Source organism: Elephas maximus, chromosome 19, assembly GCF_024166365.1.
Source record: "Elephas maximus indicus isolate mEleMax1 chromosome 19, mEleMax1 primary haplotype, whole genome shotgun sequence".
Classification (NCBI taxonomy): domain Eukaryota; kingdom Metazoa; phylum Chordata; class Mammalia; order Proboscidea; family Elephantidae; genus Elephas; species Elephas maximus.
In genome coordinates this window covers 64,787,021-64,843,128 of record NC_064837.1, presented here as the reverse complement: position 1 = coordinate 64,843,128, position 56,108 = coordinate 64,787,021, and the positions used below count along the sequence as shown (strand labels likewise).

Genomic DNA, 56,108 nt, shown 5'->3' with positions numbered 1-56,108 from the left:
CCAGAGTAAGTGTCTATCCCAGGATTATGGATTGAATTGTGTCCCCCCAAAATGTATGTCATCTTGGCTAGGTCATTATTCCAAGTATTGTGTGATTGTCCACCATCTTGTGATCTGATGTGATTTTCCTACATGTTGTAAATCCTACCTCACTGATATTAATGGGACAGGATTAAAGGCAGTTACGTTAATGAGGCAGGACTCAGTCTACAAGATTAAGTTGTATCTTGAGATGATTTTTTTGGGGATACAAAAGAAAGAAGCAAGCAGAGGGACAAGGGAACTTCCTACCACCAAGAAAGCAGAGCTGGGAGCATAGTGTATCCTTTGTACCTGGGGTCCTTGCCCTGAGATGTTCCTAGACCAGGGGTAGATTGTTGACAAGGACCTTTCACTAGAGGTGACAGAGACAGAAAGCCTTCTCCTGGAGCTGGCACCTTGAATTCAGACTTCTAGCCTCCTGGACTGAGAGAGAATAAATTTCTCTTTGTTGAACACATCCACTTGTGGTACTTCTGTTATAGCAGCACTAGTTAACTAAGACACCCAGTGAGAACAAGATGCTGCCCTTTCCATGATGGAAGTGGTCTGATGTAATCAACCCGCCACCAGGTTGCTGGCTGATCACTCCTAGGTGTGGTGCCATATCGGCGATTCAGTGTTGGTCTCTGCTGCTGGCAGATTGGGCACTGAACAGTGGCTGTAGACAAGTCAGCTTTGGTAAGTGGAAGTCTGTGTTGCTGAGCCCAAGCATAAACCTCCATCACTGCAACCATGGGCACTTTGTTCATGAGCCCATTGGGCAATGACAGGAGTGGCTAGAGAAAAAGGCTGACTGGTATCCAGAGAACGTGTCATCCTATTCACTTGATTGTTAAAACTCTTCTCTGTCTAGGTCATCCTTTGGTGAACATTCACATGAGAAATGAATATCTTCACTTCTTTGGCCCAGTTAGATTTTTTTTTTATCCACATACCTCTTCCTCATACCTCCTTGTCACCAGTTTTCCAATCATTTTCCTTATAAGTCCCTGACCAACCAGCTAAACCATGGGCCACAGGCCATGAATCAGTATACAATTGGATCTGGCCATTTGTCCTTCCAAGAAAAGTAAGAAACCAGGTGCAGTGCTAGAAGTTTTGCCCATTGGGAGGATTTCCCTCCACCACTGTCCTTCAGGGAGGTCCCAGAAAGGGGTGCCTACATATTGCGCAGAACCATCTGTAAACCAGGCACAAATTTTTGCTTCTTCAGTCAACTGATCATAAGAAACTTCTCATGAAGCTGTAAGTCGTAAGTGCAGACTGGGAGAGGGCAGGCAACGTGACAGGAGTGGACATCTTGGGCATTTGGGCCACTTCATCATGTGATTTACTTGTGCCTTCAGGTCCTGCTTGAGCTAGATCTCATATATACGATTCCATTTAATGATGGAGTGCTGCTGTGCATATGTAACTTTGTGACTCTGTGGGTCAGACAACACCTAGTTCATGATGGACAGCTCAGGCTGCATGGTGACTTTGTGGCCCATGGTTAAGCATTCAGTCTCTACTAAGGCCCAGCAATGAGCCAAAAGCTGTTTCTCAAAAGGAGAGTATTTATCTGCTGAGTATGGCAGGGCTTCACTCCAAAATCCTAAGGGTCTGCACTATGATTCACCAATAGGGGCCTGCCAAAGACTCCAAACTGCATCACTATCTGACATTGACGTTTCAAGCACCATTGAATCAGCCAGATCATATCGCCCAAGTGGGAGAGAGGTTTGCACAGCAGCCTGAACCTGTTGCAGGGCATGGTCTTGTTCTGGGCCCCACTCAAAACTAGCAACTTTTTGAATCTCTTGATAAGTAGGCTGGAGTCACACACCCAAATAAGGAAAATGTTGCCTCTGAAATCCAAAGAGGCACACTAGGTGTTGTACCTCCTTTTTAGCTGTGGGAGGATCCAGATGCAATAACTTATCCTTCACTTTAGAAGGAATATCTTGGCATGTCTCACATCACTGGACCCCCAGAAATTTCACAGAGGTGGAAGGCACATGAATTTTGGTGGTGGGGGGGGGTTAATTTCTGACTCTCAAGCATACAGATATCTTACCAATAAGTCTGAAGTTATTGATACTTCTTCCTTACTAAGCCCAATCAGCATAATGCCATCAACGTAATGGACCAGTGTGATGTCTTGTGAAAGGAAAAGGTGATCAAGGTCTCTGAGGGCTACATTATCACATAGGGCTGGAGAGTTGATATACCTCTGAGGTATGACACCGAAGGTGCATTGCTGGTCTTGCCAGCTGAAGGCAAACTTCTTTGATCCTTCAAAACAGGTATGGAAAAAAAGGCATTAGTCAGATCAATAACCACACACCAGATACCAGGAGATGTATTAATTTGCTCAAGCAATGAAACCACATCTGGAACAGCAGCTGCAATTGGTGTCACCACCTGGTTAAGTTTGCATAATCCACTGTCATTCACCATCTGTTTTCTACACAGGCCAAATAGGCAAGTTGAAAGGATGTGGTTAGAATCACCACCCTGCATCCTTCAAGTCCTTGATGGTGACAGTAATCTCTGCAGTCCCGCCAAGAATGCTTTTGGTTTACTATTTTCCTAGGTAAGGCAATTCTAATGGCTTCCAGTTAGCCTTTCCTACTATAATAGCCCTTACCACAAATGTCAGAAATCCAACGTGTGGGCTCTGCCAGTTGCTGAGTCCATCTATTCCATTTATGCATTATGGAACAGGGGAAATAACACAGGATGGGTTCAGGGACCCACTGGACCCACTTGGAGATGGGCATGAGCTAACACTCTGTTAATAACCTGACCTCCTTACATCCCCACTTTGACTGGTGGGTCACAGTGATGTTTTTCTTCTCTTGGAATTAGTGTCAAATCAGAGCCAGTGTTCAATGGTCCCTGAAAAGTCTTATTATTTTCTTTTCCCCAAAGAATAGTCACTTTCATAAAAGGCCTCAGATCCCTTAGGGGAAGGCTTGGAGAAAGATTAACAGTGTAAATTTTTAGCAGTGTAGTGGCATCCTTCCTCAAGGGTATCTAGCCTCCCCTTCAATCAAGTGGTTGTGGGTCTGTAAACTCGTTCAAGTCTGGGAATTAACTGAGGGCCTGTGACTCTCTATTCTGGTGATTCAAGTTAGACTATCGTTCTCTTGAACTAGAATTCTTCTGCTTGTAAAAATCAAGTGAATATTTAGAAGATTTCCCATCTGTTTCACTCCCAGGGACACTATAATTAAGGAACCAACACCGTAAGTCCATATGAGTCAGACTACCCTGATTACTGCTTTGACTCTACTGTCCATTACAGAAACCATGTCTGCCTGGTCTTTATCAGGGAAGTGCCACCACTTGCCCCTGCCACCGTGGGATCCAATCAGCCCCATACTAGTTAGACATCTTAATCAGTTAGGGCAGTTCTCCCTGTCAAATCTGACTTATATAAAATAGCAATCACAGCAGTCTTCAAGGATGTTGGGGCTCCCTTCACAAATTTGTTCCTCCTTGTTTTGGTAAAAGGTGTGTACACTGGGCATTTCATGGGTGGGCCTGTGGGTCTAACCTGATAAATTCAATCTAACATGCCTATTTCCCAAAGCCTTTTGATTCCTTCTTCTGCAATAGACCAAGTCAGGTGTCTTATTTCATCTTCACTTAGTGTTGGCCACCATGCAATCCATGTTTCAGTGAACCAATGAAATAAACTATTAGATCCTTTTCTGACCTCTCAAGCTGAAACATTAAATGAAGAATCTGTGCTTAGTGGACCTATATCAATAAACTCAGACTGATCCAACTTTATATTCCTTGCACCATTACCCCACACCCGTAATAGCCATTCCTACACATATTCCACACGTTTCCATTTATACATATTAGAAAAATCACGCTGTTCTTTTGAAGTGTAGCGTACCTCCTCATGGGTCACACTTTGTACTTCATCTCTTGGAGTTCTCTGGGACTTAATTCTATAGATCTAGAAGCAAAAATTGGTGGTAGGGGTGGGTCCTGGGGACATTCAGCAATGTCCTGGAAGGCATCTGCCTCAGGCGATACCCCAGGTAACATCCCCAGGTGATATCTCAGACAAAGGCTCTTCAGGCACAGCTGGGTTAATCTCATCATACAGGAGTGGAAGGGATAAGGGCTTTACTGAGGAGGGTGGCTTAGCAGACGAAGATGGAGTAATCTCTTCAGATGGGACTAAGAGGGCTGGTTCTGTTGGCAGGAGTGATCCAACAAAATTTGGTGGCACAATATCCCCAGCTTCCTGATTATCTGCCCATATGTCACCATCTCAAGTTTCAGGATCCCATTTCTTCCTAATCAATGTCTTCAGTTTAACTTCAGACACCATTCCAGGTTGGGAATTCAATTGGCATTATAATTCAGACACTCTTACGGTAAGACTTAGTTTGGTTTTCAACAATATCAGTTTTCTTACTACAAGAAATAAGGCTTTTTCAAGACACAAGTGGCAACTTTCAGGTCTTTTATGCAGCACTTCAGCTGTGGCTCTGAAGCCCTGAGCTCAGCTCTTTCTTTTACCACTTTGTCTAGCAACTAACCAGCTTCCTTATTCTTCTCATTCTGACAAAATTGTAGAGAAGTATCAAATATGCAATCACCCAGAGCCTTGTCTCACAAATATTTGATCCATTGGTGGTCGTGTTTTGCATATTTCTATTGTCATCTCACACCATGGATTAACAGTGCTCTCTTTATTACTAGAGGTAGAGTCATCAGTACCTTTAAGACTAGCCAGATTTGAGAACCAATTCAGAAAACGCATTCTTATGATTTTGTTCCTCTAGAACTACTCTCAGTACCAAATGTCTTAGGCTGGGTTCTCTAGATGACCAAAACCACTGAAGCGTATATATACATATACTCTCCGTTGGCTCTAGGGGAAGACTCTTCCTTGCCTCTTTTAGCTTCATGGTAGCCCTGGGCATTTCTTGGTGTTCCTTGGCTTGTAGATGAATCCTCTCATAATGCTTCCTCCTGCATATGTTACTCTTTCCATGTCTGTCTTTCTCTTTTATAAAGTGTCACTCAGAAGGGATTAGGATTAGAACCCACCCTGCTCTGGTATGACCCCATTAACTTAACTGATAACATCTGCAAAGGAAAATTCTATTTCCACAAAAGGTCACATTCACCAGTGAGGGGTTAGAACTTCAACATATCTCATCGGGGGACATAATTCAATCCATAACAAAGGCCCAGAAACAATGACCTACCAGGTAGCAATAAGCATCTCGAGAGTACAGACTGTAGTCTTGAAATACCATTTCCACATAAAAATGCAGGGCTTCTTGCAGAAACGGTGACATTAGGTGTGGGACAGGAAATGTACAAGATGAGACCAGAGCATCCTTTCACGCCAGATAGCAAGAAAGGGATCAAAGACTACTGGGGTGGTGTCAAAAGGACCCAGGAGCCAACCTCAAGAGTCTTCGATGGGACAAAGATGAGACAATTTGAACTTCAGTAAGGAGAATGACTGCAAAGGATCTAAGTGCACCAAATTCAATTAAATCCATGAGCTCCTAATGATGCCAAAAATTAAAACTTCTTGATCATCCTTGGAGAGTGCTAGAGCACCGCATCTTTCTTATGGAAACCGATAAGTAAAGAAAAAGAATCAACATTTATCCTGCCTCTCATTACAAACTTCACTGCTGGATAAAAAAAAAAAAAAAAAAACCAAGTAGTAATTGAGAGACTGTTTATATCTTTGTAGATGCATCTCAATAAGTAGATGAAGAAGGAATGGCAGAATTCTGCCATTTTACAACCCCTAATGGAAAAAAAAAAAAAAATTTTTTTTTTAATGGATCAAGGAGGGCGCAGTGGTGGTTCAGTGGTAGAATTCTGCCCTTCCATGTGGGAGACCAGGGTTGGATTCCCAGCCAATGCACCTCACACGCAGCCACCACCTGTCTCTCAGCGGAAGCTTGTATGTTGGTATGATGTCGAACAGGTTTCAGCTGAACTCCCAGGCTAAGATGGACTAGGAAGAAATGTCTGGCGCTCTACTCCCGAAAATCAGCCACTGAAAACCCTATAGATCACAATGATTCATTCCCACTGTGCATGGGGTCATCGTGAGTCAGGGCTGACTCAGACTGCGGCTAACAAAGATCCAGGCAATGTGTATCAGTGGTTGCTAACATCACAAAAAGAGGCAACAGACAGCGTATGCCTCTTGAGGACATATTCTTGCAAAACATAACAGAACAAAATCAACTTGGATCTGGTTAAGTCTCTAAATTCAAGTTCAAATGTATAAAAATACAGAACACAGAAAAATGCTGAAGTATACCACGGAAAAGCAAGCAGCAAGATTCAAACTGAGGAAAACCATAAGACAATGTCTGGATTTTTTGACAAATAAATTACAAAGGAAATAAAAAGAGATGGTGGAGATCTTATGATTAAAAGAGACTTAAAAGATTTTTAAAGACAGGCGAAACTAAACCGTAGTGTTTGGTAATACACACTAGGGCGATGAAGCTAGAAAGAAAAATAAGAAAGTGATCACTATAAAAACGAGGACAGGGATTACTTTTGGCCTGCGTAGGAGGAGATGGTTTGTGTTTGGAAGGGGCATGTGCCGGGTGTCTGGACTGGCTGACAAAGCTCTCTCTTCTGCCATGGTCACAAGGCTGTTTGTCACAGAAAAACAATTCATTAAGCTGTATTTCTTTCACGTGATTTTCTGTACTTGTGTTATATTTAACGATAAAAAGTATTGAAAAGGAAGGAAAGGAGAGAGGGAGGGAGAGTTTTAGCTGTTGAGTTATAAATCAGAATTCTAATTAAATGGTGCCAGGTGAAGTTTAGAATTCATCTTATTACTAGTGAGGAAACCCAGCCTACCTGCCCTGGGCTTATTTTGTATGTGAGTGAATCTCTTTTTAATACACTGTTTTTCAGAGCAGTATTAGGTTCACAGAAAAATTGCACATAAAGTAGAGGAAATGCCCATATATCCCCTTTCTGCCTGGACAAGGTTTCCCTATTATTAACATCTTGCATTTTTTTTTTCTTGCATTAGTGTGGTACATTTGTTCTGACTGATGAGCCAATCCATTATTATTATCTAAAGTTTATAGTTTACGTTAGAGTCCAGTTTTGTGTTGTACAGTCCTGTGGGATTTGACAAATGCGTGAGGCCATGTATCCACCATTACAGCATCCCGCAGCATAGTTTTACTGTCCTTAAAAATGTTCTGGGCTGATTTTATCCTACTCTTTCTCCAGTAGCTGAGGTTTTCCCTCGGTACTAATAATAACGTCTAATGTACTGAGTGCTAACTCCATCCTGGGATTCTGTCCTCGGAGCTTCACATACATTTTCTCTTTTAATTCTCACAACAACTGTTGTGAGCCCAATTTACAGATAAAAGAAAACTGAGGCTCAGAGAGGTTAAGTAACTTGTGCATGACTGCACAGCTTGTAAGTGGTACTTGTGGGGTTAGAGCCCAGGTCTGTCTGACTCCACAGTCCGCACTTTTAGGCTATAACACCTGAACAGAGGCATCTCCAGGTATGCTGAGCATGGCCCACCTGACTCCTCTGCATGGGGGTTCCCTGCTGCTGGGCCCCATTGCTGCAGTGTAGAACCATTTCAGGAGTTGGTGCCCAGGCTGATGTATCTCTTGTGCTCAAGATCCCATAGCCCAGAGGCCCGTTCTACAGACCCATGTCTCCCCGCTCCTCTTTACCCTGCCCAGCCCTCTTGCTTCCTTTACCCTATCTAGTGAAGCCTATCAAGCCCTGTGACTCAGCCCAGCCAAGGCATGACACCAATTTGCTAAATAACTAAAAGCAGGAAATATTTGTGCTATAAAAGGAAGTGAATGAGTACAAAACACAAAGGCGGTCTGGGCACTCAGAAGGTGCAAGCCTCTGGGCCCAGGCAAGAGCTTTGAGGGTCCAGAGGGATCCGGGTTTGTGCCGACTGTAGACAGAGGGGCAGGAGCTGGGGAGGCTAGACCATGTGGCTGCCCCCAGCTCTGTTCCTTCTCAGCCTCCCAGGTGAGTGGGACTGGGGCCTCGGGAGCTCAGCACTTTAGGGGCAAGAAAGGACCTGCCCTGGGCTTGAGGGGAGGTGTCCCATCCAGGCAAATGAAAAGGAGCCTTTATTAATTTATTTATTAATTCATTCAGCCAAATGCACTTGGCTCCTACTGCCAGGCATTGCACCAGGGTCTAAGGCAATGCAGAGAATTGGAATTAGATCCACAGTCACAGGGGTTAGGATTCCAACACATATTTGGGGGAAACACAATTCAATCCCTAACAGATTGAGATTGCGAAAAAAAACCTTGAATGGGAAACAAAAGGATTTTAACTCATTCTGAGGCAGCAGGGTGGAAAGTGGCTGCAGGAGGCGCACTGAAAGATTTTCTTTTTTCTTTCTTTCTTTTTTTTTTAGTTGTGTTTTAGGGGGAAGTTCACAATCCTTGTTAGTTTCTCATACAAAAATTTATACACACATTCTTATGTGACCCTAGTTGCTCTCCCTATAATGTGATAGCACATTCCCCCTTTCCATCCCAGATTTCCCGTGTCCATTCAACCAACTCCTATCCCTTTCTGCCTTCTCATCTCACCTCTGGACAGGAGCTGCCCACTTAGTCTCAGGTATCTACTTGACCTAAGAAGCACACTCTTCATGAGTATCATTTTATGTCTTATAGTCCAGTCTATTCTTTGTCTGAAGAGTTGGCTTCAGGAATGGTTTTAGTTCTGGGTTAACAGAGAGCCCGGGAGCCATGTCTTCTGGGATTCCTCCAGGCCATTTAGTCTGATCTTTTTACTAGGAATTGAGTTCTGCGCCCCACTTTTCTCCTGCTCCAGCAGGGACTTTCTGTTCTGTTCCCTGTCAGGGTGCTCATTGGTGATAGCCAGGCACCATCTAGCTCTTTTGGTCTCAGGCTGATGGAGTCTCTGGTTTATGTGGCCCTTTTGTCTCTTGGGCTAATATTTTCCTTCTATCTTTGGTGTCCTTCATCCTCCTTTGCTCCAGGTAGGTTGGGACCAATTGATGCACCTTAGATGGCTGCTCCCAAGCTTTTAAGACCCCAGATGCCACTCACCAAAGTGGGATGCAGAAGGTTTTCTTAATAAACTTTTATGCCAATTGACCTAGATGTCCCCTGAAACCATAGTCCTCAGACCCCAGCCTCTGCTACACTGTCCCTTGAAGTGTTTGGTTGTATTCAGGAAATTTCTTAGCTTTGGGTTTAGTCCAGTAGTACTGACTTCCCATGTATTGTGTGTTGTCCTTCCCTTCACCTAAGATAATTCTTGTCTACTATCTAGTTAGTGAATTCCCCTCTCCCTCCCTCTCTCTCCACCCTTGTAACCATCAAAGAATGTTTTCTCCTGTGTTTAAACCTTTTCTGGATTTCTTATAATAGTGGTCTCATACAATGTTTATCCTTTTGCAACTGACTGATTTCACTCAGCATAAAGCCTTCCAGATTTATCCATGTTATGAGATGCTTTACAAATTCATTGTTGTTCTATATCGTTGCATAGTATTCCGTTGTGTGAATATACCACAATTTGTTTATCCATTCATCCGTTAATGGGCACCTAGGTTGTTTCCATCTTTTTGCTATTGTGAACAGTGCTACAATGAACATGGGTGTGCATGCATTTATTTGTGTGACAGCTCTTGTTCCCCTAGGATACATACCTCCATCTCATTAAAGAATGTCGTTGGGATTTGGATCGGAATTGCATTAAATGTATAGATCACTTTTGGTAGAATAGACATTTTTATAATGTTAAGTCTTCCTATCTATGAGCAAGGTTCGTTTTTCCACTTACGTAAGTCTCTTTTGGATTCTTGCAGAATTGTACTGTAGTTTTCTTTGTATAAGTCTTTTACATGTCTGCTTAGATTCATTCCTAAGTATATTATCTCCTTGGGGGATATTGTAAATGATATTGATTTGGTGATTTCCTCTTCGAAGTTCCCTTTGTTGGTGTAGAGGAGTCCAACTGATTTATGTATGTGTATCTTGTAGCCTCATACTCTGCTGAACTCTTCTATTAGTTCCAGCACTTTTCTTGTGGGTTCTTTGGGGGTTTCTGTGTATAAGATCATGTCATCTGTGAATAGAGATACTTTTACTTCTTCTTTACCAATTTGGATGCCCTTTATTTCCTCTAGCCTAATTACTCTGGCTATGACCTCCAGCACAATGTTGAATAAGAGTGGTGATAAAGGGCATCCTTGCCTGGTTACCATTTTCCAGGGGAAGGCTTTCAGACTCTCTCCTTTTAGGATGATGTTGGCTGTTGGCTTTGTATAAATGGCCGTTATTATGTTGAGGAATTTCCCTTCTATTCCTATTTTGCTGAGAGTTTTTATCATGAATGGGTGTTGGACTTTGTCAAATGCGTTTTCTGCGTCAGTTGATAAGATCATGTGATTCTTGTCTTTTGTTTTATTTACGTGATGGATTGCACTGATTGTTTTTCTAATGTTGAAACCATCCCTGCATACCTGGTATGAATCCCACTTGGTCATGGTGAATTATTTTTTGATATGTTGTTGAATTCTATTGGCTAGAATGTTGTTGAGGATTTTTGCATCTAAGTTCATGAAGTTCATGAAGGATATAGGTCTGTAATTCTCTTTTTTTGTGGTGTCTTTACCTTTTTTTTCTTTACCTGGTTTTGATATCAGGGTTATGCTGGCTTCATAGAATGAGTTTAGGAGTAATCCATCTTTTTCTATGCTCTGAAACACCTTTAGTAGTAGTGGTGTTAACTCTTCTCTGGAAGTGTGTTTGAATTCTCCAGTGAAGCCATCAGGACCAAAGCTTTGTTGTTGTTGTTGGGAGTTTCTTGATTACATTTTCAACCTCTTCTTTTGTTATAGGTTCTTTTAGTTGTTCTACCTCTGTTTGTGTTAGTTTAGGTAGGTTGTATGGTTCTAGAAATTTGTCCATTTCTTGTAGGTTTTCAAATTTGTTGGAGTACAAGTTTTCATAGTATTCTGTTACAATTCTTTTAATTTCAGTTGGGTCTGTTGTGATATCACCCATCTCATTTTTCATTTCTGTTATTTGCTTTCTCTCGAGTTTTTCTTTTGTCAGTTTGGCCAAAGGTTTATCAATTTTGTTGATCTTTTCAAAGGACCACCTTTTGATCTTGTTAACTCTTTCAATTGTTTTTCTATTTCCTATTTCATTTAATTCTGCTCTAATTTTTGTTATTTCCTTTCTTCTGATGTCCAAGGGCTTCTTTTGCTACTCTCTTTCTACTTGTTCAAGTTGTAGGGTTAATGTTTTGATTTTGGCCCTTTCTTCTTTTTGGATGTATGCATACATTGCTATAAATTGACCTCTGAGCACTGCTTTTGCAGTATTCCAAAGGTTCTGGTAAGATGTGTTTTCATTCTCATTTGATTCTGTAAAGTTCTTTTTTCCATTCCTAATTTCTTCTATAAGCCAGTAGTTTTTGAGCCAGGTGTTGTTCAGTTTCCATGTATGTGATTTTTTTTTTTTTCCTTGCTTTTTCTGTTATTGATATCTGCTTTTCTGGCTTTATGGTCAGAAAAGATGCTTTGTAATATTTTGGTGTTTTGGATTCTGTTAAGGCTTGCTTTTTGGCCTAATATATGGTCTTTTCTGGAGAATGTTCCATGTGTATTGGAAAAGAAAGTATACTTGGCTGCTGTTGGGTGAAGTGTTCTATATATGTCTATGAGACCAAGTTGGTTAATTGTGGCATTTAGATCTTCTGTGTCTTTATTGAGCTTCTTTCTGGATGTTCTGTCCTTCACTGAAAGTGGCGTGTTGACGTCTCCTACTATTATTGTGGAGCTGTTTATCTCTTTTCAATGCTGTAAGAGTTTGTTTCATGTATTTCGGAGCCCCGCGGTTGGGTGTGTAAATATTTATTATGGTTATGTTCTCCTGGTGTAAAAAAATTACATAGTGTCCTTCCTTATCCTTTGTGGTGGATTTTGCTTTAAAGTCTATTTTGTCAGAGATTAATATTGCCACTCCTGCTCTTTTTTGATTGTTGTTTACTTGATATGTATATATTTTTTCCCCTTCTTGGAGTTTTAGTTTGTTTGTGTCTTTAAGTCTAAGGTGTGTTTCTTATAGACAGCATATAGATGGATTGTGTTTTGTTTTGTTTTGTTTTATCCTTTCTGCCACTCTATCTCTTTATTGGTGCATTTAGTCCATTTACATTCAGCGTAATTATTGATAGGTATGAGTTTAGTGCTGACATTTTGATGTCTTTTTTTTGTGTTGTTGACAGTTTCTTTGTTCCATTTAATTTTGTGTACTGAGTCATTTTTCTTTATGTATTTTCTTTTCATGCTTTTCATTGTTTTCAGTTTTGTAGTTGCTAAGTCTTTATGTTTTTCTTGTATTTTATTTTGATGTGTAGGATTGTTAATTTCCTTTGTGGTTCCCTTAATATTTTTAAGGTAAAATATTTCTCCTATTTTCCTAGGCTTAATCCAATGTTTTATTTCTTTATATAGCCTCAACTTCCTCTCTATATGAAAGATCTATGACTGTGTTTTTTAGTTCCTCTTTTTTGTTTTAATGTCGTCATCTTTTACTTATTGACATATCTGTTTCCCTATTTTCAGTGTTTTAGCTTTGGTTTATTTATGTGACTTCCCTATCTGAGTTGATGTCTGGTTGCTCTGTCCTGTGTTCTAGCCTTGGGTTATTATCTGATGTTATTGATCTTCTAAATGGAGGACTTTCTTTAGTATTTCTTGAGGTTTAGTTTTTATAGATTTTACCAATTCCCTAAACTTCTGTTTATCTAGAAATGCCCTAAATTCACCATCATATTTGAGAGACAGTTTTGCTGGGTATATAATTCTTGGCTGGCAATTTTTTTCCTTCAAGGTTTACGTATGTCATCCCATTGCCTTCTTGCCTGCGTGGTTTCTGCTGAGTCAGAGTTTATTCTTATTGACTCTCCTTTGCAGGTGACTTTTCGTTTATCCCTAGCCACTCTTAAAATTCTCTCTTGTTTGGAACACTTCTACACTGCTGGGGGGAATGTAAAATGGTACAACCACTTTGGAAATTGATTTGGGGCTTCCTTAAAAAGCTGGAAATAAAACTACCATATGATCCAGCAATCCCACTCCTTGGAATATATCCTAGAGAAATAAGAGCCTTTACACAAACAGATATATGCATGCCCATGTTTATTGCAGCACTGTTTACAATAGCAAAAAGATGGAAGCAACCAAGGTGTCCATCAATGGATGAACGGATAAATAAATTATGGTATATTCACACAATGGAATACTACACATCGATAAAGAACAGTGAGGAATCTGTGAAACATTTCCTAACATGGAGGAACCTGGAAGGCATTATGCTGACTGAAATTAGTCAGTTGCAAAAGGACAAATATTGTATAAGACCACTATTATAAGAACTGGAGAAATAGTTTAAGCTGAGAAGAAAACATTCTTTTGTGGTTACGAGAGGGGGGAGGGAGGGGGTGGGAGGGGGCATTCACTTATTAGATAGTAGATAAGAACTACTTTATGTGAAGGGAAAGACAGCACACAGTACAGGGGAGGTCAGCACAATTGGACTAAACCAAAAGCAAAGAAGTTTCCTGAATAAACTGAATGCTTTGAAGGCAAGCGTAGCAGGGACAGGGGTCTGGGGACCATGGTTTCAGGGGACATCTAAGTCAATTGGCATAATACAATCTATTAAGAAAACATTCTGCATCCCACTTTGAAGAGTGGTGTCTGGGGTCTTAAATGCTAGCAAGCAGCCATCTAAGATGCATCAATTGGTCTCAACCCACCTGGATCAAAGGAGAATGAAGAATACCAAGGACACAAGGTGATTACAAGCCCAAGAGACAGAAAGGGCCACATGAACCAGCGACTACATCATCCTGAGACCAGAAGAGCTAGATGGTGCCCGGCTACAACAGATGACTGCCCTAACAGGGAACACAACAGAGAACCCCTGAGGGAGCAGGAGAGCAGTGGGATTCAGACCCCAAATTCTTGTGAAAAGACTTAATGGTCTGACTGAGACTAGAGGGACCCCAGCGGTCATGGCTCCCAGACCTTCTGTTGCCTCAGGACAGGAACCATTCCCGAAGCTAGCTCTTCAGACATGGATTGGACTGGACAATGGGTTGGAGAGGGATGCTGGTGAGGAGTGAGCTTCTTGGATCAGGTGGACACTTGAGACTATGTTGGCATCTCCTGCCTGGATGGGAGATGAGAGGGTGGAGGGGGTTAGAAGCTGGTGAAAAGGACACGAAAAGAGAGAGTGGAGGGAAAGAGCAGACCGTCTCATTAGGGGGAGAGTAATTGGGAGTGTGTAGCAAGGCATATATGGGTTTTTGTGTGAGAGACTGACTTGATTTGTAAACTTCCACTTAAAGCACAATAATTTTTTTTTTTTTTTTTTTAATTCTCTCTATCTTTGGTTTTGGCAAGTTTGATTATAATATGTCGTGGTGACTTTCTTTTGGGATCTACCTTGTGTGGGGTTCCATGAGCTTCTTGGATAGATACCTTCCTATTTTTCACGATATCAGGGAAGTTTTCTGCCATCAAATCTTCAACAATTCTCTGTATTCTCTGTTATCCACCCCTGTTCTTGTACTCCAATCTCTTTTATTCCTCTTGATGGAGTCCCCCAGAATTGTTAGGGTTTCTTCATTTTTTTAAATTATTTTATCTGATTTTTCCTCAAATAAGTTGGTGTCAAGTGCGTTACCTTCAATCTCACTAATTCCAACTTCCATTGCCTCAATTCTGCTCCTACGACTTTTTATTGAGTTGTTTAATTCTGAAATTTTATTGTTAAACTTTTGGATTTCTGTTTGCTGTCTCTCTGTGGATTCTTGCAGCCTGTTAAATTTGTCATTGTGCTCTTGTATAACCTTCTTAAATTTATAAGCTTTGCTATTGCTTTGCTTTGGCTTGTTCTGCATTTTGCCTGATCTCTTGAAGAAAAAAAATTTTTTTTTTTTGAAGAGTCCTGTATATTAGTCGTTTGAATCCGGTAATTCCAAGAATTTCTCTTCCTCCAGAAGATTTCTTGATTCTTTGTTTTGGTGGCTTCTGAAGCCAACACGGTCTGTCTCTTTATGTGATTTGATATTGACTGTTGTCTCTGAGCCATCAACAAGTTATTACATTCATTTATTTTACAGTTGCTTACTGCTTCCTAGCTTCTTGTTTTGTTTTGATATGCCCAAATAGGCTGGTCGTGTGAACTAGTTTGATTATTGGTGTCTTTGAAGCTCTCCTGTCCTGTCTCCAGGTGGCTAGAGCTGTTACTATGTATGTGAGCCCAGGAGTTCGTTTACTTCTCTTGTGTGGCTTCAGCTCAGGTGTCCACATTGTTGGTCATCAAGTGTGTGGTGTAGGCTCTCATCTATAGTCCCAGATGAGCAGGGGTGATTGGAGTAGGCACAGGTATCTGGCTGCAGTAGGGGATCATGCACCAATCAAGGCAAGGGCCTGACTGCTATCCCTGAGTATCTGGGTGGAAGGTGTGAACCTATTCCTTACAGCACACGAGTAGGTGGATTTTGCAGCCAGACTATGGGCACCCAGTGCTGTTGGCTGTAAGTACTCAGAGTCACCATTTATTCTTGGACCCCTGTAGCAGTGGCCTGGTGGAGTGGGTGGAGCCACCAGTCCTCAGGTCCCTGATGTGGACAGGTGAGGACCCTGCTTAATGGGCAGGGCAGTGTCATATGTCGTGAATCTGCCACTCCCCCTTATAGCAGATACAGATGAAAACAGGCCTAGGTATATAACCTGCTATACTGTGCTAATGAGGGCCTATGCTGTTGAAATGGTTCCATACGAGTCTATGCAGGTGTGAAAGGCATTCAAAGTCCGTGGACCACTTATGTCTGTGCCTAGGCGAAGGAGCTGTGCCTGTCCTGGATTCCCGACTTAGGGGAACTGGCAGATTATTTTTTCCTGATTGTTAATTCGTTCCCTCTCCAAAGATGGGAGAACGGCTCAGGACATGCAACGGATCCTACTTCCAGTTCAGGGTATGCAGCAATCACTGAAGCCAGACAGGGATCCAGAGCAGGGCAAGGAGGGGCCAAGTAAATGGGAAAGAGGTACTTCCCAAAAAGGGAAGTTTTTTTTTTTTTTTTTTAATCTATGCAGTAGGTTAGATGCTTATAGGTATCTTTTGCTGATTGAACACTGTTTCTTGCTGGTTCTGGAGGCTTGAGCAGACTCTCTGCCACTCAGTCTCTCCTAATGTGGAAAATGTGTCCTGTCCTAAGTGCCACTGCTTGCCTCACTGTGTGCCAGCCAATCTGGCCTGCAATAAGCTGGTGCTGGCCAGGTCAGGTCTGGCAACTCCTTGCTGCTTCTGAACCATCTCTCTCTTCCCCCTGCCACTCAGTCTGATTCCTCATCTTTGTTTTTGATGTTCAGGACTCCTAAATTGTCATATATAATTGAAGAACTTGGTTTTCAGGTCTTTGTTGTATGAGGGACAACAGGAAGCATCAGACTACTCTGCCATCTCGGCCCTGCCTCCTCCCTGAAAGATTTTTTAAGTGCTCATGGCAAGTGCAGATGTGGAGGAGGTGGGGACAGCTTCAGTACAAAACTCTAGTAGCAATTTGGAGAGGAGATTGGAGGAGGGGTGCTGCAGGGGGCAGGGGACCTCTCAAGACGGTCCTACCACAATCCAGGCATGAGATGGGGCCCTGGCCTGTCCACCAGCTATCGCTAATGGAGCAACACCCACATGCCTGTGCTTGATACAAATCCAAGTCTTGTCACAACCTGCAAGGTGGAAGTAGCACAGCCATTTTACAAATAAGGAACCGAGGTTTCCCAACTACTCTGCGGTAGATGTATTTTTCTGCATACACATTTCATAATCTTTCTGTCTCATGCTGTTCTCATGGACAGTGACAGCAGAGAAGGAAAGAAAAAGATAATTTTAAGAAGCATTTTTGAGGCAGAATTGATGAAATTTTATTAAATTTCATTGTGGAGGACAAGGGAGAAGATGAATTCAGTAAAGAAAACAAGTTCTCTAGTAATGCTGTTGGTTTGAAGAGTATAAATTTGGTTCTCCTAATTGAATACTCCCCCACGTGTCTGTCAGCTTGTTGTACTGTGGGGGCTTGTGTGTTGCTGTTATGCTGGAAGCTATGCCACCAGTATGCAAAAACCAGTAGGGTCACTCATGGTGAACAGGTTTCAGACGACCTTCCAAACTAAGACAGACTAGGAAGAAGGACCCAGCTGTCTACTTCTGAAAAGAAGTAGCCAGTGAAAACATTATGAATAGGATCAGAACATTATCTGATATAGTGCCAGAAGATGAGCCCCTCAGGTTGGAAGAGACTCAAAATACTACTGAGGAAGAGCTGCCTCCTCAAAGCAGAGTTGACCTTAATGACGTGGATGGAGTCAAGCTTTCAGGGCCTTCATTTGCTGACGAGGCATTACTCAAAATCAGAAGAAGCAGCTGCAAACATCTATTAATAATCAGAATGTGGAATATACGAAGTATGAATCTAGGAAAATTGGAAATCTTCAAAAATGAAGTGGAACAGATGAAGATTGATATCTAGGCATTAGTGAGCCGAAAGGGACTGGTATTGGTCATTTTGAATTGGGCAATCATATGATCTACTATGCCTGGAATGACAACTTGAAGAGGAATGGCATTGCATTCATCACCAGAAAGAATTTTTCAAGATCTATAAAAAATAAAAAATAAATAAAAAAGTAAAAAATAATTTTTTTATTTTTTATATACCAAAGTACAATGCTGCTAGTGATAGGATAATATAATATCCACACATCTACAAAGAAGACCAGTTAATATGACAATTATTCAAATTTCTGCACCAACCACTCAGGCCAAAGATAAAGAAATTGAAGATTTTTATCAGCTTCTGCAGTCTAAAATTGATAGAACATGCAATCAGGATGCAGTGATAATTAATGATGATTGGAATGCAAAAGTCAGAAACAAAGAAGAAGTATCAGTAGTTGGAAAGTATGGCCTTGGTGACAGAAACGATGCCAGAGATCACATGATTGAATTTTGCAAGACCAACTTCTTCATTGCAAATACCATTTTTCACCAACATAAATGGCGACTATACACGTGCACCTCACCAGATGAAATGTATAGGAATCAAATCAACTACATCTGTGGAAGGAGATGGTGGAAAAGATCATTATCACCAGTCAGAACAAGGCCAGGGGCTGGCTGTGGATCAGACAACCAATTACTCACATGCAAATTCAACTTTAAACTGTAGAAAATTAGAACAAGTCCATGAGAGCCAAAGTATTACCTTCAGTATATCCCACCTGAATTTAGAAACCATCTCAAAAATAGATTTGACACACTGAACACTAGTGACCTAAGATCAGATGATTTATGGAATAACATCAAGCACATCATACATGAAGAAAGCAAGAGGTCATTAAAAAGATAGGAGAGAAAGAAAAGACCTAAATGGATGACAGAAGAGACTCTGAAACTTGCTCTTAAACATCGAGTAGCTAAAGCAAAAGGAAAAAATGATCAAGTAAAAGAGCTGAACAGAAGTTTTCAAAAGGGTGACTCGAGAAGACAAAGTAAAATATTACGATGACACGTGCAAAGACATGGAGTTAGAAAACCAAAAGAGAAGAACAAGCTCAGCATTTCTCAAGCTGACAGAATTGAAGAAAAAATTTAAGCCTTGAGTTGCAATACTGAAGGATTCTATGAGGAAAATATTAAACGACACAGGAAGCATCAAAAGAAGATGGAAGGAATACACAGAGTCACTATACCAAAAAGAATTGGTCAAGGTTCAACCATTTCAGGAGGTAACATATGATCAAGACCTGATGGTACTGAAGGAAGAAGTCCAAGCTGCACTGCAATGAAGGCATTGGCGAAAAACAAGACTCCAGGAATTGATGGAATACCAGTTGAGATGTTTCAACAAATGGGTGCAGTGCTGGAAGTGCTCACTCATCTATGCCAAGAAATTTGGAAGAGAGCTACCTGGTCAACTGACTGAAAGAGATCCTTATTTGTACCCATTCCGGAGAAAGGTGATCCAACCGAATGTGGAAATAATCAAACAATATCAATATCACCTGCAAGCAAATTTCTCTGAATATCATTCAAAGTGGCTGCAGCAGTATATCTACAGGCAACTGCCAGAAATTCAAGTTAGATTTAGAAGAGGATGTGGAACCAAGGATATCACTGCTGATGTTAGAAGGATCCTGGCTGAAAGCAGAGAATACCGGGAAGATGTTTACCTGTGTTTTATTGAATATGCAAAGGCATTTGACTGTGTGGATCATAATGAATTATGGATAACATTGTGGAGAATGAGAATTCCGGAACACTTAAGTGTGTTCATGAAGAATCTGTACATAGATCAAGAGGCAGTGTTTTGAACAGAACAAGGGGATACTGCTTGGTTTAAAGTCAGGAAAGGTGTGCGTCAGGGTCGTATCCTTTCACCATACCTATTTAATCTCTATGCTGAGCAAATTATTTGAGAAGCTGGACTATATGAAGAAGAATGGGGCATCAGGATTGGAGGAAGAGTCATTAACAACCTGCTTATGCAGATGACACAACCTTGCTTGCTGGAAGTGAACATGACTTGAAGCACTTACTGATGAAGATCAAAGACCACAGCCTTCAGTATGAATAACACCTCAGCATAAAGAAAACAAAAATCCTCACAACTGGACCAATAAGCAACATCATGATAAATGGGGAAAAGAATGAGGTTGTCGAGGATTTCATTTTACTTGGATCCACAATCAACACCCATGGAAGCAGCAGTCAAGAAATCAAAAGATGCATTGCATTGGGCAAATCTGCTGCAAAAGACCTATTTAAAGTGTTGAAAAGCAAAGATGTCACCTTGAGGACTGAGGTGCACCTAACCCAAGCCATGATGTTTTCAATCACCTCATATACATGTGAAACCTGGACAGTGAATAAGGAAGGCTGAAGAAGAATTGATGCCTTTGGACTATAGTGTTGGTGAAGAATATTGAATACACCATGGACTGCCAAAAAAATGAACAGATCTGTCTTGGAAGAAGTACAGCCAGGATGCTCCTTAGAAGCAAGGATGGCAAAACTACGTCTCACATACTTTGGACATGTTATCAGGAGGAATCAGTCCCTGGAGGAGGACATCATGCTTGGTAAAGTAGAGGGCCAGCGAAAAAGAGGAGGACCCTCAACAGATGGATTGACACAGTGGCTGCAACAATGGGCTCAAACATAGCAACTATTGTGAGGATGGTGCAGGACCAGGCAGTGTTTCCTTCTGTTGTGCATACGGTCACTATGAGTAGGAACTGACTTGATGGCACCTAACAACAACAATTGAATGCTGTATTAGCTTCCTATTGCTGCAGTAACAAATTACCACAAACTCAGTGGCTTAAAACAACATAAATTTATTTTATTACATTTTCGAAGGTCTTTTGTTTATTCACTTATTTATTGATTTGCCATCCCGTCAATTCTGACTCATGGAAACCCTGTGTGTCAGAATAGAACTATGTTCTATAGGATTTACAATGGCTGATTTTTTGGAAGTAGATCTCCAGGTCTTTCTTCCAAGGTGCCTCTGGGTGGGCTCGAACCACCAACTTTTTGTTTAGCAGCTTAGCACGTTAACCATTTACATCACCCAGGGTCTCCAAAATGGTTTCACCGGGCTAAAACCAAGGTATCAGCAGGGCTGTATTCCTTCTGGGGGCTCTAAGGGGGAATTTATCAGGGCTTTTTTTTTAACTAGTTTGTTCCAGTTCAAACCCCTGCTGATAATTTGCACTTCCACCCCAGACATACTGATCAGAGCCTATAGTTTAACAAGATCCTCAGGTGATTCTTACGTATAATAAATTTTGAGAACCACTGCTCTGCTAGTTCTTCTCAGAACTGGTCCCTAGCCAGCAGCATTAGCATCACCTCGGAACACGTTAAACCAAAAACCAAACCAAATCCACTGCCATTGAATTGATTCTGACTCATGGTGACCCCATACAGTCTCCTGGGTTTCCAAGGCTGTAAATCTGCACAGAAGCAGACTGCCACATCTTTCTTCCACAGAGCCACTGGTGGTTTCAAACTGTCAACCTTTCAGTTAGCAGCGGATCACTTTAAGCACTGCACCACCAGGGCTCCTTTCTGGGAACTTGTAAGAAATTCAAATTCTCGGCAGGGGTTCGAACTGGAATTAATTGGTTCAAAGTCCTGGAATTTATTTCCTTGCCTTTTCCAGCTTCTAGAGGCCACCTGTATTCCTTGGCTCATGCCCCCATCCTCCATCTTCAAAGCCAACGGCATAACATCTTCAGACCTCTCTCTGACTCTGATACGCACTCTCCTACCTCCCTCTTTCACTTATAAAGACCCTCGTGATTACAATGGACCCACTGGATAATCCAGGATAAGCTCCCCATCTCAAGATCCTTCACTTAATCACATCTACAAACTCCCTTTTGCCATGAAAAGTACATATTCATAGGTTCTGGGGATTAGGAGTAGACATCTTTGGCGGGGGGAGGAACGTTATCCTACTGACTACAAATGCCAACCTCAGTTAAACTAAAGTGGCTCAGGGAGAAGGTAACAATGAGTGAGGAGGCAGCATGTGGATGGTGTAATGGTCCTAACTTCCTCGCCCTGCAGAGATGTCGTCCTGTCCCTGAGACTCTGAGGCTATGTATGTCAAGAGAGGCTTCCACCATGACCCTCCGCCCCTTTGTTCACTTCCATGTGGTGAAGGTACATGTGGTCATCACCGAGGAAAAAGCATATCTCAAAATGATCAGCTTAACAGGAATCAGCCAATTTAACAAGATACGCATTCAATTTATACTCATCTCTAACCTGCTCAACTTACATTAAGCCTTTAATGTCCTGCCTGCATGAACGTCCACTAGAGGGGAAGTACTGGAGAAGAAAAATAGGTTCAGCATGGGGGAGGCAGTAAGCTTAGTTTTGTAATTATGGAATTCTAGGTAGAGACATCCATTGTACATTTGTAAATGGTGGGCTAAAGTTAAGGGGAGAAGTTGGGCTGCATGTAGATTTGAGAGTCATCGGTATATAGGTAATACTTGGAGCCATGGTAATAGAGGGAAATAATCAGAGGGGCACACGGAGTGAGGCAAGATGAAGGCTAGAGAACCCTGGAGCACCCCCTGGTGTGCAGGAGCCAACCCGTACTGCCTTGTATCAGCTCTTACTGGCTCACAAGAGCTGATTATGGACACCTCTTTCCAGTTCTGCATCCAACATCCTGTTGACAGCCTGAAATCAGCCACAGTGGGACTATTTACGTCACGGGAAGGGACAAATGCGCAAACCAGGACTTTTTCCCCCCGGACAGCTAAGTTGCTAAATATTGACCAACATGCCACTGGTTACACTAAGATCTAATGAGAGGGGAAGAGAAGAGGAACCAGCAGAGGCCTCAGGGAGAGGAGGCAGAGAAGAAGGAGGAGAGCAGATGAGAAGGGGCTTGAAAGGACAAGGAAGGAGAGAGGATTGAGGAGTCAGATGTGCTAGGCGGTAGCTGGGAAGGCTATTCAGTCCCCAGGCATTGGCCTGGGGCCCCATGAACCCCATGGGGCTCCTTGGCCAGCCTGGCTCAGAGCGAAGTAGCTGTATTTTGGAATTCTCTTTTCCAGGTTGCTTCTCCCTCCAAGGTCCAGAGTCAGTGAGCGGTTCAGAGGAGGGCTCGGTGACTGTGCAGTGCCACTATGACACAGGGTGGGAGACCCACAGAAAGTGGTGGTGCCAAGGGAAAATCTGGAATTTCTGCAAGATCCTCATTCAAAGTAGAGGATCAGAGCAAGAAGTGAAGAAAGATCGAATGTCTATCAGGGACAATCACAGGAACCGCTCCTTCACGGTGACCATGGAGAAGCTCAGCAGAGAGGATGCCGACACGTACTGGTGTGGGATTGAGAAAAAAGGATCTGACCTTGGAGTCCAAGTTAAAGTGACCGTTGGCCCAGGTAGGTACTTTCTTATCTGGCAGGGCAGGGGTGGTGTTATCAGCCGCTCATGAACCTCCAGTCTGAAGCCAATAATCTGTGACTAACTTTGCCTGTGTCTAGCGAAAACAGTTCTGACCACTCCAACGAACCTGTCTTCCAAACCATTAGCCATGTCTTCCACCTTCTACGTCAGGTGAGTCCCTGCAGTTCTGTCTCCTGATTCTATCTGGGGCTCCTCCTATAGGGAAGCCAAGGCTGGGGACCCCTTCTGTCACTGTATCAGTTTTCTAATACGGGTTGCTGTAACAAAGTACCACAAATTCGGTGGCTTATAAGCACAGAAGTGAATTGTCTCACAGTTCTGGAAGCCAGGAGTCTGAAATCAGGATGTTGGCCAAGTGGATTCCTCCTGAGGAAGAATCTGTTCCATGCCTCTCTCCTACCTTCTGGTGATGGCTGGCAATCCTTGGCGACTCTTGGCTTGTAGATGTGTCACTTCAAACTCTGCCTCCATCTTCACATGGCTGTCTTCCTTCCATCTCTGTTTCTCTCTATGTCTCTTCTCCTCTTTTATAAGGACACCACTTAGATTGGGATCCACCCTACTCCAGTATGACCTCATGTTAACTGGTAACATCTCCAAAGACCCTATTTCCTAACAAGGTCATGCTCACAGGTACCAGAGGTTAGGACTTCAACATATCTTTTTGGGGGACACAATCCTATCCATAAAACCCTGTGCTATGGCCTGATATCAGGTGCATATCCCCATTGGAGCCTGGTATAGCCCAAGTCAAAGCCCCGAGCCAACCCTCTGTCTTTTCCGAGCCCATCCTCTGTCTCATCCGGCCCCTTATTACTCCTCATCCACTGTCTTCCCATTTGAGCCCTCAGCAGAATCATTCACCCATTCAATCACCCAACAAAAAGGCTTGATGACCTAGCTGTTGCCGAGGGGAGATAAGACACAAATCTCCAAGAGGCAAGGCAGCAACTGCCACATGGCAAGGAAAATTAGTTAACCTTGGTGGTCGAGGCAAGTGACCTGGAGCTAACATTAGCAGGAAGAGCAAAAGCACAGAGACAGGAAAACATAGCCCGTGGAAGAAACCCTGGTGGCTTAGTGGTTAAGAGCTATGGCTGCTAAAAGGTCGGCAGTTCGAATTCACCAGACATTCCTTGGAAACTCTATGGGGTAGTTCTACTCTGTCCTCCAGGGTGCTATAAGTCGGAATCAACTCAACAGCAATGGGTTTTTGATTTGAGGTGCTTAGGAGCCCTGGTGGTGCAGTGGTTAAAGTGATGGACTGCTAACTGAAGGTCAGTGGTTCAAAACCACCAGCTGCTCTGTGGGAGAAAGATGTGGCAGCCTGCTTCCGTAGAGATTCAAAGCCTTGGAAACCCCATGGGATCACCATGAGTCAGAATCGACTCAACGGCAGTGGGCTTTAGGTTCTTATAAGGAGGCCCTGGTGGTGCAGTGGTTAAAATGCTCGGGTGCTAACTGAAAGGTCAGTGGTTCGAACCCATCAGTTGCTCTGCAGGAGGCAGATGTGGCAGTCTGCTTCAGTAAAGATTACAGCCTTGGAAACCCTATGGAGCAGTTCTACTCTGTCCTATTAGGTTTGTTATGAGTCAGAATTTACTCAACAGCAATGGGCTTAGATGCTTCTGTTGGAGTCCCTGGATGGTGAAAACAGTTAACACACTTGGCTGCTAACCAAAAGGTTGGAAGTTCATGTCCACACAGGGGTGCCTCAGAAGAAAGGCCTGGCAATTTACTGACAAAAAATCAGACACTGAAAATCTTATGGAGTGCGATTCTGTTCTCACACCCGTGGGGTTGCCACGAGTTGAAGTCGACTTGATGGCAGCTGATTTTCAGTGTTTCTGTTGAGCTGAAATGTACTTTGGCCAAACAGGAGTCCCAGAGGTGAAATTAGAAAAAAAGGTGGGCCAGTACAAAACCAGCTGAGGTTACTATCTGAGGATCTGAGCAGGTTATGGTGATCTGTGGTGGTCTCCCGAGTGGGGCTGCTATGCCCAGAGTTCCAGGCTGAGTGGGGTAACGGCTCCACAGTGTTGGGGCATAGGGAGTGAGGGGTCTGGGGGAATCAAGGCCTCAGCCCAGGGTTCCAGGGTGAACAGGGTGATGGCTCCACAGCATTGGGGCATAGGGATTGAGGGGCCGGGGGAATCGAGGGCCTCCAGCTCTGGCTCTGACCCTTTGTACCTCTCACAGGACCCACTACTTGCTCCTGGTATTTGTGAAGGTGCCCATCCTGCTCCTCTTGCTTGGTGCTGTCCTCTGGTTGAAGGGGTCTCGGAGGGTCCTGGGAAGCAATGGGGTCAGCCTGACTGCGAGGACTTGTCCAGTGAAACTCTGACCAAAGACACAGCTCCTTATATGGACGAGCAGAGCCTCCTGACCCCGGACCCGATTTCCAGATTAGACACGGGCACCTGGGGAAGAAACAGACCCTGAGTGCTAGGGATGCCATGACTGAGGCTGGGGGCCTGGGCCTCTGCCCTGGCCTCGGGGGCTGACCAGGTACTCTCCCTGTTCTACACAGCTCTGGGCACAGCTGGGGACCCTCCTGAGGCGTCATGGAGTACCAGCACCTTATTCCCATGCCTTCCAGTAGCAAACACCCCATCCCACCAGAGTGGGCAGGGCTCGTGTCAAGCTATGGGTGGACAGCTGTGTCCCCAACGCTGCAACAACTCCTTTGCGGAGCCTGGGACTGAAGCACAGAGAGAAGCAGCAGCTGTGTGCGAGAGAAGCAAAGATGGAGACCTGCCAAGAGCTTGCTTTCGGACATTTCTGAGACAAGCTTGATGCCACATTTTCTTAAGTTGGCCAAGCTGGGCTTTGATGACCTGTGTCCCCAAGATCCCTGACTGAAGTGCACATTCCCTAAGGGGGCGATTTGTGGTGAGCTCCTAGTTCAGGGGCCTGAGCAGTTTGGATGCCCTCTGCCCAGGGAGGGCACTTGCCCTGAGTCCGCAGAGCTGAGGAGAAATGGGAACCTACCTGGGCCCAGCCCCAGTGCCCAGCTTCATCCTTCTTCCTCCTCCTCTGCCCTGCCTCCCAGGGTCCCTGTCCTCCCACCCCTGCTCATGGGCTGGGACTTCCAGGGGTTGCAGTTTGGAAGTCTAGCCCTTCAGACGTCTCCTCAGGACAACTGTTCAGGCCATCTCCTGTGGCCAGGACTGGATTACCCAATAACCAAGGTACGCATGGGCCCAATTGCTCCTTCCCACCAATCTGCAGAGCACAGTTTCACCTGTCCCTCACCACAGCAACGATGTGGTGAAACCCATGTGAAACTGCTCACCATAGACTAGCAAGCCCATGTGTACCTTGATTGATGCAAGCCGGTGCATACAGTGCTTGCTGGTTAATCTGCCCCTGTGGCTGTGGGGCTGTTAAACTTCAAGACACTACCTCAAGGTGGAGGGGGCGTGGTGTTTAAAACTGCCTGAGAGGAATAATATTGTCTATTTTAAATAATGTTGTTTAAGTCTCATTGTTAATTAAAACCAAACGTCTGTTAAGGGCAAAGGAGAAACTTGGAAATACATGGTGGTGACAGTTACCCAGCTGAATTGTACATGTAAAAACCATTGACATGGCAAATGTTTTGTTTTATATATATTTACCATAATTAAAAAAAAAATTCCAGAAAGAAAAATTCCAAAATACCAGAGTTACTGGTCTGACAGAGACTGGAGGAATCCCAGAGACATGGCCCATGGACACCTTTCTAATTCAGAACCGAAGTCACTCCTGAAGTCCACCTTTCAGCCAAAGATTAGACAGGCCTAGAAAACAAACAACACACATGAAGAACGTGTTTCTTAGGTCAATCAAGTATATGAGACCAAATGGGAAACAGCTGCCCAAAAGCGAAGACAAGAAGGCAGAAAGGGATGAGAAAACTGGACAACTAGGCATGTAGGAACCCAGGGTAGAAGGGGAAAGAGGAGAGTGCTGACACATTGTGGGGATTCCAACCAATGTCACAAAACAATTTGTGTATAAATTTTTGAAAAAGGAACAAATTTGCGCTGTAAACTTTTACGTAAAACACAGTAAAAAAAAAAAAGGGAAACGTTTCTCTTTTTAATACCTCATACACAACAATAACATGCTTGCATTTATTTACTTTGTGCCTTGTGGGTTCCCTCACAGCAAAAGGATCTTCACCTCATCTGAGGAGAAACAGTACAATCTGAGAAGTGCACCTGCTACACACTCACACTCTCGCTCTGTCACACACGCACACGTACGTACATACACATTTGGAATGTCTCCCTTTGAACACCCATGATATTGTATCCACCCTTCCATCTGTCCTGGTGGGTGGGCCCTGGTTCTGAGCAAGGGATAAAGGAGAGGGGAGTCTTCCAGTTCCCGGCATAATACCTGTAATCTCCACTCCCCTCCCCACTGGGACTCTATAATCCCATCTCATTTAAGGGCCTCCCACCATCGTCCTTCAGCCAATGAGAAACTTTCTCCCATTTTGAATTTAGTTTAGGGCTCTGGCCAATGATGGGCCTGAATATTCCATAAAAAAAAAACCCAACCCTGTTGCCTTCAAGTCGACTGACTCGGACTCATAGTGACCCTACAGGACAGAGTAGAACTGTCCCGTAGAGTTTCCAAGTAGTTGCTGGTGGATTCGAACTGCCGACTTTTTGGTTAGCAGCCAAGCTCTTAACCATTACGCCACCAGGGCTCCAAACATTTCATTGAAGAAAAAAAACCAAACTCAGTGCCATCAAGTCAATTCCAACTCATAGCGACGCGGTAGGACAGAGTAGAACTGCCCCATAGAGTTTCCGAAGAGCGCCTGGTGGATTCGAACTGCCTACCCTTTGATTAGCAGCGGTAGCACTTAACCACTACACCACCAGGGCTCCAAACTTTCCACACTGCTCAGAAAATATAGAGCTTGAGCCAAACTAAGACACTTTGAGTCACCCAACTAGGGACCAAGGCCCACCACCCACCAGCTCCAAAGCCCTTTCCACTGTGACCCATTCCCTGGCTGCGGCACCAGAAGATCAATCCAGACTCAGGGGTGACACCACAGCTCTGCAGAGGGAAAGTCAGAGTCTGTATGCTCCACTCACTGGGCTCAACTGAGTGAGGGGCCATTGACAGCAGCCAGCCCAGCGCAAATACTTTTCCCACAGTTTCCTACAGTTCCTATTGGATAACTCCCCTGTCTTCTTTGGGGACAGTGTGGCTGGGTTGTTAGTTTCCTGACTCCATCAAACAGAACCCACTAGAGTGGACATTTTGAGAAGTCCGACTACAGGCCTGACTACAGGCAATTACAAAGGCTTTGCCTGACAGGCCTCAGGGGGAAGTTGCTCTCCCCATCCAGACTTGGTGCACGGCCAATGCATTAACGTCTCTGAAGGGGGTTGCAGTCAAGGACTCAGGCCCCCTGGCTGGCCATGCTCTTTTCCCATATCTGTACTCCTTGCCCCAGGGCCTCCATATTGAGGCCTCTTTATAGGGACCTTCAACAGGCTTTCCTCAGGTACGTCTGCTGAAACCTCCTTATCAGGGAAAAGGGGAAAAATCTTGAAGACACTTTTCTCCACTCTGACGTGATACTCAGTACTTTCCACTCCTAGCTCTCCCCACCCTGACATCGGCTCCTGCAGGAATCTTTTGTTCAGAGCTCCATAGGTAGTGAAGCAGAGGCACCATTCCTGGGAAATATGGAACGGGGAGAGTTCGCACTCTTTCCAGCTGTCTTAATCAACTAGTGCTGCTGTAACAGAAATACCACAAGTGGATGGCTTTAACAGAAATTTATTCTCCCACGGTCTAGGAGGCTAAAAGTATAAATTTAGGTTGCCAGCTCCAGGGGAAGACTTTCTTTCTCTGTTGGCTTTGGTAGAAGGTCCTGGTCATCAATTTTCCCCTGGTCTAGGAGCTTCGCAGCACAGGGACCCTGGGTCCAAAGATGCACTCTAATCCCAGCAGTTCTTTCTTGGTGGTAGGGGGTCCCTCTCCTCTCTGCTCACTTCCTCTCTTATATCTCAAAAGAGATTGACTCGAGATACAACCTAATCCTACAGACTGTGTCCTGGCTCACTAACATAACGGACAGCTCACTCCCAAATAGGATCATAACCACAGGCATTGAGGCTAGGATTTACAACACTTAGGATAATTATATCAGATCACAAAATGGAAGACAACCACACAATACTGGGAAGCATGGCCTAGCCAAGTTGACACATATTTTGGGGGGACACAATTCAATCCATGACACCGGGTTAAACCAGTTGCCATTGAATTAACTCCAACTCATGGCAACCCCATGTGTTACAGGGTAGAACTGTGCTCCATAGGGTTGTCAATGGCTGATTTTTTGGAAGTACGTCATGAGACCTTACCTCTGAGGCTACTCTGGGCAGACTTGAACCTCCTGCCTTTCAGTTAGCAGTCAAAAGCATCAGCCATTTGCACCACCCAGTGACTCATCTACTATTGCAGTAAGTAATTAAAGTCTTGACGATTACTTTATTTTGGCTAATTTTCTTAATTGGCCACTCAGACACCTGCCAGCTCAGTTCAGCTTTCTCTCATCTTTGTTCTTAACATATCTATTTTTGTCAGTCTTGAACACCACCCCTACCTCCACCCCCCCACCCACCCACACACACTCCTGGGAAATGCCCCTTGTGGTTCCAACAACACTTGCCTAATCTTCCCACCATCTGGGGTAGGGAGAGAGACCAAAAATAAATAAATTAGCCACTAGAGCTAGAATTGCACTTTCCAGAAAATGTGTTTCAATCACAAGTCTACTGGAGAAGGCCTCATATCCTTAAATAGCTACAGGTTATGCGTCCCCATATGCTGATTTAAGCAGTTATTATAGCCCCACAGTTGGTAACGCACAACTTCTTAAGAGCAAAGCACAACTTCTCCTTCCCTGTGTGTTCCTCCCCATAGGTCTGAACTTCTGAGCAACTGCTTGACCACAGAGGGAGTTCACCCAGAGAGGAGAGCAGCTGGCCCAGGGCGGGAGAGGTGGCAGCAGCCCGTGGCAGGAAGACATGACAATGAGAAGGGCCCCTTACCAGAGCTTGGAGCATGGGCTTATTTCTTCATGATGCTAGATATGTCCTGAGTATTGTTTTCTTAATAAATGAGGGAAAAGGAATATCTTTCTAGCACTGCTCTCAACCTGTTCTCCGAAGCTTCTCTCTCTCTGCTTGTTTGTCTGTCCTGGCCTTGCTTCCCGTGCCTCAGCTTCCTCAGATCCCCGTGGCTGGGTCTGTTCACCCGTAGACATTGGCTCACCCCAGTTTCTTGCCCCCTAAGAGGCTGAGAGTCAAGCATCCAACCAGAATGAGGGCCCAGTGGCAGCTCTGGCCACTCTCCTGGGTGCCCCATGTGTTCTCAGGATGTGAGAGTTACCCAGGAAGACACCTTGGGGATCTGGGCTCCCTCTGAGCCCCACCCTCCTATCCTCCTTGTGGGAACAGCACCATCTGCTGCACTGCATCCTCTATATCCCAGCTTCTCATCCCCTGGTCCCCTTTCCTCCAATCCAGGCCTCTTCTAGGCTTAAGAACTTCAGATCCTGGCCAGGCTTCTGCTCCTGTCCACCTCCTGCCAGCTCCCAGCCAGGGTCATGAATCACCTTTGTACCTATGACTCAGACTCTCTATTCATTAATTTTCTCATTCCTTTGCTCTACAAACCAGTATTAAGCACCTCCATTCCCATTGCCATCAAGTCTATTCCGACTCATAGTGACCACATAGGACAAAGTAGAACTGCCTCACAGGGTTCCTAAGGCTATAATCTTTACAGAAGCAGACTGCTACAGCTTTCTCCTTCTGAGAGGCTGGCAGATTCAAACCGCTGAATTTTTGGTTTGCAGCCATGACACCAGTGCTCCTTATTGAACTCTTAGTAAGTCCAAAACACTGTAGGGGCACCCAAGGGGGCTCATAGTTGAAAAGATACCAAGGAAACAACCCAAACACCCATCATCCAATGAAGGGGTAAACAAATTGTGTACCCATGCAATGGAAGATTATTCAGCAATAAAAAGGAACAAATTAATGATACATTCAAAGGCATGGATGAATCATAAAAGAATTGTGCTAAGAGAATGAAGCCAGACACAAGGGACCATAGGATTCCATTCAGATGAAATTCTAGAAAAGGCAAGCTATAGTGACAGAAAGCACCTCAGTGGTTGCCAGAGACCAGAGGTGACGGGGGTGGGAGGAGTGGATTGATGCAAAGGAGCACAGGGAACTTTCTGGAGTGATGGAGGTGTTCTATATCATGAGTGTGGTGATGGTTTCAGAACTGTACACATTTGCCAAAACTCATCAAACTGCATACTTGGAATCGATGAGTTTTCTTATATGTAAGTTATAGCTCGATAAAGCTATAGCTCAATAAAGCTGATATTTGTAAAAAGTTACCAAGTTTACAGCCTGGCAGAGTCCATCCAGCTCTGTCAGGGCCAAAGAGACATGTAGGCTGTTTCTCCACTGCCTAACAAGTGTGGCCTCTCAGGGCACCTGGGCCACTGTCAACCTCAGCCAGGACCCAACCAGTGTGGCCTCCCAGGGCACATGGACCATTGTCAACCTCAGCCAGGACCCAACCACTGTGGCCTCCCAGGGCACCTTGACAACTGTCAACCTCAGCCAGGGCCCAACCAGGATGGCCTTCCAGGGCACCTGGGCCACTGTCAGCTTCAGCCAGGACCCAACCATTGTGGCCTCCCAGGGTACCTGGACCACTGTCACCTTCAGCCAGGACCAACAGCTTAAGTACTGTTGGGCTTTTAGGGAGTCCTTCCTGGGTGACTGAGACAGAAAGACCAAACTTGCTGACCTGGGCCTGATTTGTCCCCGTCCTGGTCAGGGGCATTGCACCCTGTCCTACTCACCTATATCAAGAGTGGGGCTGCGCATTTTAGGTAACTACACCTCTGAGTGGCTCCACTGACAAGCCTCCAAATACCCTATGGGACCCTTACCACCTTTCCCAAGGGGCTTATCGGAAGCATTCTGAGATGTCAGCTTAGGTTCTCAATTAAAAAAAGGGGGGGAGGGGTTGTTTGACAAAGACTGTCTCACCACGTGCAATTTAAACCTATTAAAACCAAAAAACCCATCACCATTGAGTGGATTCCAACTCATAGCAACCCTATAGGACAGAGTGGAACTGTCCCATAGGGTTTCCTAGGCTGTAATCTTTATGGAAGCAGATTGCTACATCTTTCCCCCTTGGTGTGACTGGTGGGCTGAAACTGAAGACCTTTTGGTAAGTAGCTGATTCTTCTTCGGATCATTTCAATATCAGAAATCTTTGGAGAATTCATCTATTATTTTGATTCTAATGGCTCATCCTTATGGTGGCTTGTTTTCTTCTGTATTTGACCATATTATCAGTGGGAGCTCATATTTACCTAAATACAACCTGTAGATGTATTTAGCTACATGGTTTCCACTAGAATGGTAGAATGGTTTCCACTAGAAAGCATGTGTTTGCTTCTGCTGGGCATTAAGGGCTGGCTATAAACATTGAATTTTAATTGCTATAAAAATTTAATTTTTCTGCTTAGGGTCCCCCAACTGCATGGCAAGTGTAAATTTAAATTCCAGCCCTATACTTAAAAATTCTCGGAGAATACTATTGTTATGTGCTGTCGAGTCGATTCCAATTCATAGATACAGACCCTATAGATAGTGGTATCATAAAAATATCTTTTTTTTAATTTTAGTGACAGCATACACAGCCAAAGATACACCATTTCAACAATTTCTACATGTACAGTTAGGTGACATTGGTTACATTCTCGCTGTTCTTTTCCACTTGATTCTAATACCATCGTTTTAAACTCAATGCCCCCTGAGTTTCCCATCCAACCTTTCATGTTGCAATTGTCAATTTGATCTCACTTAGATGATTCTTTAAAAGAGCATGTCGTTGTTGTGTGCCATAGAGCTGATTCTGACTCATAGCAACTCTACACGGCAGAGTAGAACTGTCCCCCCAGGGTTTCCTAAGCTGTAATCTTTATGGGAGCAGATCACCAGGGCTTTTCACCAGTGGAGCCGCTGGTGGGTTTGAACCACCTGCCTTTCAGTTAGCAGCCAAGTGCTTAACCACTGTGCCACCAGGGCCACTTAAAAAGAGCATAGTATCATTTTCACTAATAACTTTTTTTCCACCTGAAGCTGCAACAAATGGGGTTGTTTTTTGTTGTGTGTGTGCGCTTGTATGTGTTTTTTGTTTGTTTGTTTTTGTTTTTTCAATGATTTCCCTTTTGCTATCAAGTAGATAATTCCCAGTCTGCCAAGGGTGTAGACGCTTTAAGTCTTCTGGCCTTACGTGGGTATCTCAGGTACAGCTCTCCACTTTGAATGGGCCCAAGCCTTTTGCTCCCTCAAGCTCTGCAGTTCATCCCCAAACATTAGCCTCTTTCTAATTGCATCTGGCCCCAGGGTAGCCCCAGGGTAGCCACAGCTTCCTCATTGGCTTATCTCTCTAATTTCACCATAACAGGGCTTCAAATATTTCTAACAAGTTCTCAGGCGATGCAAATGCTGCTGGTTAGGGACCTGTTCTGAGAACCACTAGTAAAGCAGTGGTTCTCAAAATTTACTATGTGTAGGAATCATTTGAGGATCTTGTTAAAATGTGGATTCTGACTCAGTATATCTAGGGGTAAGAAATGCAAATTCTCAGCAGCGGTTCGAACCAGAACTAACTGGGGTTTGAAGCCCTGCAGTATAACTACTCACTTTGGGTTTTTAGTTGGTTTGTTTGGTGTTTGGGAATGCCCCGGGGTTGTTGACACAAGTTCCTGCCTGCTTTCTGCATCATTCATTATTTCAACATCATCTTCACACTAAGGCTTGTTGTTCTCCTGAGTCCCAAGATGTCTGCAGCAGACAATGATCACACACATACACAGTGACTTCTAGGAAAACCTCCTCAGAGTTCCCCCCGAGAAGATCTCCCATTATTGACTGACTCAGGCTCAGATGGCCACCCTTAAACCAGACACTGACAAGGTGATAGTACCACCCTGTGAATGGAGAGAGGACCATCTTCCCTGGGTCATATGGTGAAGGGTGAACACTTAGAAATGATGCTGGCTCCATCTTGAAGGAGTGGAGGTTGGGTAAGAGGCGACCAAAATGTCTGCCACAAAAGCTTTGCTGGAACCACCCTCTGTTGTCTGGCTCATCTTATTCCTTCCTGGATCCTTGGGCCTTGGCCTCTGTGAGCATAAGCTCCCTACCCTCAAGCAGCCTTGAGAAGTTGATTCTTGCCTCCTCTCCTCAGTTTCTCAGCTCAGCATCCTCAGGTCAGGACAATGGTAACCTGCTTTTTGCAGTCAGAAGGCTCTTGGAAGTACAAGCTCCTTACAGCTCAAGTTTTATATAACTCATCATACCCTTCTAGGTTCAAGAGCTAAGCACATAATTGCGGCAGAAAATAATAAGACTTAGTTACTAAGTCCTCTAGATTTATCAGGAAACACTGCTTCTCAAGTGATAATGGGCTTCAACTTAGCTCTCCTCCCTGTTTCCCGGGAAGGAGAAAAAGGGGCTGCAGCTTTCGGAGAGGAAAAGCTATGTTATGGTTGGGTGGTTGGGGACTGGGCCTTTCCAGGAATGAGTCAGAAATGAGTCAGAAGGCAGGTCTTCCCCCACCTACCACCCCTTCACTCCTCCTCTATTCTATATGCCTCTTTTGCATATAAAATATTCTGTCGCCCAGAGTGCACAGAATTAGTGCCTGCAAGGCTTCGGGGCCCTACCCTCCATCTGTCATTTAGGGTCACACATTCTCCCACTTCCTCCTTAGAGGAGCAGAGTCCCATTGGCCTGCGTGAGGTTGTGAACAAAGAGGACAGCTGCCCGCTGCTTTCCTTCTGGTGGGAGAAAGGGGTCCTTATCCAGGCCCCAGCAGCCAGCTCTGCCAGGCCCCAGAGCAGAGCTGGAAGCATCCACTGACCTGCTGATGACACCCAGTCCCTCCTGGCCCCTCCCCTCAGCTGGACCTGGCTCTGCGTGTATATGTGTTGTGTGTGTGTGTATTGTATGTTGTGTAGTATGACATGTACGTGTGTGTTTTATGTGGTATGTGTTGTATGTTGTGATCTCTTCTCCATCTTCTCCCCCAAAGGATTCCCCAGCCTCTGCTTGAACTCTTCCAGGAATGGGTGGGTCACTACTTTGTGAGACAGTCCATTTCATTATTCCATTTTACGGTGGCTGTGCCTGAGTGTTGACCCACACTGGGCCATCGTATGTTTGCACGTATGCAGATGTGTGCTGTGTGTGCCCCTGCATTTCCCCTTCTGCATTTCAGAACATTAATAAAAAGAGGGAGAGAGCCTTTGGGATGGCACACATGTGCAAACACACATTAAATACCTGAAGAAGACACCAACAATAACAATGTCTCCACATTTATGGGGCCCCCCTACCTCTTGAAAAATCTTCTGCAAGCTGTGGGCCCAAGTCCCAGAGAAAACAGCTCAAAATCACAATTTGGTTGTAATACCAGGGGTCAAAGACCCTTGACTTACGTAGAATACATTCTTTGCTGTTAACTGGTGTTTACTTGGAATAGAAGGTCAAAACATGGTTAAGACGTGAAAGAAAGTCACAGACATTTCACAGCCAAGATGGTGGTGAACGTGATTTTCCATGGAGCTGCTGGGGGAGCAGCAGGCTTAGGGAAGCTCAGGTAGCTGTTCCCAGCAAACATAAAATCTCTGCCCGTGTCTTCCAGCGTGAAGAGAAGCAGCTGTGACTGTCCCTCTTCCACCTACCCATGACATCATTCAGGACGTCCCCAGCCCCCTGGATCCTCAAAGCTTCTTTGTGCTTATTTGACATCAAAACCAGGAATTTATTTATTATAGGATCACAGACATGTGGAATTATTTAAATAACTCTTCTCTCTTGATAAGACATTTTAAAAATTAATTTTTATCTCTTATACTAAAAATAAACCTATCTAAGGGTCCAGAGGAATTTGCCACTGATTCTGGAACCATGGGCAAGTTTCCTTGTCTGTAGATGAAGGTCTTTGGGGCTCGCCCAGGCTCCTCCATACGTGAACAAATCTCTTCTTTTGCATCTTCTTTGCTGCTCTTCTAGTTCTCCTCACTCTCAAGCAATCCCAGACACGTCTATGAGGCTGTGATTATAAAGGAACCCCTGGGTGGTAGGAATGGTTAACGTACTCACCGCTAACTGAAAAGTTGGTGGTTTGACTCCACCCAGAGCTGTCTCGGAAGAAAGGCCTAGTGATCTACTTCCAAAAAATCAGTCATTGAAAACCCTATTGGACATAGTTCTATTCTGACACACATGGAGTTGCCATGAGTTGGAATTGACTCAATGGCAACTGGCCAGCCAGTTACAATTTATAAAGAGATGTGCAGGTACCAGCCTATGTGAGTCACATCTTTTCTTGGAGCCACACAGGACTAAGGAGTTCCTGTCCACCATATACACAGCTGGAATGAAGCACAGGAAAAGAAGAAAGATGGGAAAACTAGAGCCAGGGGAATGGGACGGTGCCCTCCACATCCCCCAGAGCTCCTACTCCTGCTAGTCTCTCCTGTGAAGCCAGCCAGGCTGATGACGCAAGAGGGACAGCCCACAGGGAGCCCAGCTGCCCTGTTGGTCACCTTTGAGAGAGCAGGCTGGGGGGCATGGTGAGAGCTAACGGGGCCATCCCTGGTCTTCTCATGGCCTGAGGAAGCCCCCAGACGATGAGGCCTGAGATGCAGGCCTATGTCTTCTTTATCACGCTGTACTCTGGCTCTTCTTGGGGCCTCTTGGGGGGCATACTGGTGGCCTCAGAATCCTGACTCTGGCACACAAATGTCACCGAGGCATAATAAGGCTCTGCCCTGGGGACTGCCTGCAGAGAGAGACAAAGGCTCAGGGAGAGGCAGGGAAGGATGGATCCCTAGCTTAGAATAGGGAGGACACCCAAGGGGGCCTTGGGGAGCCCCAGTCATGTAGGCTCCAGCCTTCCCCACTATCCTGGCTTCTTTCTCTCTCAAAACTGTCCCTACAGCAACTGGCTCCCCATTCTGTGCACCCTACTGCTCCACCCACTAGGTCAAGCCACGGCTCCCCTGAATCATCAGAGCCAGAGGGTCCTTGGGGCTCCAGGGTCTGACCTTGCCTGTTCCATTCTACAAGGAGGAGACTGAGACCCCTAGAGGTCTACAGGAATCAGCTGGGCTTCCCTGAGACAGCCTTTGCCCTGAAGCAGCCGTCCCTTTCTGAGGACTTGGAAGAGCCTACAGAGGACCCAAGACTTCTAGGTAGAGTCCAGACTGGCATGGGGCCCCCATGAGATCACCGAGCCAGCTCCCCCACCTCTTCGCTCTCTACCCACTGCCCAGGAGCCACACTCACCACTAAGCTGTATTCCACCTCCATGTCTCGCTGCTTAAGGGTGCCCTCTGGGGGGTGCGTCTGCAGCTCCAGGTTCTCATAGCAGGGCTCACTTGGCTGGAAAGGCTGGGGCTGGGGCTAGGGCAGCCAGGAGGAGAGCTTGGTGGGTGTCCTCTAGGCACTCTCCTCCAGTCCAGTCCAGAGGGGCCTCTGCCCCAGCCTCTCTGCATTCACCTCTCCCTTCCCTCCACTTTCTGGGTGCCCCACACCCACCCTTCCTGCCCTCCTCCACTATCCCCCACTCTGGGCCTCTCTGGGATGTATCTGAATGCTGCTGTGGTCAGTGGCTGGGCTGGGAGGACCCTCCTCATTTCCCTAGACCAGATCTTAGTACAAGACCCAATGGCCAATCTCCCAGGCCTTGCTCTTCTGGCTCTGGCCAAGCACTGCCCTCCATCCCTGCATGGTCCTCCCACCCTTCTCCAGGCCAGTGGCACTGTCCGCCCTGCCACCAGTCAGCCCCCCCGGGCTCTTGCTGCTGCAGCGTTGTCTTACCCAACTGGAGTTCTGGGACAGCTCTGCATTCTCAGCAACTAAAGAGACAGGAGGACAGTAAGGGAGGTGAAGGCACAGAAATCCCAGAACAAGGTCAAGGCACGGATGGAATTCCCAGGATCCATTTGGAAATAGACCTTTCCATAAAGACTCCAGCTCTGGGGGATATCAGCTCAGGTCTGAAGTATGGTAGGAACCCAAGAGTTTGCTGAGTGACTTAGTGAATGAATGAATAAAAGAATGAACAGGAAGACTCCAGCTGGAGATGAGGGGCCAAACAAAGCTAGTTGTGCAAACACTTATAAGTGCTATGCAGCAGGCTCTGGCTCAGGTGAGAGGAGCAGGGACAACTGGGAAGACAGCTGAGGACATTCAAGAGCCTGCAGCAGGGACTGTCAGTGCAGGGGAGGAGGAATCAGACACTTAAAGAGAAAGCCTTTCCCAACAGCAGGAGACAAGTGTAATGCTCCTATGCACCAGTATACTCTGCTGTCAATGATTTTTAGAAAACTGCACTCAATAGCACAGTGTCTTAGTTATCCAGTGCTGCTATAACAGAAGTACCACAAGTGGGTGGCTTTAACAAAGAAACATTTACTCTCTCACAGTCTAGGAGGCTAGAAGTCTGAATTCAGGGCACCAACTCCAGGAGCAGGCTTTCTCTCTATGTTCGTTCTGGGGAAGGTCTTTGTCATCAATCTTCCCCTGGTCTAGGGGCTCCTTGGAACCCTCATGGTGCAATTGTTAAGAGCTTGGCTGCTACCCAAAAAGGTCTGCAGTTCGAATGCACCAGCCGCTCCTTGGAAACTCTATAGGGGAGTTCTACTCTGTCTTATAGGGTCACTATGAGTCAGAATCAACTCAACGGCAATGGGTTTGATTAATTTTTAGGAGCTTCTCAGCACAGGGACCCCAGGTCCAAAGGACACGCTCCGTACTGGTTCTTCATTCTTGGTGGTATGAGGCCCTCCTGTCTCTCTGCTCGCTTCTCTCTTTTATATCTCAAAAGAGATGGACTCAAAACACAACCTAATCTTGTAGATTGAGTCCTGCTTCATTAACATAGCTGCCTCTAATCTTGCCTCATTAACATCTTAGAAGTAGGATTTACAACACATAGGAAAATCACGTCAGATGACAAAATGGTGGACAATCACACAATACTGGGAAGCATGTCCTAGCTAACTTGATACAATTTTTGGAGACACAACTCAATCCACGATACAAGGAAAATGATAGAATATGCTATGCACAAAAAAAAAAAAAGGTTTAAAAGAGGATTTATAGTATGAAGCAAATTTTTAAAGAAACCATACATGCATATATAAACCAAAAACCAAACCAAACCCATTGCTGTCAAGTTGATTTGGACTCATAGCGACCTTGTAGGACAGAGTAGAACTCCCCCATAGGGTTTCCCAGTACGGCCTGGTGGATTTGAACTGCCGACCTTTTGATTAGCAGCCAAACTCTTAACCACTAGGCCACCAGGGTTTCCTACATGCATATACAGGCATAGAAAAAAGACTGGAAGGACCTATCTCAAATGTCAGGGGTTGATTTTCTCCGGGTGATGAGATTCTTATTTATCATTTATTATACATTATTTAAGGAGCCCTGGTGGTGCTGTGGTTAAGCACTTTCGTCTGCTAACCAAAAAGACAGCAGCTGGAATTCACCAGCCACTCCGAGGAAGAAAGCAGTCTGCTTGCACAAAGATTACAGCCTTGGAAACCCTGTGGGGCAGTCCTACGCTGTCCGGTGGGGTCGCTATGAGTTGGAATCAGCTCCACGGCAGTGGGTTTATATGTAATTCGTTTCCTTATTTGGGCTTTCCTTAATTCCCTAATTTTCTGCGATAGTCATACATCACGTTGTCAAAAGGAGAGGAGGCTGTTTTATGAGCCAGAGCCTTTCTAGGTGAAAGGGCACAAGATGAAGCCAGGCTGGAAAACCCCCCCGCTCGCCTGCGAGGCCTGCCCAAGCGGGGCTGCACTTCACAAGGTGGGCGCCTGAAGGGAAGAGGAAGTCGTTTCTGGCTGAGGCCCATTTCTCCTCAGGGGCCTGAGCCAGACCTGGCGGAGGCTGGGCCCCACGGGAGGGGCTGGAGGTGAGAACCTAAGGAGCGCTCCCCGGCCCAGCAGGCACTGGCTCCCTCCCAGTTATCCGAGCAACCCCTCTACTCCCACCCAATTTCCCCACAGCCTTTGAAAGACACCCGCGACTGCAGGCAAAGACGCCCCCAAAACCCTCTGCTCATGGAACCCCGAACTCTAACAACGGGAAGGAAACTGCAGACTCGTGCTTCCATCTCAGGCAGCAATCTGCTCTCCTGGGGGTGGCCCGAACCCCCTGGCCCCTGGCCAGTCAAAAGAGAACATCACCCGGCCACAATCGATGACTGCCCTGACAGGGAGCACAGGAGAGGACCCCTGAGGGAGCAGGAGATCAGTGGGATACAGACCCCAAATTCTCATAAAAAGACCAAACTTAATGGTCTGACTGAGACTAGAGGAATCCCGGCGGCCATGCTCCCCAGACCTTCTGTTGGCACAGGACAGGAACCATCCCCGAAGACAACTCATCAGACATGAAAGGGACTGGTCAGCGGGTGGGAGAGAGACGCTGATGAAGAGTGAGCTAATTATATCAGGTGGACACTTGAGATTGTGTTGGCAACTCTTGTCTGGAGGGGGGATGGGAGGATAGAGAGAGAGGGAAGCCGGCAAAATTGTCAAGAAAGGAGAGACTGAAAGGGCTGACTCAAGAGGGGGAGAGCAAGTGGGAGTAGGGAGTGAGATGTATGTAAACTTATATGTGACAGACTGATTGGATTTGTAAACGTTCACTTGAAGCTTAATAAAAGTTATTAAAAAAAAAAAAGAGAGAGAACATCACTTCATTCGTTCTTCTGTGCTTGCATTGACTTAATTCACGCGTCAAGTATTTATTGAGCACCTACTTACTGAGGGCCAGACCCAGTGCGGGCGCCCGCACAAACGCTCACTTTTACTCTGAGGGCGGAGGCGGGAAACGTCTATGGGAGGCCGAGGGCCGATTGTCCACGGAAACATTAAATGATCCAGTGATTCGACAAATAGGCCCCGAGTCCCCTCTTAAGTTACAGTCCCTGGCCTTAAGACACACAGACCAGTGGGGGAGGCCGGTGATCCAGTGTGAAAGGTGCTACGGTGGCGGGGTACAGAGGTGCGCCCAGAGAGGCCCCGAGACTACTCTTTGGGGCAAGGCAAACCAGGAGTGAGCTAGGGGAAGCAGGCAGGGGAGACACTCCAGGTGCTGAGAGCAAACTCAGGAGAGACTGAGACTGTGGCTCTTGCCGAAGTACAAGGAGTTGAGAGTGGATTCTTCCCGGGTGCACGATGGGGTGGCAGGCGAGGAGGCGGGAGAGGTGGGCAGGGCCAGAGGTTGGAGGGCAGGGCCAGGGTGTGGAGGGCCTTGACTGTCCTGAAAGGGCCTGGACTCCATCCTCAGGGTGCGGGGAGCCATGAGGGTTTAAACAGAAGAGGGACACACTTCACAGGCTCTGCACACAGCCTATGACTGCCCCCCACACCCAGGAACACCTCCTCTGGGTCTGCCCTCCAGGCTAATCCCGGACTTGAGATGTGAAGTGTGTGCGTGCTTGGTGCCCATTCTGGGGAAGAAGGACACAGAGCCTGGAGAACGAGAGATGGGTCAGGGACAGCCCATCTGAGCAGGGCTGGAGGCGGAGGTCATAACTCACCTTTTACCTGTCTCCGCACCATTCTCCAGACCAGGAGTGAGGCCCCCACCAACAGAAGCAGCAGGACCGCCAGCAAGGACAGCAGCACCAGGATCCTAGAGGGAGGGCACGAGTGGATTCCAACTCGTAGTGACCCTATAGGACAGAGTAGAACTGCCCTATAGGGTCCTTAAGTAGATAGATAAGATGAAAAGAAGCAAAAGGAAAGTCTTCTTCTTACACATCCCCACCTACCCAGTTCGCCCTGCACCCACACACAAAGTATACTTAAGAACCTTCCAGAGACTCTTTTTCATGTGCCAAAAAAAAAGTTGATGCCAAGTGAATTCCGACTCATGGTGACCCCATGTGTGTCAGGGTAGAACTGTGCTCCACAGGGTTTCCAAAGGCTGGTTTTTTGGAAGTAAGTCGGCTCGTCCTTTCTTCTGAGGCACCCCTGAGCGGACAGAAACTTCCAACCTTTCTGTTAGCAGCTGAGAACGTAAAGCATTTGCACCACCCAGGGACTTTTTATACACAAGTGAATATAAATGACATTATTTTCCTCATTTCACATAAAAGCAGGTATAGTATACATACTACAGGTATGTACGTATTAAAATATATCTGTAAGTTTATATGTAGTGTTGCCAACACCCAAAGACGAAGATCAGATTTACAAAGATACTGAAAATAAAAGGCAATAATAATGAAAACTAAACAAAAAAGAACTGACGTATAACAGGGTAGTCAGCAAGGAACCTGTCGTGAGTTGAGGACTACCTGTATTCTGGCTTTACTTGGTAACGACACATTTTGGAGATCTCCCACATCAGTGGACATAAAGTCCCTTGCTCTTTTTCACAGCTGCACACCTTTCCATTGCATGGATTGTACCATAATTAATTTAACTATTCCTCCTTAAGAATTTCCACCAATCTTTGTGATTATAAACATTCCTGCAATAAGTAACCTTGTCCCTCTGCCATGTCACCCTTGGATGAGCAGCATCAATTTACTGCGAAGCTAATGAAGCTTAGAAGAAGTCTCTGGGTGGTGAAAACAGTTTGCAATTGGCTATTAATCCAAGGTTGGCAGTTCAAACCCACCAAATGGTGCCATGGAAGAAAGACCTGGCAATCTGCTTTTATAAAGATTACAGCCAAGAAAACTCTATGGAGCAATTCTACTCTGTAACAAATGGGGTCTTCATCAATGAGAATCGACTCAGCAGTAACAGCTTTGTTTTTTTTAATGAATCTTAAGCTTTGGGGATCCCTCACTTGCTTGGGCCCCTTCTTTCATACTTAAGTTTGTATTCATTGTTTTCTAATCTTTTCACTAAACATACCCCCCTAAACTGTACAGGCTTCAGGCCCCATAAAACCTAGTTATGCTGTACATGAACATCTGCAGGGTCAATGTCTGGAAGTGGCATGTTTGGGGCCTGAATTTCGCCTTGTCTGATATTAAAATTGTACCTCCTCGTTGGCAGGAAGCCTATGGAAGGGCTTTGGCATCTGTGGACCCAGAAATGGTTTATGACCACAGGCGTTTTTAGGGGGAAAGAGCCTATAGATTTTTTCAGATTCTCCATGGGGTTGGTGACCTCAAGACAGATTAAGAGCCACTAGTTTAGAGGGAAGTCCTTCGGTGGTACAAACAGTTAAGTGCTCAACTACTAGCTGAAAGGTTGGCAGTTTGAACCCACCCAAAGACACCTCAGAAGACAGGCCTGGTGATCTGCTTCTGAAGGGTCATAGCCTTGAGAACCCATGAAGCACAGCTCTACTCTGCACACGTGGGGTCGCCATTAGTAGGAATCAACTCACTGGCAACTAACAACAACAGTTTAGAGGGAGGAACCCAAGTCTTTGGAGTCACATAAATCTGTTAGAAGCACAACCCTGCCTGTTGGAGCTGTGGACCTGGAAAAATTGCTTCACCTCTCTGAGCCTCAGCTTATGTGTCGTAAAATGAGGATAATACCGCTGCAGGTGGCAGTGAGGAGCAAATGAGAACATTCGAGTAAAATCTAGCATGGGCCTGGTAGGATCATCAGCTCTCACTGAAAGTTATTCCTTCCAACCCCATCCCAGCTTCGCTGCAGCCTGAGCCCTCTCTGGAAGCCCAGTGCAGGTCCAGTATGGCCTCAACTACCCAAGCTGGGAGACACAGCCTGGGGCTTCCAACCTGGCCTGGGGCAGAGGGAGTGAGTGAGGTGAGTGCTGCTCTCGACTGGGCCACTTCTGGACCACGAGCGGGGAGGAGGCCCAGGCAGAGAAAACCCACCACCAGGTCATGGGGACTGGGGTGCCTTACCCTGGGCCCTGGCTCTGGCTGGACTTCTCCTGGCTGCTCCTGCTGTGGGTGGCACTCGCTGTGGCAAGCCTTGTGAACACCACAGTTGTGGTTCTGGAAGTTGTGGTACTTGTAGGTGTGCTTGACATTCGTGCTGGTGCTAAAAACACACATCAGACCCAGGAGCTCTCCTCTGATCCTTCCTGCCACTCACCACCTTGGTGACTTGATTTTGCACAGGACACTCACTTAGGAAGGGGCAGAACAAAGGAGCTTGCGCCGAGGGAGCATTTCTAGCAGGACACAGGAACCTCACAGTTTTGATTCCATCCTGCTTAATGCAGGCGGGGCATGGCTGAGAGCTCTAACTTCTCTCCCAGCCCACTCTCGTCCCCTCCAAGCACAGCCACACAGCTGCCAGAGCCATTTGTTGAGAACATACATCTGACACGTCAAGGGTTAAGTCCCCACTTAGCCCAGCACCTGCCCTTTCTGGCCCTGCCTGCCCCTCTGCTCCGCTCTTAACTGTTCCCTGAGTGCTCTGAGATTCTGGGGGGCAGACCACAGACGGCTCTCCCTCTCTCTCTCCTTTACAGGCTTAGCTCTCAGACCCTCTTCTCCTGGGTCAAGACTGAGCAGAGACATCAGCTCCCCAGAGAGGCCTCCCCGAGCCCATAGCAATGAGTCACCCCCTGAGGCCTGATGTCCCTGCTGCAGAAGTCTGCAGTACTTTGGGCATCTGTCTGTCTGAGGACACATTATCTGTTTTGCAGTGGTCCCTGTCACCGACTCTCTGCCCTACTCCGCCACAGAACGGTGACTAAGACTCCTTTGCACGGCAGCACCTGATAGAGAGGTGGTCCTGGATAACGGAGTTGCTGAATAGACTTCCCAGTGGACAAGAACTTCACAGCTGAGGGGGCATCTCAGGTTGAGGAGAGGGCCAGGGAGGCGCTGTGAATGGGACCCCACAAAGCAGAGAGAGCCCCACAGGAAGCAGGGACCCACACTCAGGCTGGAGGCCAGGCCCTTCACAGGGATGGTTTGTACAAAGTCAAAGGAATCTGAGGTTTCCCTGGGCAGCCCAGCAAGTCAAGGCTAAACTAGGTCGCCTGAGGCAGGTGGTATAGCCTGGGGAAATGATGGGACCTGGGCCTGAGTATCAGACAGCCATCAGGACATGGGGTTTGGCTGTGGCTGGGCCATTGCTACATCCCCTCCACACTGGGAAGCCTGGATGTCTGTCCATGTGGAACTCCTGGTCCCTGAGAGCAGATGCCAGAGGCCCCACACCCTCCAGGCCCAGGGAGAGTGGGCCCATCCCACACAGCTCCAGTGGGAACAGAAGGTGGAAGGAGCCCACTGTTCTCGGGGCTCAAACACAGGTCCTCCTCACTCACCCCACTCCACCTGCCTCAGTATCTCCCAGGCCCACTGAGAGGGCTACAAAGTCAGGGTCAGGCAGATTGCTCTTGGGATCTCTCTCTCTCACACACACATGTACACGCACACACACACACAAACACACATACATCATAGTTTTCAAGTCTCTGATCTGAGACCTGCCCCAGCCATTCTGACCTGAGCTTGTTCTAGCAGTCCTGGTGCTGGTGTGGAGGTGGGGCTCAGCTGGGGACACAGACACCACCACCTGGAAGGTGGAATCAAATGGAGACAGTCCATCTTTGAGCCATGTTGTATCGATCCCGCACCAGTATTTGCCTGCGTCCTCCACTGTGAGGTTCGTCATGGTCACTGTGAAGCTGAGCTGGGCAGGATGGTCACTGATGGACACTCGGCCCCTCCTCTGCTCTCTCTCTGACCCAGTGGTCTCCACAATCCTGTCACATGGTCTCCAAGCTGGTTCTCTGCACCAATATTTGTCACTTTTCTTGAATTTCTCCTCATACCGACATTGCACGCTCAGAGATTTCCCCACGATGCCCGTCACAGTGCTGGGGCCACTCAGCATCAGGCAGCCTGGAAAACACAAGCCAAGTCCAGGCTCCACACCCAGACAGGCCTGGTCAGCTGTGCCCTGGGGGTCAGTCTTCCTGAAGCTTCTTCACCCCACTCCACATCAGCTTCTCCCCAACACACCTTGAGTGTTCACCTCTGGCACTCTGCCAATTCCAGAATTTTGATCACAGTAGCCCCTTCCTCCACCCCAATGTCCTTTCCTGCTGCCCCTCTGTCTTTCTCACTCATTCCATTTCCAAATTCCCTCCCGTTGGCCTTCCATTTCCAAACTCACCAGAAATATAAGAAGCCCTTCCTCTGAGCATGCTGTTCTCCCCAGAGAGGCCACCGCAGGTCTGACGATAGCCAGTAGCATCTCACAGCCCACACACCCATCTGCTCCCAGCAAGGGATATAAACCAGGGCACAAATAGGGTTGCCAAATTCATTTAACAACAATGCTGGATGCACTCGATAAAACATGCCGATCAAAAAAGATACATAAACACAAAAAGATTTAAATGAACTTTTCACAGTTTCAAAGCTGTAGAGCTCTGGAAGGTTGCATCACTTCTAATCCAGATAAAGACGCAGGCTAGAGGGCACCAGTATCTCATGCAAGACATGCAGCAAGTGAGCGGCAGAGCGGGGACACAACAATCATTCACACGCACAGAAGTTTTGCTGATGACGGTCTTCATCTCATCTTTTGTTTGCCCAGCTCTTGAAGACTTACAAGAAAGAATTCATTTGTCCTTCCACTGTTTTTTCCAGTAGCTCTAAGATACCAAGCACACACAGTAAGGTGATGTGTGTGAAGCTGATGCTGACCACCCAGGGAGAGGACACTAGCCCTGCCCTGAGCTGAGGGACAAGTGTCCCTGGGCAGCTGTGATCGCCGCTCCCCAACACCCTTGTAATTCTGTGATCACGTGGCTTGCTCTCATCTCCTAGAGTTAGAACTATTTAATTTCACTTGCTTTTTCAGGTCCTTAAATCCCTTCACTTGCAGAATTTGGCACCATTTGGATATCAGCTCCAGGAGGGCAGGGCCTTGTCTTCATTACATCTTCAAGGCCTAAAAGTGCCTGGCATATAGAGGCCCTCAATAAGTCCTTCACTGTGAGGTTCCTGCCTCAACTGGGGCTTCTCCGAAGCCTTAGGCCCCTTCTGCAACCCACCGAGTCTCCACACTCTCCTCAATGGCTGCCCAAATCTGCCCACAAGCTCCCAGCAGTCCCCCTCCTGGGGGCCCGGGACTTCTTCTCCTGGCCCGGATGCCCAGATGCCTGGCAGAGGGGTGCAGAGAAGGCCTTCTAAGCCCTGAGGTGGGTGTGACGTTTACAGAAATCTAGGTGGTGAAAAATCCTCACAAATGGACCTGTAAGCAATGTCACGAAAAGAGGAGAAAAGACTGATGTCAAGGATTTCTTTTTACTTGAATCCACAATCAACGCCCACAGAAGCACAGTCAGGAAATCAAAAGACACATTGCATTGGGCAAATGTGCTGCAAAAGACCTCTTTAAAGTGTTAAAAAGCAAATATGTCACTTTGAGGACTAAGGTGCGCCTGACCCAAGCCATGATATTTTTAATCACCTTATATACGTGTGAAAGCCGGGCAATGAATAAAGAAGACTAAATAAGAATTGATGTCTTTGAATTTGGTGTTAGGGAAAAATATTGAATGTACCGTGGAATACCAGAAGAACCAACCAGTATCTATCTGAAGAAATACAGCCAGAGTGCTCCTTGGAAGCAATGATGGTGAGACTTGTCTTACGTACTTTGAACATACTATCCAGAGGGATCAATCCCTAGAGAAGGACATCATGCTTGGTAAAGCAGAGGGTCAGCAAAAAAGAGGAAGACCCTAGACGAGATGGATTGACACAGTCGCTGCAACAACCAGCTCACACATAACAACGATTGTCAGGATGGTGCAGGACTGGGCAGTCTTTCCTTTTGTTGTACATATGGTCGCTATGAGTTGGAGCTGACTCAACGGCACCTAAGAGCAACAACAGGTAGTGATTGCCAAGGCGAAGATCAAAGGTACACTCTGACTTCAGCGTCAGAAGAATCTGGGTTTGTCTGAGCTCTATTACGTATCAGCTGCCTGCCTGGGGCAAGTTACTTTACTCTCTCTGGCCTTCAGATGCCTCATCTGTAAAGTGGTGAAAATTGTGCCCACCTCACACAGCATTTGGGGACATTAAATGAGATAACAGATGTAAAATGTCTTCCAAATAATATTATGTTGAACCATATAAAATTGCTGATGTTCAGTTGTTTTTGAACCAAAGAAACAGAAATGTTACATGATACAGCCTAATGAAAATTGAGAACCCTCTGGCTACCCAAAAGAGACAAAACACTAACACATTAGAAGACCAGAAAAGAAAGAGAAAATGATCACAAATACAAAAGAATCAAGACAGTACTTTGCAGAAAGTCACCACAAATGTATTTACAAACCTGGATGAATAGGTGGTTTTCTAGAAAAACACAAAATTTTTAAATTGGCATATATTAACCGCTTAACATATAAAAGTCACTCCCAGCCCTCCTTCACCCAAGGTGCTGTTCCTGGTCACTACATCCTAACTGTTCCCTACCTCTCCTTGGCTGTAAATTGTCATCTGTCTTTGCCAGGTTTTGGCTCCTCTGCCTGATCTGGGTGACCCACTGCCCCTGCCTATGGCTTCCTGTCTACTGTTCTGTCTCCACTGTTGAACTTCTGTTTGGTTGTTCTCTCTCTCTCTTTCTCTCTCTGGATTCACTTTTCCCTTCTTAGAAGCAACAAAAATAAGCCACCCTTTTGAGAACACCCTGCATCTGAAATCTTGGGGGTGAAAATACCACCAGGACTCCCAAAAGTTTATGTCAGCTGTGAAGATATCCTTATATTTTGGAGATATAGGAAAGAAGTCAGAAAACCTTCGAGAACACTTAACCTGAAACAATAGCACTTATTTACAAGCCTTCTAATTTGCCTTTCTGTGCTTTCTCCTGTTTAACACTTACCAACCCTCCTCCCCAACCCCACTAAACATAAACACAGGAGACTGGAGGCCATTCTTGGGCTAGGATTTTCACTATTTCTATAACTCCTCTACTGGGAGGCTCCTCAGTTGTTTTAATGTTTTACGTCAGGATCCCAACGACTCCTCTCACATCACTGAACAAGAAAACAGGAAGATAAACGAGCTAATCATTCAGCTGAAGAAGCTGGCAAGAGAGTAGCAGGGGCAGAAGTCTGGGGACCATGGTTTCAAGGGGTATCTAGGTCAATTGGCATAACAAAACGTATTAAGAAAACATTCTGCATCTCACTTTGGTGAGTGGCGTCTGGGGTCTTAAACGCTAGCAAGTGGCAATCTAAGATGCATCAATTGGTCTCAAGCCACCTGGACCAAAGGAGAATGAAGAACACCAAAGACACAAGGCAATTATGAGCCCAAGAAACAGAAAGGGCGACATAAACCAGAGACTACATCAGCCAGAGACCAGAAGAACTAGATGGTGCCCAGCTACAACCGATGACTGCCCTGACAGGGAACACAACAGAGAATCCCTGATGGAGCAGGAGAGTAGTGGAATGCAGACCTCAAATACTCATAAAAGGACCAGACTTAATAGTCTGACTGAGACTAGAAGGACCCTGGAGGTCACAGTTCCCGGACCTTCTGTTAGCCCAAGACTGGAACCATTCCCAAAATGAATTCTTCAGACAGGGATTGAACTGGGCTATGAGACAGAAGATAATACTGGTGAGGACTGAGCTTCTTGGCTCAAGTAGACACGTAAGACTATATGGACACCTCCTGTCTGGAGGTGAGATAAGAAGGCAAAGACAGACAGGAGCTGGCTGAATGGACACAGGGAATACAGGGTGGAGAGGAGTGTGCTGTCTCACTAGGAGGAGAGCAACGAGGAGTACATAGCAAGCCGTATACAAGTTTTTGTATGACAGATTGACTTGATTTATAAACTTTCACTTAAAGCGCAATTAAAAAAAAAAAGTTGGCAAGGGCACCCGGCACAGAAGGGAAGAAAGGATAAATCTAGTGCAGACAGTGGTGAATCAGGAAACAGGAAAACAGTGGAATTACTATATACATTGAAATACTGATTGTTCTTTGGGAAGGAGCTAATGATAATATAGACAAATGAGTGGGTAGCCAAGTTAAAACAAAGAACAGACAAATACACAATTTAAAGAAAAATAACAAGGGTAATTTGGAAGTCTCTACGAATAAGTTTATAAACTTGGATGAAATTATCAAAATTGGGCCAGAACAGTTTTTTTGTTATTAAGTAGACCAAATAAGGAAGAATGTTATCAAGAAATTCCTTCCCCTCCAAAAGGGGCAAAACTCAGACAGTTTCACAAATTCTTTTAGACCTTCAAGGAGCAAACAATTCCAACTTTATTTAAACATTCACAGAAAATATGGAAATCGAGAAATCTCCATAATTCTTTACATAAAGTCAACATAATATTTGGAGACTAAACCCTGACCAAATCTCTTAAGATAATTCACCATCTTCTTAGTTCACAGGAGAAAAAAAACAATCAACTCCATGGATACTGAGAAGACATCTAACACCTGTTACTGGTGTTTTTTAAAATCCTTCATAAGTAGACATGAATGGACACCTCCTCAGACTTACTGGGAAACACTGGGCCCTTTTCCATGAGTCAGGAACAAGGCAAGGATGAGCACTATCACCACAGTCACAGGTGTCATTCTGGGGGACAGCTTTCTCAGTGAGAGAAGGAAATACAAGAAATAAATACGGCAGAGGAACACAAACTCTCAGTGCAAGCAAAGCATGTGAAAACCCAAGGAAATCAATGGAAAAACTGATAGTAGAAGGATGACTGGTTTCCAAGTTAACACACCAAAAATTAACAGATTTCCAATAGAAGACTAGTTAGCAAATAAAACAGAAACACACACACACACACACTTTGTAAGAAAAACAGCCAAAAAGATTTTCAACATCCCAGGAGTAAACCTAACAAGTTACGCTCAGGGCCTGTGAGAGGAAAGCCGGCATGGCTGAGGGCCCAGAAGCTGAAGCCCTGGGAAGGAAGACTCCACCCTGTGAAAAAAGTTCTCAGCAAAGAAAGGCTCCCCCCTTCTCTCCCCACAGTTTCACTTCTCTCCCCTTCCTTCCCGCCACCCTTCCATCTCTGCCCATCCACATCTCTCCTCCTTGGAGACAACTGACCCCTGACCCTCAGGTGCACCTTGGGGCTGTCACCAGTCAAACCTATGTCAGGGCTCCTCCCTGCTCAGGCTCCAGTCAGCCTCTCTACTGCCCCAGCTATATCTCCGTGTCCCTGACACCATTGCCTGCTCCTCCGCAGTCCCCACACTTCCTCCACACCCAGCAATGGGAGAACCATGGGGAGGGAGACTCCCCCAGAACACATGACCCTTAGGTGCCTCAGCTACTGCTCTCCCACTCACTCAGAGGGTAGCCTGCCTCTCACCTTCCTTCCCATGTTGGTTCCTCTGAGAACCTCCCACAAATGCCCTCCTCCACAACTGCCCCTGTCCCCCACACCTTATGAGGCCCATTCAAGATCAGAGGGGTACAGAAAGAGGCACAGGCCCTCACCACTCCCTCCCAGGGGTGCAGTCCTCCAGCAGTGGACAGGGGTCTGTCAGAGTCCAGACTTGGATGCCTCAGGTGACATCTCCTTTGCCTCCTTCCCGCTCACACACCCTTCCTGCCTCCCACCGACCAGAGACAGAGTTTCAGTCCAGGGTACCCCCTCACCTGGGACCCAGAGAAGCAGCAAAGCTGAAGGCAGCCACACGGCCCAGTCCTGCTGGGTCATTTCTCAAAGGCAGGCGTCACCTGAAATAGCCTGGGTCCCAGCTGGACGCCAGGCTTTAGTCATCCCCAAGAAAAAAGGGAGGGCCAAATCTCCAAGGCTCACACTTCTGCTTTTGTTTTAGTGGCTCAGCGCTGCTTCCTTCCTCAGCCTCTTTCACCTACAGTGGTCAGAAAATGGAGGACACTGAGGGTTGCTACGAGTCGGCATCGACTGGATAGCTAGCCCTGGGTTTGGTTTTCGGTTTGAGGGAGCAGAGTGTCCTGTGGCTGGCAGACTACCACTTGGAATGAGTATTCTCTTATTTAATCCCCATTGAACCGAGGAGCCCTAGCTAATTCCAGTCAAGATACCTCCCCTGACCCCCCATTACTCACCTTACTCACAGGCCTGCTGTGTCTACCATCTTGCACATCTCCTAGGACTATAGGGCCAGGTGGGGTGACTCCCTTCTGGTGTGACCAGAAACTCCTCCCTCACTTCCTTGTTGTCATGATGAGCAGCCCTGTGGGGAGGAGCAAGGCCAAACTCCCTCTGACATTTGGTGGTACCTACAATGAGGCCGTGTTCCAGAAAGCTTCCCTAACCCCGTGAGCCTTCCAGCTCTAGGCCTGAATCCCCAATTGGCACTATGACCCCAGAGTTCCTGAATGGTTTCTAGTCTTGAACATGTGTCCTCAACTTGACAAAAGGTCCTTAGGTTGTGGCCTTCCTTCCTAAATAACACCCTCCAGACCCAGTGCAGTGCTGGGCACAAAGCAGGGACCCCACAAACCTGCATGGACCCACTTTCTGAAAGATTTGCATGGAGCTCAAACTCTAAACACACACACACACACACACACACACACACACGTTCCTTGTGGTGAGTGCCCTCAGCTTGCAGTGGCCCCATGAAGATAGGAAACCTGAGTCCTAACATGCAGTACGTTTCCTGAGAGCTTGGAGTTCTTAAACTCCCAGCGTCCACCTATAGGGACCCCAGTTCCAGCTATGAGGTCCCAAGAATGTCCTTCCTTTCTAGCTCATTGATGCTCCTTTTGGAATTTTCACTTTCCTCCTTCCTTCTGGCCACATCAACACTGTCCCTGGGAGAGCTCTAGGAAAGGAAGGAGAGCTGCTGGTTTTCCTGGTGGAAGATTCCGAGGACAGAGTGTGGTAGACACTGGAAAAATCTCTATGAAAAGGGGTTGATTAACTAAAGCTAGTATGATTTTTCCTTTGGATCTTCACATTTTTTAGGTGAACATGAAGATGCATGAAAAGCGTTTTATGAGGTAGTTTACTTGGTCTAATAATTGTAATGTGTCCTAGAAATGTATGTTTCAATTCAGCCATGATCCAAAAAGCATTCCTACAGTCTTGAACGTCAGGGTTAAGAGGAGAACGCACTAGACTGGGAAGCAGGAGGCTAGGTCCTCCTGTGACTTGTTCGCTTACCACCTGCATGACCTTGAGCAAGACCTGTAGTCTCTCTATAAAATGACAATGATAAAATCCAATCTATGGCACCAACGATAACAAAAAGACAAAAAAGTCCAATTATAAAATGGATTTTTTAAAAAAGGGCAAAGGACTTGAATAGACATTTCTCCAAAGAAGGTGGTCAAATAAATGGTCAATAAGCACATGAATGATGCTCATCATCATTAGTCATCAGGGAAATGCAAATTGAAACCACCATACTACTGCACACCCACTACAATGATTATGATCCGAAAATCACGAAACAGTGAGTGTTGATGCGGATGTGGAGAAATTGAAACCCTCTCATGTTGCTTTTGGGGATGTAAAATGGTGCAGTTGCTATGGAAACAGTTGGGTGGTTCTTCAAAAAATTAAACATAGAATTACCATATGACTCAGCAATTCCACTGCTGGGTATATATATATCCAAAAGGCCTGAGAGCAGAGATTCAAGCAGATACTTGAACACCAACATTTGCTGCAGCATTATTCACAGTAGCCAAAAGGTATCCATCAACAGTTGAATGGATAAACAAAATGTGGTATACACATACAATGGAATATTATTCAGCCATAAAAAGGAATGAAATTCTAATACATGCTACAATACGGGTGAACCTTAAAAATATTATGCTGAGTGGAATAATCAGACCCGAAAGGAAGAATATTTTATGATTTCATGTATACAGGTAACTGTTGTTGTTGTTAGGTGCCGTCCGTCGGTTCTGACTCCTAGCTACACTATGCATAACAGAACAAAACACTGCCCGGTCCTGCATCATCCCTACAATCGTTGTTATGCTTGAGCTCATTATTGCAGCCACTGTGTCAGTCCACCTCATTGAGGGTCTTCCTCTTTTCCGCTGACCCTGTACTCTGCCAAGCATGATGTCCTTCTCCAGGGACTGATCCCGCCTGACAACATGTCCAAAGTATGTAAGACTCAGCCTCGCCATCCTTGCCTCTAAGGAGCATTCTGGCCTCGATTCTTTCAAGACAGATTTGTTCATTCTTTTGGCAGTCCATGGTATATTCAATATTCTTCGCCAACACCACAATTCAAAGGCATCAGTTCATCTTCGGTCTTCCTTATTCATTGTCCAGCTTTCACATGCATATGATGTGATTGAAAATACCATGGCTTGGGTCAGGCACACCTTAGTCTTCAGGGTGACATCTTTGCTCTTCAACACTTTAAAGAGGTCTTTTGCAGCAGATTTGCCCAATGCAATACATCTTTTGATTTCTTGACTGCTGCTTCCATGGCTGTTGATTGTGGATCCAAGTAAAATGAAATCCTTGACAACTTCAATCTTTTCTCCGTTTATCATGATGTTGCTCGTTGGTCCAGTTGTGAAGATTTTTGTTTTCTTTATGTTGAGGTGCAATCCATACTGAAGGTTGAGGTCTTTGATCTTCATTAGTAAGTGCTTCAAGTCCTCTCCACTTTCAGCAAGCAATACAGGTATCTAGAATAGGCAAGTGTATAGAGACAGAAAGTAGAATATTGGCTGTCGGAGGCTGAGGGGAGGCAATGGGAGTTATTGCTTAAGGAGTGTGAGTTTCTGTTTGGGATGACGAAAACCTTTGGGAAATGGGTAGAGGTGATGGTGGTCCAACATGGTGAATGTCATTAATATCACTGAACTGTACACTTAAAAATGGTTAAAATGCAACATGACAAACATAACTAAGCCACTGAATTGTACATGTAGAGAATGTTGAAATGGGAAATGATTTGTTACATATGTATTTATCACCATTTAAAAAAATAAGAAAATGGTGAATACGGCAAGTTGTTTGGTTATGTATATTTAGTTGGTTTGTGTGTGTGTGTGTGTGTGTGTGTGTGTGTGTGCTGTCATGTTGATTCTGGCCATAGCAACCGTATAGAATAGAGTAGAACTGCCTCATAGGGTTTCCTAGGCTGTAGTCTTTACAGAAACAGGTCACCAGTTCTTTTCACCCTGCGGAGCTGCTGGTGGATTTGAACCACCAACCTTTTGGTTAGCACCCGAGCACTTAACCATTACACCACCCAGGCCCGTAAGTACATAAATGTATTTTTTCTTAAACATTTTTTTATCATTTATTTTATTTTTGTTGTTGTTGTTCAGACTATACACAGCAAAACACACACCAAGGCAACCATTTCTACCTGCACAATCCAGTGACATTGATTGCATTCGAGTTGTGTCACCATCCTCACCCCCCTTTTCTGAGTTGTTCCTCGCCCATAAACATAAACTCACTGCCGCCTAAGGTTCCTATCTAATCTTTCGAGTTACTGTTGTTGATTTGATCCCACACAGATAGTTCTTAAAAGAGCATAATGCTCAAGACGGACATTCGTTTCTAGTTAAACTAAACTATTGTTTGGTTTTAAGAAGACTTCAGGGGATATTTTTGGTTTAAGGTTTAAAGATTATCTCAGTGCAATTATTTCAGGGGTTCATCCAGCCTCCATGGCTCCAGAAAGTCTAGAGTCCACAAGGATTTGAAATTATGTTTGCACTTTCCCCTTTCTGATCAAGATTCTTCTATAGAATTTTTTATTAAAATGTTCGGTAATGGTAGCCAGACACCATCCAGTTCTTCTGGTCTCATGGCAGAAGAGGCAGTTGTTCATGGAGGCGATAGGCCACACATCCATTTCCTCCTCCTTTTCCTGACTCTCTTCTTCCTCTGTTGCTCCAGGCAAGTAGAGACCAATTGTTGTACCTGGGATGA

The 56,108-nt window shown here is 45.5% G+C and overlaps 2 protein-coding genes across 9 annotated transcripts; one reads left to right on the top strand and one right to left on the bottom strand.

Moving 5' to 3' along the window:
• The first annotated feature begins 7,900 nt into the window (after window positions 1–7,900).
• Window positions 7,901–31,483, top strand: CD300LB (CD300 molecule like family member b). 8 transcript variants are annotated; one of them, XR_007514223.1, is made up of 5 exons: window positions 7,901–8,068; window positions 21,754–23,087; window positions 23,190–23,262; window positions 29,431–29,594; window positions 30,058–30,145. XR_007514223.1 is itself a non-coding variant. In XM_049861457.1 (5 exons), exons 2-5 carry the CDS (start codon window positions 22,685–22,687, stop codon window positions 30,061–30,063), a joined length of 621 nt encoding a protein of 206 aa, XP_049717414.1. In that variant the 5' UTR covers window positions 7,901–8,068; window positions 21,754–22,684; the 3' UTR covers window positions 30,064–30,146. The 8 variants fall into 8 exon arrangements, 7 of the variants coding, with proteins under 7 accessions (XP_049717414.1, XP_049717412.1, XP_049717409.1 ...); XM_049861457.1 differs by lacking the exon at window positions 29,431–29,594 and adding an exon at window positions 26,165–26,303 and having other exon boundaries at window positions 30,058–30,146; XM_049861455.1 differs by lacking the exon at window positions 29,431–29,594 and having other exon boundaries at window positions 30,058–31,483.
• A 1,487-nt stretch (window positions 31,484–32,970) lies between these two features.
• On the bottom strand, window positions 32,971–52,047 carry CD300A (CD300a molecule). The gene is made up of 7 exons (XM_049861462.1): window positions 51,854–52,047; window positions 45,679–46,077; window positions 44,119–44,257; window positions 41,818–41,912; window positions 38,073–38,110; window positions 37,539–37,655; window positions 32,971–37,032 (listed from the first exon to the last, which is right to left on the bottom strand). The coding sequence occupies exons 1-7, from the start codon at window positions 51,912–51,914 to the stop codon at window positions 36,901–36,903; spliced, it is 981 nt and encodes a 326-aa protein (XP_049717419.1). The 5' UTR covers window positions 51,915–52,047; the 3' UTR covers window positions 32,971–36,900.
• Between the last annotated feature and the right edge of the window lie 4,061 nt (window positions 52,048–56,108).

Bases quoted from the DNA above. Each gene is read 5' to 3' on its own strand.
- CD300LB (XM_049861452.1), top strand. From the start codon at position 22,685: ATGAACCCCATGGGGCTCCTTGGCCAGCCTGGCTCAGAGCGAAGTAGC. The intron at 23,088-23,189 runs GTAGGTACTTTC...GCCTGTGTCTAG, and splicing joins TAAAGTGACCGTTGGCCCAG to CGAAAACAGTTCTGACCACT. The intron at 23,263-26,164 runs GTGAGTCCCTGC...CCTGCCTCCCAG, and splicing joins TCTTCCACCTTCTACGTCAG to GGTCCCTGTCCTCCCACCCC.
- CD300A (XM_049861462.1), bottom strand. From the start codon at position 51,914: ATGACCCAGCAGGACTGGGCCGTGTGGCTGCCTTCAGCTTTGCTGCTT. The intron at 38,111-41,817 runs GTGAGTTATGAC...CTGTCTCTTTAG, and splicing joins GGTGCGGAGACAGGTAAAAG to TTGCTGAGAATGCAGAGCTG. The intron at 37,656-38,072 runs GTAAGACAACGC...TGGCTGCCCTAG, and splicing joins TGTCCCAGAACTCCAGTTGG to CCCCAGCCCCAGCCTTTCCA.